Genomic DNA, 72,089 nt, shown 5'->3' with positions numbered 1-72,089 from the left:
ATGATTCTGAAGAACATTGATCCCTGCACCTGGTAATGACAACTACTAAGTCAAACCTGTGTTTAAAACATGGAGGTCACACCGACTTGAGTTTTTCCGTGGTGTTTATTTACAGGGGGGGATTTGTGTCAGTACCTATTTACAAAATGGTGGTGAAGGGGAAGAGTGATTTGAAGGTCATGTCAGATGATCCCACCGTGTAGACACCACATTGTGTGGTGTAAACCTAGTCCAACAGACGTGTGCCAATGCATGGCATTGTGCGGCAAGATAGTTCACAGAGTGAATGCCAGGCTCAAGGTATGTTGAAGTCAGAGCCGGCCCCTCTTCTGGTGGGTGGCTGGTGCATTGCCACTGCTCTGTCCCGGATCCAGCCATGGACGGCCCCTCCGTCTTCGAACCGGAGTGGACCCAGCTGTGGGGGCCGGTTGTTTGGGGGGACACCTCCCTGTCAGTGGCCTCAGGTGATGGTGGTGGTGGTGGTGTCCTGTCCCGCTGGCCACTTGGGGGTGGGGGAGGTGGTGTGTTGCGAGATAACCACTCCCTCCAAACAGGTGTTTGCTGGCCCACTATTTGTCCCATACGGTTGTCCATGGACCTCAACAGCTGGTGGGTCTCAAGTGAGTCTTGCCGCGCCCGATCCGCCTGTACCTGCGACCGCTCCTACGATGCATGCACTCTTGAAATGAGATCCAGGGTCTCGGTCCTAGGATTGGGTGGGTCTTGTTCCCCCTTCAGGCCTTGCACCTGCCCTCCTGTCCGGAACCTGTGTCCTCACCTGTGTCCTCACCCGTACGCTCTCGCTGCTAGCCTGTGATGTTGATGGTCAGGCATCGTCCAATGTGTCAGGGAGGGTGGCACAGGCAGGACGGGTGGTGGTGGTGGTGGTGTTAGCTGCACAGGTCACAATGGCAGAAGTTGCTGTGGTTCCACTGGCCAAGGTGGTGGGGGCAGGGATTTCCGGGGAGCCTGATGGCCCAGGGAGTGTATGCGGACCGGCATCGGCGACTGGTGCTGGCGGTTGCTGGATTCTTGTGTATGTTAAAATCAAAGCTGTGGACATGACAGGTTTGTTGTTGTTACATTATAATTTCCTAGGGATTCAGGACATGGCTGTTGATGTCATCACATTGGTGTGGCACACAGTACTGGGCATTATGGTGGTGTGGAGGTGGGGAGACAATACTTGGATATGTGTAGTGCTGTTCTGCTATTGGTTGGTACCCCTGGACTCTGTGTAGTATTGGAGTCATTTTGACATTGTTGGTGTTGTTCAGCAATGTGGACTAGGGCATGCTTACCAGGGCTGTGGACAGCCTACCTTGCTACTGTACCTGGTCTAGTCACTGTCATAAGTGGCATGTGTTGGTCTTTCATGTGGATGGTCTACCTTGTGTTAGAGACAAGCTTTGGACATTGCATCCATGTGCCTTGTGTCAGGACACACATTGTACTTGCTGTTGTGGCTATGTCAAGTCTCACATCATGCACAGACAGCCTACTACATGGATTGTGTGGACTGCCACCATGTCTGAGTTTCCCCTTGCAAGTTCTTTGATGTGTGCAGATGTGACGCTTCTCTTCCATGTGTCCAAGGGTCTGTTATTTGTGGGTCCTTATGTGGACATATGGTACTTGTTTGTTGTTCGACGAATGCAGTATGCAGGCCTTGCGTGCTCACCTGTCCCATGTTTTATGTCACATTTTCACCATGGAGTTAATACGAAGCTGCAATAATGAGGGTGGAGGGTGCACATTTGTATTTGGAGTACAGACTTCCCCCTCAAACCCACCCCTCCCTGTGAAGATGGCAACCTACCTGTAAGTTTGAAGAGGGAGATGCACTGGTCAGCACATGGTGGGGGGACTCCATTTAGCTCTGGGGTAGGACTTGGGGGCCTGTTGGGAGTTGTAGTGCTGGCCTCTCACCCACCCACCCACCCTCCCTATGGACATGGGAGCCTGTTGGGAGTTGTAGTGCTGGCCTCTCACCCACCCTCCCTCCCTGTGGACATGGGGCCTGTTGGGAGTTGTAGTGCTGGCCTCTCAACCCTGTGGACATGGGGGCCTGTTGGGAATTGTAGTGCTGGCCTCTCAATATGGACATGGGGGGCTGTTGGGAATTGTAGTGCAGGCCTCTCACCCACCCACCCTCCCTGTGGACATGGGGGCCTGTTGGGAGTTGTAGTGCTAGCCTGTCACCCACCCTCCCTCCCTGTGGACATGGGGGCCTGTTGGGAGATGTAGTGATGGCCTCTCACCCACCCTCCCTCCCTGTGGACATGGGGGCCTGTTGGGAGTTATAGTACTGGCCTCTCACCCACCCTCCCTCCCTATGGACATGGGGGCCTGTTGGGAGTTGTAGTGCTGGCCTCTCACCCACCCACCCACCCTCCCTATGGACATGGGAGCCTGTTGGGAGTTGTAGTGCTGGCCTCTCACCCACCCTCCCTCCCTGTGGACATGGGGCCTGTTGGGAGTTGTAGTGCTGGCCTCTCAACCCTGTGGACATGGGGGCCTGTTGGGAATTGTAGTGCTGGCCTCTCAATATGGACATGGGGGGCTGTTGGGAATTGTAGTGCAGGCCTCTCACCCACCCACCCTCCCTGTGGACATGGGGGCCTGTTGGGAGTTGTAGTGCTAGCCTGTCACCCACCCTCCCTCCCTGTGGACATGGGGGCCTGTTGGGAGATGTAGTGCTGGCCTCTCACCCACCCTCCCTCCCTGTGGACATGGGGGCCTGTTGGGAGTTATAGTACTGGCCTCTCACCCACCCTCCCTCCCTATGGACATGGGGGCCTGTTGGGAGTTGTAGTGCTGGCCTCTCACCCACCCACCCATGTGTGGACATGGGGGCCTGTTGGGAGTTGTAGTGCTGGCCTCCCTGTGGACATGGGGGCCTGTTAGGAGTTGTAGTGCTGGCCTCTCACCCACCCACCCACCCACTCACCCTCCCACCCACTCACCCTCCCTGTGGACATGGGGGCCTGTTGGGAGTTGTAGTGCTGGCCTCTCACCCACCCTCCCTCCCTGTGGTCATGGGGGCCTGTTGGGAGTTGTATTGCTGGCCTGTCAGCCACCCACCCACCCTCCATGTGGACATGGGGGTCTGTTGGGAGTTGTAGTACTGGCTTCTCACCCACCCTCCCTCCCTGTGGACATGGGGGCCTGTTGGGAGTTGTAGTGCTGGCCTCTCACCCACCCTCCCTCCCTGTGGACATGGGGGCCTGTTGGGAATTGTAGTACTGGCCTCTCACCCACCCTCCCTCCCTGTGGACATGGGGGCCTGTTGGGAGTTGTAGTGCTGGCCTATCACCCACCCTCCCTGTGGACATGGGGGCCTGTTGGGAGTTGTAGTGCTGGCCTCTCCCCTACACACCCTCCCTGTGGACATGGGGCCTGTTGGGAGTTGTAGTGCTGGTCTCTCACCCACCCACCCTCCCTGTGGACATGGGGGCCTGTTGTGAGTTGTAGTGCTGGCCTCTCACCCACCCTCTCTCCCTGTAGACATGGGGGCCTGTTGGGAGTTGTAGTGCTGGCCTCTCACCCACGCACCCACCCACCCAAACAACCACCCACCCTCCCTGTGGACATGGGGGTCTGTTGGGAGTTGTAGTACTGGCTTCTCACCCACCCTCCCTCCCTGTGGACATGGGGGCCTGTTGTGAGTTGTAGTGCTGGCCTCTCACCCACCCTCTCTCCCTGTAGACATGGGGGCCTGTTGGGAGTTGTAGAGCTGGCCTCTCACCCACCCTCCCTCCCTGTGGACATGGGGACCTGTTGGGAGTTGTAGTGCTGGCCTCTCACCCACTCACCCTCCCGGTGGACATGGGGGCCTGTTGGGAGTTGTGGTGTTAGCTGCTTGACCACATGCATGCCTGGGAATGTAGGAGGCTACATTTGTGGTTGATCATGGTGGGTGCATTTGAGCCCTGGGGGTTCACAATTGGGTGACTGTGTGGTCCACATGCATGGATTGGAGACTGGGAGATGTGTCTTAGCAGTTGTGCGAGGCAGGACATAACAGTGTGATGGTGGTCATTGGTTTGTACTTACCAGCCTCCACTCCCTCATCTATTCCTTCCAGGCTCTCAGGGTGCAGTGTGGCTAGCACCTTCTCCTCCCATTGGGTGTATGGTATTGGATCCATGGGAGGGCCACCGCCAGTTTGGTGTGCCCGCAGGTGGTTCTTGGCCCTGATGTCTTTCACCCTTGCCTTGAGGTCGTGCCACCGCCTCTGGATATCGTGTTTGGTGCGTGGCACGGTCCCTGAAGCATTCACTCTGGTCACTATCCTGTGCCACATTGTGGTCTTGTTTGCCAAGGTGGTCTGCTGAACTAGGGTACCGAACAGATGTCGTTCTACACGGATGATTTCATCCACCATGATCATCAACTCACTCTCTGTGAACTTGGGCCTTTTCTTGGGGGCCATGGTGTGTGATGTGCAAGGTGTTGGCGTTGTTGGGTGTGCAGGTGTGTGGTATGTAGGGATTGTGTTGTCAGGGTTGGTGGGGTGGGTATGTTGGTGTGCAGGTTGTATGTGTGTTTGTGTGTGTTAGTTGTGTGTGATGTGTGCCTCTTTCTTGCAGCTGTGCTGTGATGCAAAGGATTGTGGTGATGGGAGGGATTCCTTTTATAATCTGTGTGGTGGTTGTGTCCCAATGGTTTTTTGCAGTCAGGTGTTCTGTGGGTGTGGAGACTTGAATGCTCTTGGTTGTGCTGGGGGTGTGTCATTGGTATTTACAACAAGGGGTGGTGAGGGACAGAGTCTCTGAATTAAGCAGAAAGCTCTCACCCAGTCAAGAGATCAGGGCTAGATCCAACACCGTTTTTTAGCTCACTGCACCATCCCAGTTTCAGAACCTGGCTGTATGCAAATTAGTCTGTTCCTGTCCCAGTGCATGATGGGAACAGGGCAAACCAAACTACAAAAGCCAATTCTTACACTGGGAAGGAAACAAGCTCCCGGGGACCGGTTTCTGGCATTACAGCCGTCTTCGGCCCAGTTTGCTTGAATCCTGATGGTGCAATGAGCAAGGGTCTCACATCTGAGAATACCCTTCCACGCTTAGGGTGGACAAAAATATTTACAACAAGGGGTGGTGAGGGACAGAGTCTCTGAATTAAGCAGAAAGCTCTCACCCAGTCAAGAGATCAGGGCTAGATCCAACACCGTTTTTTAGCTCACTGCACCATCCCAGTTTCAGAACCTGGCTGTATGCAAATTAGTCTGTTCCTGTCCCAGTGCATGATGGGAACAAAATAACGGTGATGGATCAAGCCCTGATCTTTGGACTGGGTAAGAGTGGTCTGTTTAACTCAGACACTCTGTTCATCACCACCCCCTTTTCTAAATCGTTTTTGGCCACTATAGGTGTGGCAGGGTATACTCAGACATGAGTCCCTTTCTCACTGCTCCATCAGGATTCAAGCAAGCCGGGCCGAAGAAGGCTGAAATGCCAGAAACCGGTCCCCGGTAGCTTGTCTCCTTTCTGGTGAAGAATTGGCTTGGTAGTTTAGTCTGCCCTGTTCCCATGATGCACTGGGCCAGGGACAGACTGATTTGCATATAGCCAGGTTCTGAGCTGGGATGGGGCAGTGAGATAAATAACGGTGATGGATCAAGCCCTGATCTTTGGACTGGGTAAGAGTGGTCTGTTTAACTCAGACACTCTGTTCATCACCACCCCCTTTTCTAAATCGTTTTTGGCCACTATAGGTGTGGCAGGGTATACTCAGACATGAGTCCCTTTCTCACTGCTCCATCAGGATTCAAGCAAGCCGGGCCGAAGAAGGCTGAAATGCCAGAAACCGGTCCCCGGTAGCTTGTCTCCTTTCTGGTGAAGAATTGGCTTGGTAGTTTAGTCTGCCCTGTTCCCATGATGCACTGGGCCAGGGACAGACTGATTTGCATATAGCCAGGTTCTGAGCTGGGATGGGGCAGTGAGATAAATAACGGTGATGGATCAAGCCCTGATCTTTGGACTGGGTAAGAGTGGTCTGTTTAACTCAGACACTCTGTTCATCACCACCCCCTTTTCTAAATCGTTTTTGGCCACTATAGGTGTGGCAGGGTATACTCAGACATGAGTCCCTTTCTCACTGCTCCATCAGGATTCAAGCAAGCCGGGCCGAAGAAGGCTGAAATGCCAGAAACCGGTCCCCGGTAGCTTGTCTCCTTTCTGGTGAAGAATTGGCTTGGTAGTTTAGTCTGCCCTGTTCCCATGATGCACTGGGCCAGGGACAGACTGATTTGCATATAGCCAGGTTCTGAGCTGGGATGGGGCAGTGAGATAAATAACGGTGATGGATCAAGCCCTGATCTTTGGACTGGGTAAGAGTGGTCTGTTTAACTCAGACACTCTGTTCATCACCACCCCCTTTTCTAAATCGTTTTTGGCCACTATAGGTGTGGCAGGGTATACTCAGACATGAGTCCCTTTCTCACTGCTCCATCAGGATTCAAGCAAGCCGGGCCGAAGAAGGCTGAAATGCCAGAAACCGGTCCCCGGTAGCTTGTCTCCTTTCTGGTGAAGAATTGGCTTGGTAGTTTAGTCTGCCCTGTTCCCATGATGCACTGGGCCAGGGACAGACTGATTTGCATATAGCCAGGTTCTGAGCTGGGATGGGGCAGTGAGATAAATAACGGTGATGGATCAAGCCCTGATCTTTGGACTGGGTAAGAGTGGTCTGTTTAACTCAGACACTCTGTTCATCACCACCCCCTTTTCTAAATCGTTTTTGGCCACTATAGGTGTGGCAGGGTATACTCAGACATGAGTCCCTTTCTCACTGCTCCATCAGGATTCAAGCAAGCCGGGCCGAAGAAGGCTGAAATGCCAGAAACCGGTCCCCGGTAGCTTGTCTCCTTTCTGGTGAAGAATTGGCTTGGTAGTTTAGTCTGCCCTGTTCCCATGATGCACTGGGCCAGGGACAGACTGATTTGCATATAGCCAGGTTCTGAGCTGGGATGGGGCAGTGAGATAAATAACGGTGATGGATCAAGCCCTGATCTTTGGACTGGGTAAGAGTGGTCTGTTTAACTCAGACACTCTGTTCATCACCACCCCCTTTTCTAAATCGTTTTTGGCCACTATAGGTGTGGCAGGGTATACTCAGACATGAGTCCCTTTCTCACTGCTCCATCAGGATTCAAGCAAGCCGGGCCGAAGAAGGCTGAAATGCCAGAAACCGGTCCCCGGTAGCTTGTCTCCTTTCTGGTGAAGAATTAGCTTGGTAGTTTAGTCTGCCCTGTTCCCATGATGCACTGGGCCAGGGACAGACTGATTTGCATATAGCCAGGTTCTGAGCTGGGATGGGGCAGTGAGATAAATAACGGTGATGGATCAAGCCCTGATCTTTGGACTGGGTAAGAGTGGTCTGTTTAACTCAGACACTCTGTTCATCACCACCCCCTTTTCTAAATCGTTTTTGGCCACTATAGGTGTGGCAGGGTATACTCAGACATGAGCCCCTTTCTCACTGCTCCATCAGGATTCAAGCAAGCCGGGCCGAAGAAGGCTGAAATGCCAGAAACCGGTCCCCGGTAGCTTGTCTCCTTTCTGGTGAAGAATTGGCTTGGTAGTTTAGTCTGCCCTGTTCCCATGATGCACTGGGCCAGGGACAGACTGATTTGCATATAGCCAGGTTCTGAGCTGGGATGGGGCAGTGAGATAAATAACGGTGATGGATCAAGCCCTGATCTTTGGACTGGGTAAGAGTGGTCTGTTTAACTCAGACACTCTGTTCATCACCACCCCCTTTTCTAAATCGTTTTTGGCCACTATAGGTGTGGCAGGGTATACTCAGACATGAGTCCCTTTCTCACTGCTCCATCAGGATTCAAGCAAGCCGGGCCGAAGAAGGCTGAAATGCCAGAAACCGGTCCCCGGTAGCTTGTCTCCTTTCTGGTGAAGAATTGGCTTGGTAGTTTAGTCTGCCCTGTTCCCATGATGCACTGGGCCAGGGACAGACTGATTTGCATATAGCCAGGTTCTGAGCTGGGATGGGGCAGTGAGATAAATAACGGTGATGGATCAAGCCCTGATCTTTGGACTGGGTAAGAGTGGTCTGTTTAACTCAGACACTCTGTTCATCACCACCCCCTTTTCTAAATCTGGGGTGTGTCATTGGGGCGTGGAGTTGTTGGGAGTGGGTTTTCCAGGTAGGTGTGTGTCCTTTTTTTTTGGTTTACTATTTACTTCCGTCTGCCATTTTTGTTTCGGTTTGACGGCAGAGGTGAAGTTTGTTTGGTTCTTCTGCAGTCAAGTTCTGTTTGTCGCTGAATTTTTTCCACGGCGGTCGTGGACCGTGGTGAGTTCCGTTGGGTTTGTGGGGTTATCCTAATCGTGCGGCCGGTCCCTCCACAGGCCTTGCGGAGGTTAGGTCTGTTTCCGCGGGCGTTGCGTCCGCGGCGGACGGTTTATATGTGGTACCGTCCATGTGCGGCACTCTTTGGTGTGATCCGTCCACCGCGGTCGATGTGTGCTGGCCGAAAAATCCTAATCGTACCGGCAGTTTGTCCGCGATGCGGTCGGGAGTATTTTTACTGCGACCATGGAGGTCGAACACGTTTTTCGGCCGCCATCCTAATAGGCCCCATAGTGTGTCTCTCGTGATCTGCTGATCACCCTCTTCAATGTATCAACACCCTGTGTTGACATTTACTGTGGGAACCCGTATGTTGGGGGTCACGCTGTGGTAGCAGAAAGGGGTGAATACATACGGGTGGAAGCATGAAAAGTCAAGTTTGACAGTAAACATATACATTTATTTCATAAAAACTCTGTGGCAAAGAGATTGGCAATTAGGAAACGTAAAACGATTGTAAATTGATTCTGGCTTACTTTATTGTTCTCGAATAGGCTTGATTTTAACGTTTCACCCGGGTGTGCTGCAGAGATCTTTGTATTCCTAAAACTTATTAGGGGATACCAACAACGCTAAGATATTACCGCTGGTGGTTAAAGAGATCTGTGTTTTGAATGGTCATGGTATGGATTCATAAAGTACCATAGAGGGTTAATGTGCCTGCTTCAAGTACGCTGTGTAACATGTAGATCACAGATTTGTACTTTATTTAGCTAGGTAAGTGGGTTACTGATTTTGATACAAAGATCCTTTTGTTACATGCAGTTCATAAGTTGCAATCCTTCAAATAAAGGACAGTGATTTATGAGCCAACCATAAGGCATTGCATGGAAACTGAAAGTCATGGACTTAGAACCTTATTGTTCTCTTTCTTAAACTGTCTTTCCAAGGCTGTTAAAAAAGATTACTTTGGGTAGTATTAAAGTCTTGTTAGTACAAACAATAAAAACCACTGTGTTATATTTTAGATCCTGATTTTGTGTTTCCCCGGCCATGCACTGAATATATAATGCCTTCCCGTATGGATGATATGTGTACTCTTATACCTTGTAACAATTTGTAACATTTCCTGTTCATTGATTTGTACTCATGTATAATTTATTGCGTCTATATAATTTGTGTGTGATGTAAAGCTCTCTGACATCCTACAATGGAATGAATAGCGATATGAAAGAATTAAATGAATACTGGCAGCTGCATCAACGTATCCTTTTGCTATTCCTAAATAGCGATTTTTAAGGAATCGCTATTTAGGAATAGCAAAAGCCTATGCATGTAGAAATCGCTATTAAAATAGCGATTCCTTAACATTCCTTAATTGCTACTCGCAAACTGCTAGTCGCAATTAAGGAATGCTGTCCCATTCATTCCTATGGGCCTACAGGCCCATAGGAATGTATTGGAGATTGCATGAGCAATTTGCGAGTACCAGTAGATACTTGCAAATTGCTCATGCAATTTTAAGGGTGCAAGGGTGTCAAAATGACACCCTGTTGCACCCCTGAAATTGATCTGTGCACATATGTTGCACACACACATGCCCTAAGGGCATGTGTGTGCGCAACATGAAACTTTGAAAAATGCACAAAAGTGATTTTTTCAAAGTTTTAGCAAATTACCATGAAGTCTAAATTTGTGGTAATTTGCTCCCCCTATTAGTGAATTCGTTATTTTTTTGACTTTCATGCATTGCATTTAAGGAATCTCAATTTGGGTTTTATTAAATGCAATTGCAATTGAAGGAATCTCAATTTGGAGATTCCTTAAATAGCGATTTTTGCATTTGGGATGATGCATCCCAAATGCAAAAATACTGGGAGCAAAGGGGCAGATTCTGAGAATCTGCCCATTTGCTCCCGGTATTTACTTTGATGCATATGCCTGATAGTGATTTTAATAAATGCTGTTTAAATCATTATTTGTGTAATTGCTCATACAGACAACTACATCTGACCTTCTGGCGGTGCACGAATATCTCCTACATACAAGAGTTTAAACAAAGTCAAAAACCTGCCTCCAAATCATAGTTTATCTTAAATACTTGTGAAGTGATAACAGGCTGTGTGCCTTTGTTTGCCCCCATTGCATTTGCATCTAGTCGGGTCTAAACAGACCCCAACCAAGACAACACTCAAAAATGAAGGGCTGGTGGCTCTTTAAATTATCAGGCCTCCATTTGGAGCCCAAGTGGAAGTAAAACTAAGAAAATCTCCTCACTATCTGCAGGTTGCTGCTCAAAACAGAAAGTAGGCAACATGTGGCATAGCTGAATGTGTCGAGGTGTCGGAAAATTACACTGGGACAACTTCAGCATATTTCACTGGGTCCAACCTAGACCAGACTCACAAATTGCTGATAGATCAGGTACCCAGCTGGAACCCCCTCGTTTCATGCACTGTTTAAGGCGCATTCATGAAGGAGGTGCAATGGCGAGTGGGGAATGAAAGGGCTTCCTCCTTCAGCTGTCTGTCTGATCCTCCAGCATCGCAGTACAGGACATCCTTCCTTTTCTGACTGCCTAAGGCAGGACAGGGTGCGGATAAAACATTCAGGAACAGGAAAACAATTTCTTCACAATAAGTATGGGCACCACTTTTACAAAACAAAGAAACCTTGGGAAGACCAATCACATCAGTTCTCGCCCACATGTACTTCTGAGTATGCGCATGTTGTGACCATAAGATACAGTTTGGTGAGGGGTCATTGGAAGAGGGAATAAGCGTGGATCTGAGCTAGAGGGTGCAGGTGGGTGTGACAGAATGCAATAGCGGCTCCTGGAGGGAGTGCTGCGGGGTGGTGGGGCGGGGCTGGGGAGGGGCAGTAGAGGGGGTAGTAAACTCCGGCATACGGCCGAGCGGAGTTAAGTACAGTAAAAAATAAATAAAATGAATTACATTGCGCGTGCTGCATCGCCATTTGGTGTTGCAGCGTGCACAATGTAATTTAGTTTATTTATTTATTTACTTACCTCCGTTTGGCCGTATGCCGGAGTTTACTACCCCTCCCCTGGCCCACCACCCCACAGCACTCCCTCAAGGAGCCGCTACTGCCAGAATGGAATAATAGAACAGAGGACAGGGTGGGATTGGAGATGTGTAGGTTGCTAGTTTTGATTCAAAGGCAGATCATGGGCAGTTTGTTGAATCTATTTGCCTCATGTAATGAGTGTGCTTGTCAAGGTGAGCATCAGGTGTTTCTTGGTCCGCTTGGTTGGTGCTCATCTGCATCACATTTATGTTTCTATTTCTCTGAGAAGAAGTTGCCATGTGCAGATATCTAGACATATGTGTGCACTTGCGCCTCATTCTATCCAGGAACATTTAGAGCTGTTAGCCTCTGTTTACAGAGCAACCTCATGTATGTGCCTAAGCTCTTGATTCAAGTGGGAGACTCCCATTTTGCTCAGCAAAAAATGAAGATTTATAAGCTATCAGCCTCATGCAACTGTGTCTGCTCCCACGTAATGTAATGGAAAAATTCATGTCTTCCATTTTTTCCTAAAAGATTTTTTGTTTTCAAATGTTGCCACATAAGGATTTGTGCAGATATACAGATTTTCTAAAACAAGTAGAAATGGGCTAGCTAACAAATATATTGGTAGAGAAAGTGCAACTGGAGCGGTCTGGCTTGGCTATACATGGACCAACTAAAGCCCGGAAATAACCACTAAGATTCATCCAAAGTCCCAGTATGACTTCTGCATGTTTCCCATTTCAGTCTTAGATATATTGAAAACCCTATGTTTGCTTCCATGGACTACTGATCCCAGAATGCACTGTCAAGTGTTCACAGAGACCTGGCATCCACTGTGCATTGCTGTCAATGGTAGCAGTATTGAGTATTATAGTTCCTCAGCACTGTATTCTCTCCTCCAAGACTTGTGAGAAATCGGAATTGCACACACATGTGGGTGCGTGTCCATTCTGTTCATTCCATCATTTCCCTTAGGTTATTCCTTTGTTTGTCATAGTTCTTGTATTTTCTCCCCCGTCTCCTAGATATTGCTCTTTGTTTATGTTGCCTTTCTTAATGTTTCTCTTGCATTCTCTAGCTCCCATCTTGCTTGTTACATTTCCAAGAATTTGTGTGCTTGACTTGCCCATTTGTCCTCCAGTTTTTCCTTGAATGCACTGCTCGTGACTATTTGTTACTGCTCTTAGGTTCCTAGTTTCCAGTAGGCAATTCCTGCCTCATCCTTTGACTTCTGATGCACATGGACTGAAGTGCCTGTTAAATGTTCTGTTATGTTATGTTATGTTATGTTATGTTATGTTAGGGTGAGTTTTATATAGCGCTCAGCTACTCCGAGGAGTGTCCCGGCGCTTCAAACCCAAAGCGGAACAGAGGCAGGCGGCAGATGACAGGCACTACTGAACAAACAACCAGGACTTAAGATCTTTCCTGAAGGCTAACAGGTTGACTTTCCTTCTCAGAGACACTGGCAAGGCATTCCACAATTGTGGCGCCAGGCGTCTGAAAGAACGGCCACCAATGTGTGCTCGCCTAATAACAGGAACAGACGCCAAAGGCAGCGAAGCTGACCTAAGCGATCTGGATGTCTGGTAAAAAGCCAGCCGATTCCTGATGTATTTGGCGCCGGTGTCATGAAGGGCTTTGAAAGCAAGCGTGAGTGCCTTGAAAGCGATTCGTTTCCGAATCGGAAGCCAGTGGAGGGCTTTCAAAAGATCTGAGGCCCTGGCTCTCCGATGAAGGCAAAAAATTGCTCGCACAGCCGCATTTTGGACTATTTGCAAGCGTGAAAGAAGATACTCCGGAAGTCCGAGATAAAGCACGTTCGCATAATCCAAATGAAAGCCTATGAGAGCCTGCACCGTAATTTTTCTGTGAGCCTGTGAGAGCAGAGGGAGAAATTTCCTGATCATTTTGAGAAGACCTATGTTAAATGATCTCATATAGCGCATGCACAACCAACGGTTTTATGGCGCTGAAGAGCAAGAGAGGAGCTGTGAAAGTGATGCATTTGACTTACAGATATGCCTGAGAGAACAGGAAAGTTTTAAGTAGTTTCTGGAACGGAACTGTGAATAGCAGGTGGTGACCCTAATTTCCACAGGAAGTGAATTCCAGAGCTGTGGAGCCAGTACAGCGAATTCAGGCCCACTGTGTTTCTTACGTTTAAATACGGGGGTGATCAACAAATTAAGAGGAGCACAGTTCTCAGGAAGGGGCATAGCGCTGAATCCTGAAGGAGAGGAAGGCAGGGCCATTCCCAATTAAAGCTTTGAATGTGGTGCATCCCAGTTTGAAGACACAACGTTTAGCCACCGGGAGCCAGTGAAAGCTCTTCAATATGGGTTTAATGTGGTGTCGTAAAGGCTGATGGGTGATGAGTCTGGCTGTGTGATTTTGCACCAGTTGCAAAAATTGTAATTGATATGCGGGGATACCAACGTAAAGGGAGTTGGCGTAATCAATACACGACGTTACCAAGGTAGGAATAATCAGGGTTAGGGCCTCATTGGAAAGGAATCTACTGATCTTCCTGATTCTGCGGAGGTGAAAAAAGCATGCTGGAACCACTGCACTTATCTGAGCCTTCATGGAGAGATTGTTGCTAATCACGATCCCTAAGCTCTTAACTGATGTTGCAGGGAGTGGGGGGCTTCCTAGAGTAGGGGCCAAATAATGGTGTTCCAGGGATTAGCTGATCCCCCTGTGAGGATGAGCTCAGTTTTATCAGGGTTTAATTTCAGTTGGTTGTCATTCATCCAAGCACTGATGAAACTTAGTGTGGATTGAAAATAGGGAGCTGAAGAGATAGTAGGACAGATATCAAATACCAACTGAAGGTCATCGGCTTAATTGAAGGTGATAACATTTCTCTCACGCAGGGACCAGCAGATCAGGGGGAATAAGTTTAGATTGAATAACAAGGGTGAGAGGGAGGACCCCTGAGGGACCCCACACGTCAAATTCATTTTCTGAGATTAAAAGTTCGCCATGCGAATCGCTTGGAACCGATTTGTGAGGAAGGAGGAAATCCATCTAAAAGCCATGCCCTGGACTCCAGGCTTGCTGACACGGTCGATCAGAATATCATGGTCAACCATTTCAAAAGCAGCTCACAGATCAAGGAGTACCAGGACCTGGGAGAGTCCTCTGTCCATCCCGCCTCTAAGTTCATCCATGACTGCGAGGATGACAGACTCTGTTGAGTGTGCTGGCCTAAATCCAGCCTGATGGGGATCCTAGGAGTGGGATTGTTCAATAAAGGAGCTCAGGCAGTTTCCCACATGAGCTACTAGGATTTTCCGGAGATAGGGCAGCAGAGAGATGGGCCAGTGGTTACTAAGCACCGATGGATCCGCATTAGGTTTTTTAAAATTGGGATAATCTCAGCACTTTTGAAAGTGTCAGGGACAATACCAGATTTTAGTGAGTTGTTGAGTAGTGATAAAGGGTGGCCGGGCAACTAAGGAAAGCCTCACGGAGGATGTGCGGAGGGCAGTAGTCAGTGGGAGAGCCAGAGCTGACTTTTTTTAGAAGACCGAAGAAGATTTCCTTTGAGATAGGGGGAATTTGGTTAACTACAGGTGTATTTTTACTAGGAGGGGAAGAGGTTCTGACAGAGGAAGCTGAAGGGATGCTAGTTTTAATCAGGTTGATTTTGTAAATAAAATAGGAATTGAGTCACATAAAGATTGCGAGGGGGCGGGTTTAGCTATGATCCTGTCTCAATTGGTAAGCTAGTTAACTATAGAAAGATTTCTTTAAACTTATTTGCTGAGTTAACGATCTTCGCAGAAAAGTAATCCTCTTTTGTCTGCAGAATTGCATTTTTGTAATCTTTGAGCAAGGTGACGTAAAAGGCTCTTTTATCCAAGGAGTAATCATGTCTCCACCTAAGTTTGGTTTGCCGTAATGCAAGTTTTTAAAATTTTAGCTCGTTAGAGAACCAACGTTGGGCATCATGGGGTCGCATAGTCTTTATTTTCTTGAGTGGGGCAATATGATTGCTAGCAGATTCAAGCCAGATTGTAATGTCTGCTGTCTGGGTTTGCAGGGAATCTACTGATGTAGGAGCTGTGGCTGTAAGTAAAGAGCAAAATTCACCCACATTAGCGTGATTCCAATTTCTCGCCAGATTATTTTTAATCTGAGCATTTTTTCTAGGTGGGTTAATAGATATAGCCAAGGTAATAAGATGGTGTTCCAATAAAGCGCAAGGTGAGATATTAAGTTTAGATAGATCCAAGTTGGAAGTCCATACTTGGTCTAAAGAGTGCCCCTTTATATGAGAGGAAGTCTTCACATGCGTAGTGCAATTCATTCCAATAAGGAGATCAGTAAACTCAGTGGAGTACACGCTCTCTCTTGCGTCATTTGGCCAGTAATTAAAATCTCCAACTATTAGTAGTCTGGCATGATTTATAGCTAAATGGGAAATCATATTGCCTAACAATTGAGAAAAGTCGGCATGTGACTAGGGGGTCGATAAAATAAGGCACAAGTGAATAAGGGTTGTGGAGAGTCAAATGTAATTATAAGACTGTCCATAGAAGGAACACCTACAATCCCTAATGTGGTAAACTGGAGATTCTAATGGATGATAGCAGCCACCCCACCTCCGGCTTTTCCCGGAGGTCTATTAGTCTGAAGAATGTAATAATTTTCAGGTATTGCTGCTAAAACATCAGGGACAGTTTCAGTGGTGAGCCATGTTCCAGATAGGAGTGGGATATCTGGTCTGTCTGAATCGATGAGCTGAAAGATTTCTAGCTGATATTTTACCAATGAGCGTGTTTTGAGGTAGCAGATTTTTAATCCCTTTGTGTTAAGTTCCATGGGAGGGGCTTTGGGTGGGAGGGGCTTATTGATAATGGGGCTTACTCCACTGCTACTTATGTCAGGCGATACTAGATGGGGGTCTCTGAATGTTAAGATCCCTGCCTTGTCTAGAATAGTGCAGATGTCAGGGCCTAAAGGCAAATTCCCCTGCAGACACTTCAAGTCAGTTGAAGCATATGTAAAAAAAATGGGCATAGTCCATGGCCCCCGGCCCCGTTCGGCTGCGGACGAGCTCGTGACTATTTGTTACTGCTCTTAGGTTCCTAGTTTCCAGTAGGCAATTCCTGCCTCATCCTTTGACTTCTGATGCACATGGACTTAAGTGCCTGTTAAATGTTCTGTTATGTTATGTTATGTTATGTTAGGGTGAGTTTTATATAGCGCTCAGCTACTCCGAGGAGTGTCCCGGCGCTTCAAACCCAAAGCGGAACAGAGGCAGGCGGCAGATGACAGGCACTACTGAACAAACAACCAGGACTTAAGATCTTTCCTGAAGGCTAACAGGTTGACTTTCCTTCTCAGAGACACTGGCAAGGCATTCCACAATTGTGGCTCCAGGCGTCTGAAAGAACGGCCACCAATGTGTGCTCGCCTAATAACAGGAACAGACGCCAAAGCCAGCGAAGCTGACCTAAGCGATCTGGATGTCTGGTAAAAAGCCAGCCGATTCCTGATGTATTTGGCGCCGGTGTCATGAAGGGCTTTGAAAGCAAGCGTGAGTGCCTTGAAAGCGATTCGTTTCCGAATCGGAAGCCAGTGGAGGGCTTTCAAAAGATCTGAGGCCCTGGCTCTCCGATGAAGGCAAAAAATTGCTCGCACGGCCGCATTTTGGACTATTTGCAAGCGTGAAAGAAGATACTCCGGAAGTCCGAGATAAAGCACGTTCGCATAATCCAAACGAAAGCCTATGAGAGCCTGCACCGTAATTTTTCTGTGAGCCTGTGAGAGCAGATGGAGAAATTTCCTGATCATTTTGAGAAGACCTATGTTAAATGATCTCATATAGCGCATGCACAACCAACGGTTTTATGGCGCTGAAGAGCAAGAGAGGAGCTGTGAAAGTGATGCATTTGACTTACAGATATGCCTGAGAGAACAGGAAAGTTTTAAGTAGTTTCTGGAACGGAACTGTGAATAGCAGGTGGTGACCCTAATTTCCACAGGAAGTGAATTCCAGAGCTGTGGAGCCAGTACAGCGAATTCAGGCCCACTGTGTTTCTTACGTTTAAATACGGGGGTGATCAACAAATTAAGAGGAGCACAGTTCTCAGGAAGGGGCATAGCGCTGAATCCTGAAGGAGAGGAAGGCAGGGCCATTCCCAATTAAAGCTTTGAATGTGGTGCATCCCAGTTTGAAGACACAACGTTTAGCCACCGGGAGCCAGTGAAAGCTCTTCAATATGGGTTTAATGTGGTGTCGTAAAGGCTGATGGGTGATGAGCCTGGCTGTGTGGTTTTGCACCAGTTGCAAAAATTGTAATTGATATGCGGGGATACCAACGTAAAGGGAGTTGGCGTAATCAATACACGACGTTACCAAGGTAGGAATAGTCAGGGTTAGGGCCTCATTGGAAAGGAATCTGCTGATCTTCCTGATTCTGCGGAGGTGAAAAAAGCATGCTGGAACCACTGCACTTATCTGAGCCTTCATGGAGAGATTGTTGCTAATCACGATCCCTAAGCTCTTAACTGATGTTGCAGGGAGTGGGGGGCTTCCTAGAGTAGGGGCCAAATAATGGTGTTCCAGGGATTAGCTGATCCCCCTGTGAGGATGAGCTCAGTTTTATCAGGGTTTAATTTCAGTTGGTTGTCATTCATCCAAGCACTGATGAAACTTAATGTGGATTGAAAATAGGGAGCTGAAGAGATAGTAGGACAGATATCAAATACCAACTGAAGGTCATCGGCTTAATTGAAGGTGATAACATTTCTCTCACGCAGGGACCAGCAGATCAGGGGGAATAAGTTTAGATTGAATAACAAGGGTGAGAGGGAGGACCCCTGAGGGACCCCACACGTCAAATTCATTTTCTGAGATTAAAAGTTCGCCATGCGAATCGCTTGGAACCGATTTGTGAGGAAGGAGGAAATCCATCTAAAAGCCATGCCCTGGACTCCAGGCTTGCTGACACGGTCGATCAGAATATCATGGTCAACCATTTCAAAAGCAGCTCACAGATCAAGGAGTACCAGGACCTGGGAGAGTCCTCTGTCCATCCCGCCTCTAAGTTCATCCATGACTGCGAGGATGACAGACTCTGTTGAGTGTGCTGGCCTAAATCCAGCCTGATGGGGATCCTAGGAGTGGGATTGTTCAATAAAGGAGCTCAGGCAGTTTCCCACATGAGCTACTAGGATTTTCCGGAGATAGGGCAGCAGAGAGATGGGCCAGTGGTTACTAAGCACCGATGGATCCGCATTAGGTTTTTTAAAATTGGGATAATCTCAGCACTTTTGAAAGTGTCAGGGACAATACCAGATTTCAGTGAGTTGTTGAGTAGTGATAAAGGGTGGCCGGGCAACTAAGGAAAGCCTCACGGAGGATGTGCGGAGGGCAGTAGTCAGTGGGAGAGCCAGAGCTGACTTTTTTTAGAAGACCGAAGAAGATTTCCTTTGAGATAGGGGGAATTTGGTTAACTACAGGTGTATTTTTACTAGGAGGGGAAGAGGTTCTGACAGAGGAAGCTGAAGGGATGCTAGTTTTAATCAGGTTGATTTTGTAAATAAAATAGGAATTGAGTCACATAAAGATTGCGAGGGGGCGGGTTTAGCTATGATCCTGTCTCAATTGGTAAGCTAGTTAACTATAGAAAGATTTCTTTAAACTTATTTGCTGAGTTAACGATCTTCGCAGAAAAGTAATCCTCTTTTGTCTGCAGAATTGCATTTTTGTAATCTTTGAGCAAGGTGACGTAAAAGGCTCTTTTATCCAAGGAGTAATCATGTCTCCACCTAAGTTTGGTTTGCCGTAATGCAAGTTTTTAAAATTTTAGCTCGTTAGAGACTCAACGTTGGGCATCATGGGGTCGCATAGTCTTTATTTTCTTGAGTGGGGCAATATGATTGCTAGCAGATTCAAGCCAGATTGTAATGTCTGCTGTCTGGGTTTGCAGGGAATCTACTGAGGTAGGAGCTGTGGCTGTAAGTAAAGAGCAAAATTCACCCACATTAGCGTGATTCCAATTTATCGCCAGATTATTTTTAATCTGAGCATTTTTTCTAGGTGGGTTAATAGATATAGCAAAGGTAATAAGATGGTGTTCCAATAAAGCGCAAGGTGAGATATTAAGTTTAGATAGATCCAAGTTGGAAGTCCATACTTGGTCTAAAGAGTGCCCCTTTATATGAGAGGAAGTCTTCACATGCTGAGTGCAATTCATTCCAATAAGGAGATCAGTAAACTCAGTGGAGTACACGCTCTCTCTTGCGTCATTTGGCCAGTAATTAAAATCTCCAACTATTAGTAGTCTGGCATGATTTATAGCTAAATGGGAAATCATATTGCCTAACAATTGAGAAAAGTCGGCATGTGATTAGGGGGTCGATAAAATAAGGCACAAGTGAATGAGGGTTGTGGAGAGTCAAATGTAATTATAAGACTGTCCATAGAAGGGACACCTACAATCCCTAATGTGGTAAACTGGAGATTCTAATGGATGATAGCAGCCACCCCACCTCCGGCTTTTCCCGGAGGTCTATTAGTCTGAAGAATGTAATAATTTTCAGGTATTGCTGCTAAAACATCAGGGACAGTTTCAGTGGTGAGCCATGTTCCAGATAGGAGTGGGATATCTGGTCTGTCTGAATCGATGAGCTGAAAGATTTCTAGCTGATATTTTACCAATGAGCGTGTTTTGAGGTAGCAGATTTTTAATCCCTTTGTGTTAAGTTCCATGGGAGGGGCTTTGGGTGGGAGGGGCTTATTGATAATGGGGCTTACTCCACTGCTACTTATGTCAGGCGATACTAGATGGGGGTCTCTGAATGTTAAGATCCCTGCCTTGTCTAGAATAGTGCAGATTTCAGGGGCTAAAGGCAAATTCCCCTGCAGACACTTCAAGTCAGTTGAAGCATATGTAAAAAAAATGGGCATAGTCCATGGCCCCCGGCCCCGTTCGGCTGCGGACGAGCTCGTGACTATTTGTTACTGCTCTTAGGTTCCTAGTTTCCAGTAGGCAATTCCTGCCTCATCCTTTGACTTCTGATGCACATGGACTGAAGTGCCTGTTAAATGTTCTGTTATGTTATGTTATGTTATGTTATGTTATGTTAGGGTGAGTTTTATATAGCGCTCAGCTACTCCGAGGAGTGTCCCGGCGCTTCAAACCCAAAGCGGAACAGAGGCAGGCGGCAGATGACAGGCACTACTGAACAAACAACCAGGACTTAAGATCTTTCCTGAAGGCTAACAGGTTGACTTTCCTTCTCAGAGACACTGGCAAGGCATTCCACAATTGTGGCGCCAGGCGTCTGAAAGAACGGCCACCAATGTGTGCTCGCCTAATAACAGGAACAGACGCCAAAGCCAGCGAAGCTGACCTAAGCGATCTGGATGTCTGGTAAAAAGCCAGCCGATTCCTGATGTATTTGGCGCCGGTGTCATGAAGGGCTTTGAAAGCAAGCGTGAGTGCCTTGAAAGCGATTCGTTTCCGAATCGGAAGCCAGTGGAGGGCTTTCAAAAGATCTGAGGCCCTGGCTCTCCGATGAAGGCAAAAAATTGCTCGCACAGCCGCATTTTGGACTATTTGCAAGCGTGAAAGAAGATACTCCGGAAGTCCGAGATAAAGCACGTTCGCATAATCCAAACGAAAGCCTATGAGAGCCTGCACCGTAATTTTTCTGTGAGCCTGTGAGAGCAGAGGGAGAAATTTCCTGATCATTTTGAGAAGACCTATGTTAAATGATCTCATATAGCGCATGCACAACCAACGGTTTTATGGCGCTGAAGAGCAAGAGAGGAGCTGTGAAAGTGATGCATTTGACTTACAGATATGCCTGAGAGAACAGGAAAGTTTTAAGTAGTTTCTGGAACGGAACTGTGAATAGCAGGTGGTGACCCTAATTTCCACAGGAAGTGAATTCCAGAGCTGTGGAGCCAGTACAGCGAATTCAGGCCCACTGTGTTTCTTACGTTTAAATACGGGGGTGATCAACAAATTAAGAGGAGCACAGTTCTCAGGAAGGGGCATAGCGCTGAATCCTGAAGGAGAGGAAGGCAGGGCCATTCCCAATTAAAGCTTTGAATGTGGTGCATCCCAGTTTGAAGACACAACGTTTAGCCACCGGGAGCCAGTGAAAGCTCTTCAATATGGGTTTAATGTGGTGTCGTAAAGGCTGATGGGTGATGAGTCTGGCTGTGTGATTTTGCACCAGTTGCAAAAATTGTAATTGATATGCGGGGATACCAACGTAAAGGGAGTTGGCGTAATCAATACACGACGTTACCAAGGTAGGAATAGTCAGGGTTAGGGCCTCATTGGAAAGGAATCTACTGATCTTCCTGATTCTGCGGAGGTGAAAAAAGCATGCTGGAACCACTGCACTTATCTGAGCCTTCATGGAGAGATTGTTGCTAATCACGATCCCTAAGCTCTTAACTGATGTTGCAGGGAGTGGAGGGCTTCCTAGAGTAGGGGCCAAATAATGGTGTTCCAGGGATTAGCTGATCCCCCTGTGAGGATGAGCTCAGTTTTATCAGGGTTTAATTTCAGTTGGTTGTCATTCATCCAAGCACTGATGAAACTTAATGTGGATTGAAAATAGGGAGCTGAAGAGATAGTAGGACAGATATCAAATACCAACTGAAGGTCATCAGCTTAATTGAAGGTGATAACATTTCTCTCACGCAGGGACCAGCAGATCAGGGGGAATAAGTTTAGATTGAATAACAAGGGTGAGAGGGAGGACCCCTGAGGGACCCCACACGTCAAATTCATTTTCTGAGATTAAAAGTTCGCCATGCGAATCGATTGGAACCGATTTGTGAGGAAGGAGGAAATCCATCTAAAAGCCATGCCCTGGACTCCAGGCTTGCTGACACGGTCGATCAGAATATCATGGTCAACCATTTCAAAAGCAGCTCACAGATCAAGGAGTACCAGGACCTGGGAGAGTCCTCTGTCCATCCCGCCTCTAAGTTCATCCATGACTGCGAGGATGACAGACTCTGTTGAGTGTGCTGGCCTAAATCCAGCCTGATGGGGATCCTAGGAGTGGGATTGTTCAATAAAGGAGCTCAGGCAGTTTCCCACATGAGCTACTAGGATTTTCCGGAGATAGGGCAGCAGAGAGATGGGCCAGTGGTTACTAAGCACCGATGGATCCGCATTAGGTTTTTTAAAATTGGGATAATCTCAGCACTTTTGAAAGTGTCAGGGACAATACCAGATTTTAGTGAGTTGTTGAGTAGTGATAAAGGGTGGCCGGGCAACTAAGGAAAGCCTCACGGAGGATGTGCGGAGGGCAGTAGTCAGTGGGAGAGCAAGAGCTGACTTTTTTTAGAAGACCAAAGAAGATTTCCTTTGAGATAGGGGGAATTTGGTTAACTACAGGTGTATTTTTACTAGGAGGGGAAGAGGTTCTGACAGAGGAAGCTGAAGGGATGCTAGTTTTAATCAGGTTGTCTGAAGGTTGTCTGTCTATTAGTCTGAAGAATGTAATAATTTTCAGGTATTGCTGCTAAAACATCAGGGACAGTTTCAGTGGTGAGCCATGTTCCAGATAGGAGTGGGATATCTGGTCTGTCTGAATCGATGAGCTGAAAGATTTCTAGCTGATATTTTACCAATGAGCGTGTTTTGAGGTAGCAGATTTTTAATCCCTTTGTGTTAAGTTCCATGGGAGGGGCTTTGGGTGGGAGGGGCTTATTGATAATGGGGCTTACTCCACTGCTACTTATGTCAGGCGATACTAGATGGGGGTCTCTGAATGTTAAGATCCCTGCCTTGTCTAGAATAGTGCAGATTTTAGGGGCTAAAGGCAAATTCCCCTGCAGACACTTCAAGTCAGTTGAAGCATATGTAAAAAAAATGGGCATAGTCCATGGCCCCCGGCCCCGTTTGGCTGCGGACGAGCGCAGAGGGGATTGCCTTTGCCTTTTTGGAGCCGAAGCCGATCTGGAAGTGTACGGAAGACTAGACCGTCCCCTTCCAAGATGGCGAGTGCAGTGTGGCCTCCCGGAAGGGAGTCAACACTTGATTTCCCTTCACAAAAAAACAGCCTGCTAATGGCTGCGGTGGACTGGGGAGATCTCGAGGCAGAAGACAGGAGTGCCAGTAAGTACAAATGTGCTTGGAATATAAAGTGCAAATGTGCATGATTCGAGAAACACTAAAAACAATTATTACAAATAGCCTTCCTAACAATTCTCCCAATGGTTAAAAAATATTAGAATTACGTTTTAAAAGTTTCCCCGTCAGCTATCAGAAGAGAGAAGCTTAATATAGTTCTTTGCCGCGTGCAGGTGTCACACAGCTCGACCTGCTGCCTCAACTGTGACAGTGCGACTTTTCTATTTTCTTGGGATTTGCCACGGTGTCTCCTGCTAAATCCATAGGGGCTTGCCTTGTGATTGTAAGAAAAATCCGTATTTGTGCCCTAGGGTCCAGATACAGAATCACTTCTGCTGCCTCTTTTCTAAGGGGTTTGCAAGGTGACTATCTGCATACATACATTGACATTCCCTGTTGCTGTTGAAAATTCCAAACTTTACCTGTGAACAACCCTAGTGTTACCCCAGTGTGTTTGCCCTATATTGGTTCCAATTTCTGTTGGTTGACATTAAGGGGCCGATTAGGATGGCGGTGAATCCGCATCCTCCGGGCCGGCGGAAGCCACCGCCGGGCTCTGTACACAGAGAGGCCCCTACTCTGGATTTAATACTGAGTGCGCAGGACTAAGTACTGTGTTGAGGGGGGGGCCCTGCAGCTATGGGACTGCCTGCAGCTCGGCCCCCTGCAGCACGGTAGTCCTCCACACCGCAGGGGATGCAGGAGCCTGTGTTATGCCCCTGGATGATGTCTTCTTTATGAATGCACAAAAACCAAAGGGGATGATGGATGGAGTGTTGAACATTGCAAGCACTCACCCTGAGTCATCTGAACTGGGTTTAATCCATCATCATTCTTCAGCTCACTCGGCCACCCATGTTCAGACATGGCCATATGCAAATCAGTCTGACCCTGTGCCTCATGGGAACAGTCCAGCCCGAACTGCCAAGCCATGTCTTCCCTGGACTGGAAATAAGCATCCTGGGACCAGTTTCTGGCTAATCAGCCATCATCAGCCAGGCACAACAATATCTCACGTGACTAGGTGTGCTCTTTTAAAGAAACTGATGGCAGTAATGAAAGCTCCAGAAGAGGTACACATGCCTCGTAACAGTGAAGTGTGAGAGGTCCAGAAAATTCAACTTCATACATACCAGCATCCCCGTTATAGGCTAGTCACACAATCGAATGCTGACATTTATATATTAACACAGGGGGCACAAGGCACATTTCCGCCTCAAAAACAGAAAAGAGCAACAGGGCATGAGCAACAATGCAGGAGATATCAAATAAACTATTTTCGCCTTGTCTAACCTTGACTGCGGATCCATCACCACATACTGAGGCACCCAATACTCTACATACCACCTCACAGCTGTAAATGCTTCTGAACAATTGAAATCCTAAAAGAGTTTCACATTATTCTAGTTTCACCTGATGATTGTGTCACTGACTTACCTGCCCAAATGTATTTACCTAATCCATTATTTTACATCACCTTGCACATTGTTAATGTAAATATTATATTTTCTACTAATGTTACTTGATTACATGCAAACACAAGTTATCCTACACACATTTGAGTTACAGTACAAACAGTTTTACAGACACACAGTTAAAAAGGTTGCATGCAGGAAAAAACATGTGTATGCACTGCAACACACATTAGTATCTGCTTGAGAAAGAGGTACAGTAAAAAGTGTATATTATAACACATATGTATGGAAATAGTGATGCGTTTGCTGTCACAATGCCATATACTTATCACAGTGTCATATAAAGTAGCACAGTTGTGTGTACAGTAATTCAAAGGAATGCATTTTAATGCACATCTATACAGTAACACAGCGCACCTAAACACCCACATATTTGTAATAGAAGCGATGATAGTAAGGTTCAGGCAGCGATATGCACTGGAATCCAGTTTATGTTGGGGCACAAGAAAGCACAGACACACACCGCGCTTCAATATGTCACTAGGGCTACAATTCTATGTCAGGAAACTGAGGCTTCGGATTATGCTTCTCTTTCCTTTACTGAAATAAATACAGCAGCCGATCAACATTTAACAATAGAAAAAAAGACATTACCCATGAACCTCAGTAGTCTAGCCTCCACCAATCATCGGGGCATACACCATATAAAAGCTGATGTAATGATAGCACTTCCTCTTTCTTTGCTGCTCGAGCAGCTAAAGTTAAGTCATGTGATTTTATTTGCATGTTTATAAAACAGTGAATATTGACATAGTATCATTGTATTTGTGCTCAGACTACTTGTTGATATTCTCATGGGCTTCGCCATCCGCTGTATAGTTGCTATGGAGCGAGAGGTGCTGTGTACCCGCTCATCAATCCCTGTTCTCTCTCGCTCCGACTGGACACGCATGCGCGGTGAAGGCGAAATCTGGAAAATTACCGATTGGTTCACCGCGCTGCCACAGTGAGAGAGTCAGGTGCCAATTAAGAACAGCCGACCGGGCGCAAGTAATGGATTACAAGGTCTCTGCTTAAGGAGAGACAGATGACTCCCTCCACAACAGATTTTGGCGATTTCTGGGGGTTATTTGACCCTGAGAACTAGTTCTGGGAATTAGGTTTGCACCTAATCAGGGCTATATCTTCCCCTTGAACCTCATTCTGACACTCAGTGAATTAGTGAGCAATGGCATATCAAGCAGATTTGGGCACGGACATCTGGGGGCGATTCTGATCCGGTAAAAAGCGCCCGAATAGCCGTTCGGAGCGTTTTTCCTGAACAAATCGTACCCTGCAATGTCCCCCGTACGTACGACGAAGTACGATTCGTACCAGGAGCTGGACTCCGTACGAATCGTACAGAGACCGTATGACTCTAATCTCCATACGAGTCTCACTCGGAATCCGCTGTACGCGACATCTGTACGGTTCGCGGCTGGTTTATACGACCCAGCAAGTACGATACGTGTCGGATTCGCACCGTACGACCCTTTTTCTACGGGAGCTGAAAACAGCCGTAAAAGCAGAGTTTGCGACGAAACAGGTACGGAACGGCCCCCCCCCGGGTACAGCGCATACCCCCATGATCGCTGGGGTACGGCGCGTACCCCTGCGATCCTGGGGGGTACGCACCGTACACCCAGTGTACATGGGGTACGCACCGTACCCCATGTATGCTGGGTGTACGGTGTGTACCCCATGTTCGCTGGGTGTACGGCACCTACACCCCATGATCGCAGGGGTACGCGACGTACCCCTGCGATCATGGGGGGTACACGCCATACGGTGTGTATGTGATTGTGCGCTTTTCCGTACGAATTGCCCTTACCTGACGTGGCCCGTACGACTCGCGTCCTGATACCCCGGTCTGGATCATACTCGTTGGGTCGTACGGTTTGTGCACAAGTCGTACTGAGACGGCTCCGGATGCGATTCGTATGGACGGTAATTTTACTGGATCGGAAACGGCCCCTTGGAATACGCAGAAGTCCACTTTGAACAAGACATGTTTAAGGCACTGGATACTCAAGTGCAAAGTCTGGTGAACCGGGCATTAATTAAAGCCTTACAACCTTTTGCCCAACCCCGGAAGGGTTATGGCGGTTGTGAATGCATGGGCTCAGCAGGGGGCACGACTAAACGTGATCTGGCTTGGCATGAGGTGGGCTTTGCCTGCAATATACCCAGAGTGTCCTCGACAGAGGTCCTCTCACTGGTAACTAGACATAATATTTAATACAAAATATAGAATAGCCATAATATCGAAGTAAAAATATAGAATGGACAAAATATCGAATGGACATAATATAGTGGTGAAAAATATCCAAATGAAGGTAAGTAATATAATATCGATTTTTAAGATATAGAAAGTCAAAATATCGAAGTATATAATATAGGTATTTAAATATATCAAATTTTTAATAATATCGAATTTTTTAAAGTGTTTTGTATGTTAGTATATGTGTGAAAAGTGTATATTATTTTTGTAATTTATTTTAAATAATTAATTTTATGTTATTTAATTTTTGCATAATTTAATTCTGTAGCGGGTTATGGGTTTATAGCAGAAAAGGGTGGGAAGGAATTTCATTATATTAAATTAAATATTAATTTTTAGAAATTACTAATTACTTTTAATTTAATTTTGCGTTTTAGTTCTGGAGCGGGTTGTGGGTTTATAGGGGAATAGGGTGGGAAGTAATTTAATTGTAATTAATGAAATATCTGTATTTATTTATTGGTTTTCATTTTGAATTTATTGTTAATTAATTTTTAATTAAGTATTTTTTATTAATTGATTAATTGATAATTATGTTAATTGTATTAATTTATTTTCCGTAGCGGGTTATGGGTTTATAGGGGAATTGGGTGGGAAGTAATTTAATTGTAATTAAGTAAATGATTTTATTTATTTATTGGTATTGATTTTTAATTTATTGTTTATTAATTTTTAATTGGTAACTAATTTGTATTAATTGGTAATTAATTTGTATTAATTTATTAATAGATAATTATGATAATTGTATTAATTTATTTTCTGTAGCGGATTGTGGGTTTATAGGGGAATAGGGTGGGAAGTAATTTAATTGTAATTAATGACATATTACAAATATTTTTTGGGTATTAATAATTAATGTATTGTTAATTATTAATTTGAATTTATTTTAATATTAATTCGTTTTTGTTATTGAAAATTAATTATTTGTTAATTACTTATGAATAGGTGATTAATTTTTATAAGTAATATTCATTTGTATTTCTAATTAATTAATTATTACATCATATTAAATTGGTAATTAATTGTAATACATTTTTTATTGGTGTTGATATTTAATTCATTTGTATTAATATATTAAAATATTACTTTCACGACTGTTAAACTCACTAGAGTGGGAATAGTATTTTTGACCCCCTACGCTATCAAACGGTTTCCCTACTGTTGCACTCTCTGGAGTGGGAATAGTAATTTTTACCTCTACGCTATCCAACGCTTTCTCTACTGTTGCACTCTCTGGAGTGCGAATAGCAATTTTAACCTTCCCGCTATCAAACGCTTTCCCTACTGTTGCACTCTCTGGAGCGGGAATAGTAATTTTTACCCCTACGCTATCCAACGCTTTCCCTACTGTTGCACTCTCTGAGGTGGGAATAGTATTTTTTACCCATACACTATCCAACACTTTCCCTACAGTTGCACTCGCTGGAGTGGGAATAGTAATTTTTACCCCTACGCTATCCAATGCTTTCCCTACTGTTGCACTCTCTGGAGTCGGAATAGTAATTTTTACCCTCCCGCTATCCAACGCTTTCCCTACTGTTGCACTCTTTGAAGTGGGAATAGTAATTTTTACCCTCCCGCTATCCAATGCTTTCCCTACTGTAGCACTCTCTGGAGTGGGAATGGTAATTTCTACCCCTACGCTATCCAACGGTTTCCCTATTGTTGCACTCACTGGAGTGGTAATAGTAAACATTATCCTCCTGCTATCCTACGGTAAAAATATTGTATATTTCTGTATTAATATTACATTAATATATATATATATATATATATATATATATATATATATATATATATATATATATATATATATATATATATAAGTGTATGTTTTTTTATAATTTAAATTAAATATTTAATAATTGAAGGGTCATTTAAGTATTTTTAAGTATGTTTTAGTTCATTATATTTATTATTTCATTACTTTTAAATTACTTTTAAGACATTTTAACAATTTCGATATTCTGACTAACTATATTTTTTACAACGATATTTTTGATTTGATATTTTTGTACTTACCTGTTTGTAGATAGGTATTCGATAATTTTGCATTCTATATTTTGTCATCGATATTTTGGTAAGTCTATGGGGCCCATTAGGATGTCGGGCAGGTTGCCACCGCCATGCGGGCGGTGGTGATCCGCCTGACATCTTTGTCCACCCGCCACCCATTTCCCCCCACCATATTACTACTTAATAATTGCGACCAGTGCGGAAAAGGTTTAATATGGTGGCGGTGTCTATCAGACACCGCCAGCCATATTAGTATGGTCTTTGGGGAATGCCTTTCCGTGGCAGCATTGGGGGCCCTCATGGTGAAGGTGAGGTGGGGGGTGCACATGGGGGGACCTGTGGTACCCCCCTGCATTTGCATACACAATGATGCAGGCACAGCGCGGTGCCTGCCGCTTTGAGTATGCAAATGCATCACATGCATTTTTAGCATTGTGGTGGGCGGTGCCGAGAGCACCGCCTGCCACAATGTTAAAAATGCAGTATGCACCCGCCACTGTGGCGGGCGCATCCTAATACCCCCCACGGGACCCCCGCCCTTATGGCGGGCGGTCCCATAATCCGATAGGATGGCGGGCAGACTAAGTCCACCCGTCATCCTAATGACCCCCTATATTTCTGTATTCAATATTATGTCAGTGATCCCCTCTCACTACTGGCGCAATCAGTCCTACGGGATTATGAATATGGAAGCACTGATGATTTTGAACCATCTGGTTTCCCAAGAAGCTTCACTGTCATGGCAGACCCCTCCACTTCCTCTTCAGATTCCCCTTCAGACCAGGAGACGACCCTTAGAGACTCCGAACCTTCTACCAAGCGTAAACTCAAGGTGCAACACGTGCAACCGGATTTACTACCTAACAAAAATCTATTGTTTGACCCCAGGGAAATTATCCACCTTAGGTCTATGGAATGGGTCCCCATGTATGGAAGTGGTGCACTACATTCAAGCTAATTTGCGCCAAGGCTTTCAGAGGGAGGTGGACAATACGTTGCGCTCAGAGTGCCCATGCCCATCTTTACTAGGGAAAGTGGCATACATGCCGGAACTCGACCCCAACATGGTTACGTTCAATTGCACACTTTCCACAAAACGGCGCAAGTCAGTGTTTATGCACATAGATCCACAACTAGCAGATTTGGCCTCCAGCGAGGTGGTCACTTTGGCCAACAGCTTGCTGTTCAGCGACAAGCTTGCCATAGAGTTGGGAAAGTATGTGTCGACATTTTCAGCTTTAGAAAAAGCACAGACATCGTTGAAGAAGGTATAACAGAGACCTTTTTGTCAGGGCTGGACACCATCGTAGCCAAGCGCCAGGCCGTGGCTTTCAACAGGCTACACAGAGATATGCCCCCAGAGGTGGGGGGCTCCCCAACATAAATCATACTTCTACCCTACATTAAATTAAGGCGGCAGAGGCTGTTTCCGCTGAGGGGGTTACAGAGGCGACGACAACACCGCAGATAGCTCTTATGCAAGTGAGCTTATTTCGTCAGTCAGAAGTCATGGTAGGGGAGCGGGTTCAGTTGTTTTATCACAATTGGTTGACAATTTCACACGCCCATTGGGTTTTACAGACAGTACAAGGGTTTCACTTGGAGTTTTATTCCTCTGCTTGTCAGGGGAGTCAACAGTTCCCTCTTCATTTTTCCCACGCACTGACGTCTTTTATAAACAAAGTTCTGTACCTCATAACCAAAGGGGCAGTGACTTCGATGAACTTACACCCTAGGGACTTCATCAGTACGATATTTTCGGTCCCCCAAGAACTACTGGGGTTTTCGACTGGTACTCAACTTAAAGGAGTTCAACTCCTGGATTGTGTATCACCACTTTAAATTGGAGGGCATACATTTATTACGAGATCTCCTACAGGAAGGCGACTGGCTGGTCCGCTTAGATCTGTGCCCATCTTTGCCCCTCATCAAAGATTCTTTCAATTCCAATAGTGCCATTGGTGGTACAAATTCACCGCCATGCCATTTGGCTTCTATTCAACCCTGGGTGTTTCAACAAGCTTCTCTGTCGAGTCGTTCAGTACCTACGGGAGCAAGGGATTCAGTTGGTTATCTACTTGGACTATATTCTCATCATTTTACGTTCACAAAGGTCCTAAGCTTAGAGTAATTTTTCATAACAATGAAATATAGACCACAATAGGCTACTATATACTTTTCCTTTGCCCAGCCGGGCAAGGAATTTATTATAAGGTATATGGAGTATTCACAATTTAGGATATATTTCAACAGCAAACATTTTTGTTGCAGTAAAGTACAATCCTGTACCGTACTTAGGGTAAGAAAAGATTGGAAAAAAGTATAGTGAAAGGAAAAGTTTCATCAGGCAAAAAGAAGTGAGCAAGCTGGGCACTGTTTTGTATTAAGTTAATCAGTAATTCCCAGAGTAGCACATACAAACAATAGTATTCATTAGTTAACTGTACATCTACTAGAAGGAGTCGACGTTTCGATCCTGTGCTCAGGTTACAAAGGGATCATCATCAGGACTTAAACTAATATTGCCTGGTATAAGAACATATACGCCTCTACAGGTTGTGAGGTATATGGATTAACGGCTAAATGGGCGTGATAGCCTCGGCGCTGGAAGAGGGATAACTCTGGCGCATCCGTGCATGGATTTAACCCAGATGGCACGGTGTTGCAGCTGAGGGAGCGCGGGAAGGTTCAAATTGAAGGGCGTTTCAGATTGAGGGGCGTTTCAGTTATGAGCCGCGGTAAGGGAACCGTGTGAAATATCACAGCAGGTACAAGGACCTGGGAAAAATTGGCGGTCGGAAAAGTAAACGATCCGCGAGTGGAGGATTAATATGCGCTGGACAGTCGGTCTCGTTGTGGGTCTACTGGCGCTTCCCGCAGGCCCACAACGCGGCTGACTGTTTATTTCTTTACAGAAACCTTTCTGCCTGGTCACATCCGCAACCGTGGCCCATTCGGTCAGATGGATTCTCTCTGAAGCGGTAATTGATGTGTCTCATGTTGAAGCACACTAAGTCATGGAAGCCATGGCCTCGAGGGCATTTTCCACTAGTTCCCATTTAGAAGACATTATGGCCTTGGCCGACTGGTCCTCTGTCTCAACTTTTAAAGTATTTTAGTACAAGCCTGTTGTTGATGTTGCTTCGAATATTGTAGCACAACTTTAAACTAGCATAATTCGAAGCCTCCCTTTCCTGACATAGAATTAAAAAAAGTCTAGCTATTGCGTCAAGAATTTTCAAATCTTTTAAGCAGCTCTGCCAAGTACCAGGCATCAGGTGTTAAACTAATGCATTTCAGTGTGGTGGTCCGCATCACCGCACTGAAATGGATAGGTACGCATAATATGCATAGCGCTTGCCTTGGCTGTGAAGTCGCAACTGCTAATTCCCAATGTTGACAGTGTAACTATGCACGCTGCTCACTCCCGGCAGGCAATTGGGACTGGCTGAGTTCAGCTGCTATAATGTGTAACAATAGCCTGGATTCCACATGATCGCTGCTGCAGTTCATGAGAAGTTGTGGGAGGCTGGCAGCGCCAATGGCAACGCTGCTTGCACCGCGTGGTAAACTTTTAATATCAACAATGCTGGTCCTCACGTCCGGACAGACCCAGACCCACCTCTACAACCCGGTGGCCGCTCGAGCCCAGAGCACATCACTGTGTTGCAGCTGAGAGTCTAAAAATGATAAATCATGCCCGAGAGCTGTGTTTGCCGCAGGAGTCGATGTGGCCAGGAGGTGGCCTGTAAACCAAATTGCCGCCCGTCACAAAGTAAGTGTGCGTGTCAGTGCCCTGGAGACTCTCACCCTTCTGGTAATACAAATTTGGTTTGTAAATTATAATTTATAAATAGCTGTATAGCACCCGGTCATCAGCTGCCTGCTCACAGCTGAAGGGTAGTTTTCAACAAAGAGCCACCCGCAGTGACATAATCAAACTTACTAACTGGTTTTATTGCTGGTCGTGTGACTCTCTGTGGTGATTGACTGAACACAAGCGCTGGAGATGTCTAACAGGTCCTATAATTTGTTTGGAGTCAAATTTGAGGTCTACAGAAGAACCAAGACCATGTCTGACTCAATCTTTTATCCTCGTTTTGGCCCTTGCCCGAAACTTTGTGTAGTTGAATGTATGAAAGCTTATGATCAGACACTGTCTAACCTGCGGCCTATTGATGAGAATCAACTTCTTATTTTCTTCGTTAAACCTCATAAGGCCATTTCCTCCACTTCAATTGCTAGATGGGTTAAGTCCGCTATGACTCTAGCAGGTATCAATATAACCAAGTTTCAAGCTCATTCTCTCAGAGGTGCTATGGCGAGTAAGTCACTTTGGTCCGGAGGTAAGTTGGATGATATTCTTAAAGCTGCTGACCGGTCTAATGCTAGTACCTTCGCAAGACACTATTGTAAACCAATTGAACACATGTCTAATGTCGTTTTACAAGGCTACCAACATGCATAATTTAGCCTCCGTTCTTGTAATGAAATTGCAATTCTCCTATTAACATGCCTGGAGAATCTAGATTTCAGTAAAGACATGGAGGCTCACATTATCCCACCCATCCCAATCCCTGTTTGGTATTTGGTGTCTCATTATTATTCTCACTTATAACCTGATTGCTCATGTTTTTTCATTGACATGTTATTTCTAATATGTTTGCATTGACATGTGATTTAAATTGTTAAATTCGTCTTTTCAGATAACCCTTCTACTTGAGCTACGTTGGATGGTTTCTCACTGGCTGGTTGCCTTCTTCAACTCTTGTTTGGATTTCATTTCGAATTCTTTCCTTTCTACTGGATCTTCTTTTCGCCTGATTTAAAAGAGGCAGAAAGTTGCTATGTTATTTCTCTTAGTTTATCTCAGTGTTCTCATCGGAACCTTTGTATTGTGATGCGGCTGCTTGGATCTGCAATTAAAAGTCATTGCATAATGTGAGCCTCCATGTCTTTAATGAAATCTAGATTCTCTAGGCATGTTAATAGGAGAATCACAATTGACTGAACACCTGTTCAACACAAACATTACTCATCGGCATCACTTATAGTCAGCATAGCCTCTCTGTGACAGCCTGCTTGGTGGTGTGATCTGCAGGCTGGGCAGAGAGCGTCATGCCGACCCGGGTGTGATGGACCACTTTTTTATTTTTAGGCTGCGTCAGTCGAGTACTGCTACTTTTAAAAATAATTACAGCACCCTGGCTGTTACCTGTGTGTAAGCCTGAAGCTTGCACCCAGTCAATTATGTCTGGTGCCAGTCTGCGTTGTCCGCGAGTCATCTGTGTTGACTGAGACTCTCTTAATTTTAATTGAGGCATCTTATCTGTGTACTGTGGGGCAGGTAGTGGTGCGCCGACCAGGGTGATCATGATTTTTATTAGGGTTCAGGGTCGTTTTTTAAATAGTACATTACAGTGCCCTGGCTGTGACCTATGTGACTGACTGACTGTGGCTGTTGGCCTGTCTTCGGCGGCGTCTGCAAGTCGGCTGACTGTGTTGAGACTCTTAATTTTATTCTTAGTCCCCTTCCATTTCTGTCGCTTTGCAGCAGTTTGATCTTCTTACAGTTTCTCCTTGCTCAAATGGGTATAATTTGTGATATTTATATATTTCCCTTGTCTTCATTGCTTGGTTTTACTCTTGAGATGGAGTCACTCATAGTCATTGAAATGTCACTCATAAATTATTATAATAGAATTATGAAAATGTTACACATTGCACTCTGAAACCTTGGCAGCTATAATTAAGGACAACTGAGTGAGGATTATCCCACCTATGTTGGTGGTTTGTGCATGAATGTTATTCATTTGTGATTATGACAGGATGTTATCTCTAATATTACCTTGGACCTGGAAAATGTGCCCCCCCTGTATAATGAGTTACAGGGTTGGTGAAGGCTGTACTACTGCTTTTTTTCTTGTTACAGGCGCAGAAGCTAAAACAACCTGAAGACTGAGATACCTTTTGTTTAATTCAACTGTTTATTGGAGAATGTAATCCTTTGCAGTTCCTTCAGTTGCCATGTTTTGAGTAAAAATCTGTAGTGAATTTTTATTCCCCCAATGCGGCTCAGACACTGGAGGTTTCTGGAACGTACTTATTTATTCGGCGAGGGAGAGCATATGCTCCGAAGCTCACAGTCCTCGATCCGCAATCCCCGTGCTGCCTATCCCATCAGGCTTAGGGGTATCATGTGATGCATAGAAGACTAGACTGCAACACCACACATCTTCCCCTTAACAACAACAAAGGAGGTAACTAAACACTTTACATTTACAGTGTGTTGACTGAACATTGCATCTACAAATTACGTAGGCGAGGAGGTGCCTCAACAAAGGAACCATAGAAGAACAACGCCGTAACGGCTACTTGTCACAGGGAAAGAAGGAGGACAGGAGAAAGAGAGAGAGATAGAGAGAGATTGAATCACTGTACAGTGGTTACTAGGTACTAGGTAGTGAAGAAGGATAGAGGAAGGAGGGAGTGGGTACATGTCAAATTCTCTGTATCTCTTGGGTAAAACCACTGCCCTACCCGTGCGGTTGCACGTGAGGTCAACCCTTGGCTCATGTGCTTCCCCTGTGTGGGAACTGGCCTCCCTGGTGCTCCCCTCCGGGCCCCTGTCATTTGAGGTGAAAGTCCCTTGTGTAATGTTTGGGTTGTGAGTGGTGTTGGTCTCTTGGAGTGGAGTGTGCTGTGTGGAAGTGGAATAATTATACTCTACTGTGGTACCAGCATCATTCCCTGTCTCCCTCATCACATCACTCCTCTGTGTACCTGTGACCAACCCGTCTACATCATAGGTAGGCTCCCTCCCAGTATACTGGTGCTGGTGATGGGAAGGTCCTTGTTCCAACCGATGACTTTGTTGCACTTAGCCATTCTGCTTTGTGACCACACCTTGCCATCACTCAACAAGGCGGAGCAGGAATTAAGCTCTCTGACTTGTAGAGGCTTGCTGAACTTGCTGTCTCCCTTCTTGTCGAGAGTGCCAAGTTTCACCTTGACCCAATCCCCCGTTGCTAGGGAGACCTCTCGCACTCCGTGCCTCCTATCATAATTGTCTTTGTAAATTTTCTGTGCCTTCTCCAGAGTGCTTCTGACTACTGCTGGGGACCATTTGGTCTGCAGCTGCAAGTTCATCCAAAACCCTGTTATCACGTGTGAACGGTTCTCGTCCTTGTAGGATTTTGAACGGGCTGTATCCAGTCAGGGTGGACGTGATGTGGTATGCCCATACCGTGTTCCTGATTTCTGCTTCCCAGCTCTTTCCAGCACTGACGGCAGCTTGAACAGAACTCAAGATCACCCGGTTAAACTGTTCAGCGAGGCCATTACCTGCGGGGTGATACACCGGGGTGTGTTTAGCCGTGATTATGTTCCTCCTGATGAATGCATTCCACTTCTCCGAATTAAATTGGGGGCCATTGCCACACGTAATGATCTTCGGGATTCCTTCTCTCAGGAAGGCATTGGTGAGAAAGGAAACAACTGCATCTGTGTCCACCTTCTCACACGCTTCTACCTCTGGCCACTTGGAGTACCTGGCGACTAGGACTAACACATATTTGGGTATCCCCAAGAGTCCAGAATAGGGCCCAAAATGTCAACTGATAATTCCTCTCAGGGGTTGTTGGGATTGGTGAATTCTCCCATAGGAGGCCTCAGTAAGGTCGCTGACTTGTCTACGTTGGCACAGTGCTCGCATGCCCTTACGTACTTCTCCACATGGTTGTCGTCAGGCCACCAGTACGACTTTTTTATTCTTGTCTTCGACTTCAAGATTCCCAGGTAACCTTCATGCATGATGCTGAGGAAGTGATCCCTCAACTGTCTAGGGGGGATGACTTTGTCTCCTCTCAGTTAAAATATGGGGCCGTCACTGATGGACAATTCATCACGCACCTCCCAAAATTTCCTGAGGTCGTCTCCCATGTGCCTCTTCTCAGGCCATCCTTGTGTAACAAACGTCTTCACTTGCAGGAGTTGAAGAGCATCATCGTAGGCTGTCTCCCAATCCTTTGCACTGATGACGTTCTCTTGGTCCATCGAGATAGCTACTGAGAACTCATCCCATTCAGTGTGTGAGGGCTTCTTCCTTGGCGGCCGAGGGCTTGAGATAATCTGCCACCTTGTTCTTAGACCCTGGTAGGTACTCAACGTTTTAGACAAAATCCAATAGTCTGAGCGTCATCTTGGCGATATGAGGGATAGCACTACCATGTCCACTGGACATGAGGACTCAACGGTTTATGGTCCGTTCTGAGGGTAAATCGGGGGCCCCAGAGGTACTGCGAAATTTTTCCATTGCCCAAATTGACGCTAGCATTTCTTTCTCGACGACGCTGTACTTCTCCTCGTTAGGGGCGAGGGAATGGTGGTTTCCATACCGTCAGTAGACAGTTAGGACAGGACAAACCCCAAACCCTTTTCACTGGCGTCTGTTGTCAATATGCTGGGAGCCGAGCTGTGTAATCCGTTCAGGGGAATCGCATTGCAAATGTCCTTCTTGATATTCTCGAATTACTCATTAGACTCCGGCGTCCAGCTGAAGGTGTTTTTCTCCTTTAAGATTTGGCGCAAATGGTGTGTTTTAGTGGCGAAATTCCTGATGAATTTGCTGTAGAATTCTGCTAATCCTAGGAATGAGCAGACCTCTTCCTTGCTTCGTGGCCTGGTGAAGACATGATGGCTTCCACATTGGCTTTCTTTGGTGAAATCCCTCTGTCACTAATCTCGTTCCCCAAGTATGTGACGGTGTGTAAACCAAATCTGCATTTCTCAAGTTCCGCCATGAGGCCATTCACAGACAGTTTCCGTAACACTGCTTTTAGTTTGTCGTCGTGCTCCGCTTTGTGTTTCACCATGACAAGTATGTTGTCTTGGAAATATAAGACGCCGCTGATATCCTTGAACAACTTGTGCATTCATTTTTGGAAAACCAAGGCTCCTGATGCCAGGCCGATTGGCATTTGCCAGAATCTGTAGCAGACAAAGGGAGTGATCAAAGACATCAACTTCCTGCATGAGGGATGGAGCAATATTTGGTGAAACGCCGCTGTGAGGTCTATCGTGGAGAACCAATTTACTCCTTTGGTTTGAGCCAACAATTCATTAATTCTGGGCAACGGAAATTTGTCCACAATTAAGTTCTTATTCAGTGCTCCAAGGTCTATGCAGAGATGCACCCTCCTGCTTGGTTTCCGTGTCACAACCAAAAGTGCCAAGCATTCCACACTTTCAATAGGTTTTATTATGCCATTTTCCTCCAAGTGCTTCAATTCAAGTTGCACTGCTTCTGTGCAGTTGAAGGGAATATTTCGGACTTTATGGCTGACCGGTACGCACCATCCTTGAATAATATCTTGTGCTTGAACTTGGAAAGCTTCCTAATGGTCCTGCCAAATACTAAAGGAAACTCTTCTTTCAGTTGTTTCTCTTCAGACACAGGTGGGTTATTGGTCATGAGGACTTGTGTGGCTCCACAAGGGTTGAGCTGGATGCCCAACGCCCCGTGGTCAGCCCACCCCAGAACAGAAGGTCCCTTTTCTGCAACGTACAGTTTGCCTAAGGAGTCCCTCCCTTTGAACTAAAAATTAAGCTGCCAGAACCCAACCATGGGATTTTCTCTCCTGTGAAGGTGACAAGATGTATATCGGTGGGGTGTAGATGTCTCCCTCTAGTGCTGAAAAAGTCCCTTTCCCATACATTCCTTTGTATTATAGTGTATGGAGAATCAGAGTCTGCTCCCATGGATACCTGCACACCCCCAATGGTCAACATACAGGACGGCTTTTTACTGCTGTTGGAATCAATACTCATGACATGGTCTTCAATGCATAAAATACAATAATCATCAACATCGTCCTCCCCACCCTCTGCATCCGATTCATACATGACGCATTTGACAGTGGAGTTGCTGGGCTTCCTTCTGCAGACTTTACCAAAGTGTCCCACTACACCACAAAAAAAGCATTTGACATGGAACCCCGGGTATCTTCTGTTGTATGCCATGTGAGACTGACTCCCACATCTGTAGCAACTATCTTGTTGCTCACTCGGGCTTTTGTTGGGTCCTGGAAATTTTCTCATGGGTCTCCTATTCTGTCTCTTCCCCGCACAAGGGGCAGGCTTGTCGCTTGAAACCTTTTTGTCACTCACTTTGCACACAGTGGTTTTATTCTCACTTTCCCTCTTAGCCGCCACTGCACATCTTTTAGACAGTTCCGAGTTCTTCGCAATCACAATGATTTTGTTAAGAGGGGCATCCCCACAAACCCACAATTTCTCCTGTACATTAGTGTTGACTGTGTGCATGATGATTTGATCTCGAACTAGATCGTCATGAAGGTGGCCAAATTTGAAATTCACTGCCAGTTTTTTAAGGGCTGCCACATAGTCTTCACCTGTTTCGGTGTCATTTTGTTTCCTCTGAAAAAAATTGTATCTGTCCATGGCAGTGCACACAACAGGTTGGTAATGACTGTCTAAGTCTACCAATGCGTGCTGGAATAAATCTGCATCATCCGGGCCTCTGGTGTTTTTTGACAACACCCACGTACACCCTCAAGCCTTCGGGCCCCAGATTATGCAGTAGAATTTTCTTTTTACCTTTACTTGAGAACTCCTCCTCCCCTTCATCCTCTAGGGCATACAGGTAATTGTGGAAGTACCCTTTCCAATCTACCCTTTTTATGGCACACTCTCCAGGCTTCGGCAGGAATTGCAACCGGTTTGTCAAGGAGAAGGTTTGGGCGCACATCGTGGCTGACTGGTTAGCGCAGGAGTGGAAGACCCCAGAAGGGGAGAGGCATGGCAATCCGCCATCTGCAACTGTAGGAGATGGCGGTGCACAATGACTTGATAGCGTCTCAGTACCCTCAGGACGGTGTGTCACATAGTTTGGGGCTTCAAGGCAGTGTGCGTGTCACTAGGAGCACATTCATGCAGGACACGCGGCGGGCTGGAGGCAAGAGGTCAGCAGCCTGAAGCAGTAAAGCGTGAGTACCTGTCGGTAATAATAGCAGTGCTGTACTGTGGCAGGAACGGCCAGTAGGTTGGGTATTCAGAAGGCAACTGCGTTGAAAGGCACCACACGTGCATTAAAGAGGGCCGTCAACATGTGGCGCACTCCTGGGGGACTGGGGAAATAGGTGCCCACTGACAATGAAGCTGGAAGCATTCCTCACAGGGTGAGGACAATCAAAGCTGGTGTGTGCATTCTGGGGAGAACTAGTAAGATTTCTGCACAGCCAGCTTCAGTGCTGCCGTACTCCATCTCCGACTGACCTGGTATGGGCTTGTGACTCACCTCGGTGCTTCGCTCGATTCTGTTAGCGGTGCGCCGGCGGTTGCAGATTGAGGCTCCTCCGCCTCTTCGCCAGTTTGTAGTGTATGTTTATTCCCCCAATGAGGGTCAGACAATGGAGGTTGCTGGAACGTATTTATTTATTCGGAAAGGAAGCGCGTATGCTCCGTAGCTCACAGTCCAGGATCCGCAATCCCCGCGCTGCCTATCCCATCAGGCTTAGCCGTATCACGTGAAAGACTAGACTGCAACACCACAGAATCTAAGTGCCGTGAGGATTCGAGGTTTGGCGTTCACAATGACAAGAACTGTTGCAAATGACTTTTGATGATTATAATTCGTCTAAGACATAGAAAGAAATTAGACACTTGCATCTTGCGCTATCACGTCATTGTGCTTGCCGCTTCAATTGGTAATTTGAACAGTATATTCAAGAAAAATTCTGTGGGCCCTTTTACCCCACTTCGATGCCGCGAACCAGCTTATTATCCTGCATCCTTGCTGCTACCCCTCGCGCCCTGCCGCCTCCCGGGAAGACACCATGGTATCCTACGTGAGGACGATAACAGGCTGCTGGTCCGGCATCCAAGGGAGAGAACAACGAGGGATCCGGCCGCCATGACGCTCTTCAGCTTACTTGCCTCGCGCTTCTTACTGGCCAAAACCCTCCAGATACGTCGTTCGACTTCTTGGACTTGTGCTATCGCCATCTCTGGAGGTGTCCCGACATGCAACAAAATAAAGTAGGAATTATCCTCAGCAGCCTGCTTTTTCACCGAAACAACACAATTGTAATACTAGAGCTATAATACATTTTTTCTCCGTGGCTACGCTATTGGTCGTCCCCCCCACTGTGCCCCACCATCTACCGGGCTCACCTTTCGTGCTCCATGCGCACAACTTGAACCTTGTGCGAATCCGGTGTGATGGATCCCGGAGCTCGGTGGAGGGGAAAAGAGGCCGATCCCTCGCTTACTGGGCCTTATAAGCTGCTGCCCCCCTTTGGCGCCCTTTTATAATGTCATGGGTGCGACCCCTCCATTGTGGCGACACCGAGGAAGGACGACTCTCCACCCTTGGCTGCTCCTGCCCCGTATCGCGACTAAGGGCGCCCCTCTGCTGTGCGCCGGGTGCGCCTTCAATGCTCCCATTTACCACCTGCTAGGTGGTAAATGAGAACAGGGCTTTTCTGAGGGACAGGGTGGTTGGTGGGGGGGGGGGGGGGGGAGAGTATTCGAGAGAATGCAAAGGTTAGTTCTGGCAGAGGTAATGAATGTAGAAAAAAGTTGAGATAAAGTAGCTGCTGAGGCTTGTTACTGTTTCAGCCAAAGAAAGCCTCGTGCGATTCTAACAGCCGGAAATGCAGGCCAGTAAAATCGGGTCTGGTGTGCCTGCACCACGGAAAACCGAGGGAAGAGCCAGTCGTGATCAGGCCGAGTGGGAGGGTCCAGCTGCGTTGCGGGTCCTAGTCATGTGACATCACAAGCACTGGAGAGGCTGTCCGACACCATCTCGGCCTTCCCTACTGCAATGCAAAATATTTTGAAATGAAACATAACAACAAAAAGTCCCCCTCAAGCGAAACACTTCGGGAAAACAAAACAACACTTTTAAAGATTTTTAATTTTTATTTCAAACCTACCCCTAAATGGTTTGCAGAAGAACCCATTCAGGGAAATCGCAGCAAATCACAAAATATTCGACAACCCAGTTACAGCAATTCCAAGAAAATCATGGGAAAACATTCCTATGGTGAATTTAATATTCGGTCCTGGGCTGTTATTTGAATCACTGGACGCTCTGCAGTTCTAAAGGTCGTACAACTGCGCATTAATGACCTCAAACAGAATCAGCTGACACGCAATACGCCAAGACACACCTCACAATAGAGCTGTCAAGTAAAACAATGTTAAAGTCCACGCCCCCCCCCCCCCCCCCCCCCCCCCTCATAAATCTCAAACAACTGAGCTGGGTGGCTCCTACGTCTTGCAGCATCCCTGTCGTTTAGTCCAAAGTTCACCAGAAACTATCTTTTATTGCTCACCTATAGCAACAGTAACACATACAGATAGATAGCTCCCGGCTCAGTGTATCCATGGAAACAAGGTAGGGCTCTTGCTCACTGATTTCAGAACTATTTTAAGGTTGAGCCTTATACTCCTGTTGCATAAACAAAGGGAAATTGCAAATATTGGCTAGTATTTCCTGCTTGCCCACATTCTGTGTGCCTTTTAACCTTCCATTCACCTTTGCTTCTCTGTTAAAGTGGACGATTTATTGATCTTTAAGACAGCCTTGAAAGCACTCCTTCTGCCATAGGTCAGAGACTTATTAAGGTATGGGTAAAGTGGGCTCTGGCCTGGGCCCCACAATTTCAGTGGGGCCCCTCATAGATCCTGCTCTGTTCTCAACACTGTCCTGCTCTGATGACCTTGAACTACTTTTGAAACAGAGATTGTTCTAAATTCCATTTTCCTTTAATTTAATAAGGGTAATGCATGGGAGTCTGTTATAGATATTTTGCAGAGAAATGGGTTTTTGTTTTTCAACACCATACAACATTCATGAAAACATTTCCTTTTAGGTCAAAACAAGGTCTCACATGAGAAATGGCAGTGGGTCGCAGAGATTATTTAGCAGTAATATTAGTGAGCTACTACTATATGACAGTATTAAAAACGCACACATTATTTGCTGGAAACACGTTTATAATGTGTACTAGTATGCCTGAGCAGTGGCAGTGACCTGGCCAAAGAAGGCATGAAAGAAGTGGGTATTGGATCATAAATTCAAAGGTGTCAGGGTCCCCCAAAATATGTTTGGCCCAGGCCCCTAAAATCCTTAAGATGTCCCTGAGTCAGTCAGGCTGATGCTATTGAGAAAGTCATCGTCGTCTGCGCAAAGAGGCCCATTTGTGATGACGCTGCAATTTAGAAATACCTCAAACATAACAACATAAACAGTCGCTTTTCAAAACATTTTATCTGTTTAGCGTGACTGCATCGTACATATTTTATCTGGTGGCCCTTAATTGCAGTGCAGTCGACATGCAGTGCAATTTAGCAATCAGCAAGCCACTGAGAAGACACGCTTACTTTATTAACATTATATTTTCTAGTAAAAACTTACTTCTAATGAATGCATAATGATTTTGTGGTAGATGAAAAGTACATATTGAGACTAACTTAGCTTGCAATAATAGTATCAGTTTCAGTTTATAAACTTTATTTCGATTTAAAAGAAATCACAAAAGTTTTCACAGAGAAACATCAAATCCGGGTCACTTTGTAACCATACTTATTTGCGCAAGACATATACCAATTATCATTAAAAAAAAATAATAGATAGTACTCTAAAACAATCGTCATTTGATTGTCAGGAACAAACATAATAAAAAAAAAGTACCTATAGAAGTACCTATAAAAGAGCATCTAATCACAAGTTAAATTCATCACATATTTTCACATATTATAATAAAAAGGGAAAAAAACAGGTAACAAATGGGTGGTCTCAGTTGATAGACATAGAGATGGCTTTATCTATATCTCCTGTCAGTCCATCGAGTTACCCATACCCGTCCCAGAAATTTAGCTATCGCTATCATAATGGGACCATCTACTGATGTTTTAAATAATCTAAAAGCCTCAATATATGACCTGGTACACCCAGGGCAATACAAATGGGTTTCAACCAGCGTCGCCTCGGATTGCTGTAAGCAGGGCATGCAAAAAGAATGTATCAAAACACGGACTGCCAAGAAGCACAGTCAAAAGTCTGTATAAATTATACTTATTTATTTACAGTATTAGTAGACTGTAGTATTACCCAAAGGTGACCAGGCGCTTAACACATAGACTGAACTGCTCATTTTAATTGCCCCATTAGTACTTGAAAAGTCTCGGTTTTGGCGGTTTTCTGAACTTCCTAAAATTAAGAAAGCTTCTCATTTACAAGGGAAGAAAGTTCCACGCCTTTGCTGCCTGAATGATAAAGGATCTGTTCCCCTTGTAGACTTTCCTTATTTTAGGTCTCTGTAAAAGGAAAACTAAAGAGGAGACCTAAGTCCACCCGGGAGCTTACTGGGAGAACCGTTGAGTCATGGAGAGCCTTAAAACATATTTAGAGGCTTTTAAAAGGAATCTAGTTTGGTCCTGCTCGGCTAATGTCAGAGATTGGTCCTCAATTGTAACTACACTATCTAAAATTCTAGAGAGCCCAGTTGACTGCTCTCCCTGCATTGCCCTGTTGGACATTTTGGAGTATGCAGGAGCACTTAAGGGGGAACGCACTCTGGGTGGCATAGGTACTGTGATTGCCAAGAGTGAAATTGCTTGCCATTGGAAGTCCTCAACACTGCCTATTATCACAGAATGGTGCTCCATGATGGACTGGTGTGCTAAAGTGGAGGAACACATCTACTAGGCCCAGGGTTGCCCCCCTAAACATGAGTAAATCTGGGGGTGGTGGTGGGTGTACTATAACCTTGCTGGTGAATTACATTTTGGCGCTTTTTGCTCTTGCTGCCTGTAGCTACTGCTGTGGTAGTGATATGCTCTGTAATGTGTGCTGTTCATTGCCCTTGTTGCAAAAAATCAATACAATTTAGATTTAGAAAATGTACTTATGTGCAGGGAGCCATTCAGGGCATTCTGGCTATTTGAAGCTGTAGTATTTAGGCTAAAGCTTGGCTGACACTCAAGGAAATCTAACTAGAAAGCAGACCCTACCTAGGGTCTGTCCCCTAGGGCACAGCGTAAAAGCCAGTAGAGGCTTGTAGTTCTTTATGCAAAATTTTATAAATGAAAAGGTTAATGCGTATTGTACACGAAATGTCAAAAGTTTATTTTGGTGAAGTCTGTGGCTCCCAGACTATCCAATCAATCTTGAAATCATAAATCAATATTGTTCAGTAGTAGGCAAAAAATATCCTGATGCATTTCGGGCATCTCAGTGCCCTTCTTCAGGGGTTCATCTGTAGTAGAATCCAGAAAGAAAAATGGGCTATATCCATCACATAATACATTGCAATCAAATATTATAAAAAGATGCTATATGCGCCAAAAGTGCTGATAGAAACGTAATCACTAGAGTGTTAATGAGAAAAAGTGAGAATGCCAAAGTGTAAGACCAACGATCTCCTCCTTTATCTGCATTCTGACAGATAATATTAGGATTAACCAAAATAAACTATTGAAGTTTTGTGTACTATACGCATTAACCTTTTCATTTATAAAACTTTGCACAAAGAACTACAAGCCTCTACTGGTTTTTACGCTGTGCCCTAGGGAACAGACCCTAAGTAGGGTCTGCTTTCTAGTTGAATTTCAGTTTCACACTCGACAGGACTGATGAGTGATACCCCAGGAGCACGCCCACTGTGATTACTGAATAAATCTTTTAAGGCTGTGCGTATCTTCTACTTGTTTGTTGACCCAAGGAAATCTACCAAACCCAGACATCCCTGAAAACTACAAGCCTAGTGGAGTCAAGGGTAATGTGAATAGTATGGTTCCCACTTTATTTTCTTACCACAATGTGCTGCAAACATCAATTTTTGGTTAAGATCATGCATTTTCTTCATATTTCTGTGGTGGAAAGTTCCAGAATATGCAGGGATCCACACACTACCTTCCACCAAGTGTTCCCATACTTCTACCAGCAAAAAAGGTACCCCACTTACATGGCTGGGGCTGTCAATCAAAACTGGAACTTCCCCAAAATGCAACATGGGAACATCAAGATTTTGCTCTGCAGATTGACCCATGCTGGCCATTTGCATCGCTGCAGTTATTGGGCCAAGGCTCGGCCACCACCTAGAGAAGCCCACCAAATCCAGACATTTCTGAAAATTAGACACCCAGTGAGTTCCAGGGTGGTGTTTGATGTGTGTGTGTCCGAGTAAATTCTCTTACCAAGAATGCCCTTCAATATCAATCTTTGGCCAAAATCAGGCATTTTTTAACATATTACTGTGAGTGACCGTTCTATAATCTGTAGGAATCAAAAAAATCTCACACTTCTCTAAATAAAAAAGCAGTACATGACTTGTGTAGTTGGTCCTGTCACCTAAAGCAGGTAAGGTCCCAAAACATCAAGATTTTTACCTGATGAAACCCTATCAAAGCTGAACATTTCTGAAAACTAGATACCCAAGTGAGTCTAGGGTAGTGTGATTTGTGTGCATACCACCATGTTTCCTTACACAGAATGTCATGCAAAACTCAAACTTTGACTAAATGACACATTTTCCTCATACATCTCTGAGGGAAAGTGAAGTCAATGTGGTTTCAATGTGATCTTTACATTGTTTTAGCCTTGGTCCACCCAGGGGCATCCACCCACATATGGAAGGCAGCGTTTGAATTAATTGAGACGAGTGTGGGAAATAATTGGCCATGTGCTGAAAGTACCCAAGTAATAGCCTTCCTGATCCGCACTTTGATGTTTGCAGGTCATTCTAGGTAGGAAAATGATTGCTGGGGTCTTAAGAGGCGAGTTTACAGCCTGATGCCTGAACTGCCCTACACCTACCCCTACCACATTTCTTTTTTTATAAATAAAAGAAAACCTTTGTGTATAGTGGGCTTTATGCCCTCAGGCGGGCAGAACGATTAGAGGGACATTTAGGAATAGAGTATACCTGATGCCTAGTTGAGACATCCTCCACCTCATTTCATTTTTATAAATACGGAAAACTTTGGTATCTTCTGGTCTTTCAGTCCCCTTGGTGGGGTGGGGGGGGGTAGATTGGGGGTAAATCCCCCTACTCCCCATGGAGGGCAGAAGGCTCTTCAGATCTTTAGAGGCAGGGGTTCGGTCCTATGGCAAAGTAGACTGCCCCACCCATTTTTTTTGTATTAAGTATAGATTGGGCTCTCTTGTTGATTTATAAGTATATATAATATATATATACATATATATATATATATATATATATATATATATATATATATATATATATATATATATATATATATATATATATATATATATACACATATATTTATATATTACCTACTGGCGGTCGCCAGTAGGTAGTTATAGTTAGGATCTACTTTCCATAGGAAATCCGCAACATTCTATTGGGAATAACTTTGGCGCCGGTGGACGAATCTTCGCAAATTTCTCCAAGAAAATGGCCCGCTCCGCTCCGCTCCTTCCCTTAAAGTTCGGGGGGGATTCGTCAAGTGGGGGCCGAGATAAAAGGGGGTCCCAAAACGTGTTTTCCCCATGTTAATTTCCATAGGGCTGTCGGTTTCACTTTTAGCCCGAACGGCTGAATGGATTTTCACCCAACTTGGCAAAATTGTAGGGACTGGTAGCCCGATGTGCCTTTGCTATGTCTCAAGATATGTGCTCCAGTAGATTTTGAGTAATTTAGGTTCAAAAAAATATATATATCTATGGCAGCGCCCCGGTACGCGCTCCGGGGAGCGCTCCGGGCACGCCACGCGACTTGCGCACAGAAAGCTGATTGGCTCTCGGGTGTCTGTAAACATTCGAAACAGTCCGGAGCGGCCGCCATCTTGTGTCTCGGTAAAATCGAGACATAAGAGGTGGAAAAATCAAAGGGGGAAATGACCATAAGGGGGCAGGGATAGACCCCCCTGACCTCCTAGGTTTGATGTGGGGGTCATAAAAGGGCCCAGCGGGGCAAAAAAAAAATGTTTTTTGATTTGCGCGAGTGATGTCACTGACCATGTCATGAGTGATGTAATATGTGACGTCATCAGCAGTGCATTGCACGCGTAAGTTATAGTGAGTCCAACTGACTATAACGTGGGAATTTCAATGGTTTTATGTCAGTAAAATTTCCAGCTAACTATAACTGGTGTGAAACCTATGTTTTTTTCAGTCAATATATATATATATATATACATAAATCAACAAGAGAGCCCAATGGGGAAGAGCCCACAGCAGGTAAGTATAGCTTTAACTTCTTTAATGGAGGTTGCCAGATACAGAAAATCACTCCTGTAGCTAAAATTGTTCTCTTAGTCTGACGCGTTTCATGCAGTAGCATTTCCTCAGGGACTCGAGATTATAAAAGACTGTCTGGCGGCATTCTGTTTAAGTCCGCCTCAGTGGGCGTCGCCACTCCTGCGGCATTTTGGTACTTGTGGTGTTTGTTGCTTTCCCAAGTGGGCCAGGTGCCGTCAGTAGTCTCTTCAAACAAGTATTTCTTCAGTGGGTTGCAGCAAGAGTCACCTCCTAGTATCGGCACCTCAGGACCTCCAAAATCACTCCTGCTCGTAACGCGGTTGCGCTGTTTAGCATAACCGCAGGTCCGTGTATCAACAGCGGGGCTCCTCCGCGACCTAGGCATGGCCGCTAAATACAAATCAACAAGAGAGCCCAATGTGGAAGAGCCCACAGCAGGTAAGTATAGCTTCAACTTCTTTAATGGAGGTTGCCAGATACCGAAAATCACTCCTGTAGCTAAAATTGTTCTCTTAGTCTGACGTGTTTCATGCAGTAGCATTTCCTCAGGGACTCGAGATTACAAAAGACTGTCTGACAGCATTCTGTTTTAAACACCTGATCGACGTTTAAGTCCACCTCAGTGGGCGTCGCCACTCCTGCAGCATTGTGGTACTTGTGGTGTTTGTTGCTTTCCAAAGTGGGCCAGGTGCCATCAGTAGTCTATTCAAACAAGTATTTCCCTATGGGTTGCAGCAAGAGTCACCTCCTAGTATCAGCACCTCAGGACCTCCAAAATCGGTCCTGCTCCTAACGCTGTTGCGCTGTTTAGCATAACCGAAGGTCCGAATATCAACAGCGGGGCTCCTCAGCGACCAAGGCATGGCTGATAAATACAAATCAACAAGAGAGCCCAATGTGGAAGAGCCCACAGCAGGTAAGTATAGCTTCAACTTCTTTAATGGAGGTTGCCAGATACAGAAAATCACTCCTGTAGCAAAAATTGTTCTCTTAGTCCGACGCGTTTCATGCAGTAGCATTTCCTCAGGGACTCGAGATTACAAAAGACTGTCTGGCGGCATTCTGTTTTAAACACCTGATCAACGTTTAAGTCCGCCTCAGTGGGCGTCGCCATTCCTGCGGCATTCTCTTGACACAATTAGCAGGGATTATGTGGATATTTGTTTTAATATAGTGAAAATAGACATTTAATGGAGCTATAATGAAAAGAGATGATCAACACTATCTTTGTTTGAAAAAAAGAAAAAAGGATTTCTCCGTTTTCTAGTAGAAGGTAGAGTATTCAGCCGTCTCATGATTGTAAACTACAACTCCCAAAATGCTGAGCGTCAATCATGGGACATGCTCGTTAAGATCTGTAAACAAATATGCCTCCGTAACACGGCGTTTCACCTCCCCACACAGCTCGGAGGGACGCCGAGGAGAACCGACGGACAGGTTGGTTCTCGTAGAGATGTTGTTGCTTTATAATCAGTAGAGCAAAAAATGCATGGTAGCTCATGCCTGCTTGCACCACACATTTTGCCACTTTGGTGTTGAGATGAGCATACGCCTGTCGATAGAAATCACAAACAGTCACTAGCTAAGTGTTCGCTCTTGCACCAAGCATTTTGCCACTTTCGTGTTGAGATGAGCATGCCTGTTGGTAGAAATCACAAACAGTCACTAGCCAAGTGTGTTCGCTCTTGTGTCTCCTTTTGAGTGAGAACAAAACAGGTGATGGACCGAATGTGGATCAATGTCACACATTCATCCCAGTCCAAAGATCTGGGCCCAAATCCATCGTTTTTTTGCACTCCACACCACCCTGGGTTAGACAATGGCGATATGCAAATCAGCTCTGACCCTGTGCCCCATGGGAACAGTCCAGTCCGAACTACAAAAGCCATGTCCTTCCCAGAATGGAGTCAAGCTAGCCAGGCTGATGAGAGGTGTTACCTCGAAACCGGTCTGGTCCTCGGATGCTTGATTCCGGTCTGGGAAAGATATGGCTGTTGTAGTTCGGACTGGACTGTTCCCATGGGGCACAGGGTCAGAGCTGATTTGCATAAAGCCATTATCTGACCCAGGGTGGTGTGGAGTGCAAAAAACGATGGATTTAGGCCCAGATCCTTGTACTGGGGTGAATGTAAGACATTGATCCACATTCTGTCCATCAAATTGTTTTTTGTAATTTTCTCCTTTTGAGTGAGGGCATAGAATCTCAATGCTAAGTATCTCATAGCAGGCGTAGTTGGGCGTGTGGTGACTGTTTTCTGTTCTTTGTTTTCTGTTTTTTAGTTTTTGTCTAGAAAAGGGCAGACATTGGCGCAGACATCGGCGTGTCCATTTTTAGAATTAGACCTGAGTTTAAGAATAATACCGCAGTGCGAGGCTAAGTGACATGCGCATTGGAAAGCACAGAAGATACACTTTGCCTATTCTCGAGAGGTGTAGTGCAATAAGATCAAGCACAATCATGATTACTAGAAGGCTATGAGTATACACTTTACCTCTTCTTGAGAAATGTTGTGCAATAAGATCAAGTACGACTACTAACACTGATGAAGACTATTTCTAAGTTGAATAGCGGTGCTCCACTTACCTGAGCTGCAGCCAGGTGGGATGATGCACTATCCTTCTACTAATTGGGTAAACATTTTCTGTTGATGAAGCAACGGGTTGTTACCCATACTTCATCTTGTGACAATCACGTGGTACCAAGAATGTACATTCACTTTGTTGTCATTTTTGTTTGTTCTTTCTTTCCTTATTTCCTGCCTGTGGCAAGACAACTCTCCTGAACTGAATATTCAGCTCTCTGGAGGATTACATACATGATCAGGTGACATGGTTTAAATTTGAATTTATTTAGTATCACTAATTTGCAGTAGCAACTGCATGGTCCTGAAGAAAGCAGTGGAGAAGATTTGTCCACAAATCCTGAAACATGTCGACTGTTAACCTCTAAATTGGCAGATATATGGTTACTCTGCTTAATGTTTGCACTGTTTTTAGATTTGGAAGAACTGAGAGATACTAATAAACTCTTTTTCTACTCTCTTCTCTCCAATTTTAAACATTTTTCACTTTATCACTTATAATCATTGATGCACTGCAAAACAGTTACCCTTATACATATATTTAGGTACTCCTTACACATGATTATCAATGGTTTAGCAACAGCCTCTATAAAACCTTGAGGCTGCCAGCATACTCTCCTAGGAATGAGGAGAACCCATATGATGACTAGGGCGGTATCCAATGGGAACTGATGGGTACTTTTTATACCCTAGTGATGCTATGATGTATTCACAGTTTACTTTAATACACGTATAATCTTTATCACCACTTATAAGTCTGGTTTTCACAGTTGTGTCATGAACAGGAAATAGAGTTGAATCACTAGACCCATAGACATTCTTTGCTGTTATAAGTACTTGTTTTTTTGGGGCCAAGTCTATGTATTGGTCTTTAAGAATGCCCTGAGACCCTCTTTCAAAATGGTTTTTTTGCAATTATATAAAAAAATAGCCTTTGTATTCTCATAATAGTAAACACATAACATACACTGTGCCAACTGGCACGGGCAGTATTCACAAGGGATTATATACACATGACAGTGCCACATGGACCACTGTCAGAACCATGACAAAGCGAACTTGGTAAAAGTAAAGCAAATCATAGACGTTTAACCAGTAAACAATGGTAATCACTGTACTTAGCATCCGCCTGTAACATAAACTACAGGCACCAGGCGCAAATTACATTCTGTGCCAACCATACCAGCATAAACACATTATGCAATCACCTCACAAGTCTATACACGTTAGACCCTAACCTCCTAAGTATACCTCACATTAGGAGCGTACATCACACAGTGAAACATAATCTCACTAGCATAAACCTTGATATACAAAACAACCTCATAATCAAAAACCATATTTAGAGGTGTCAAACAGGGTGCGTAAAACATACTAAATGCATTACATTTCCTAGCACCATATCACATTAGGGCTAGGCGCCCTACAAATCTAACAATTCCCCTGGCCAACTGGCCATCTAAAAAGATGCTCAAATGCCCTGTGTCCAGAATGTCAGGGTGCGCTGCCAATGCAGCGAAAGGCAAGGGTGCGCCACTGCGCAAGCCCAAACATTGCAGCTGCCCACTACTTGCTGGGCAGCTGGGAATATCCGGGGCACAGGAGTGCAACTCACTCCTAACTCAGACATGCCCCCAAAGAATTGCGCCTAAATGGTGCCGCTGCCCACTACTTTCTGGGCATCTGTAAATATTCCAATGAGGCCTGGCACCCCTGTGCCGCTTCTGTCCCTCTCAGAGACTCTCTTAAGAATTTTGCATGAACGTTGCAGCTGCCCGCACTGGTGCGGCGCTGCTGGGGATCAGGGAAAGAGCCCTGGCACCACTGTGGCCTCACAGGGCTTCTCAATTAACTTTGCCCCCCAAGTTGGAGCCACATAGGCTCTTGAAAAGGAAAGCACACGATGGAGCCACACAGCCTCTGAAATAATTATGCCACATCGTTGAAGCTCACAGGCTCAGAAATAAACATTCCCATTGTTGGAGCCGCCCGGGCTCGAGAACTAACCATGGCACCCGTTGGAGCATCCCGCTGCTAGACATGGCCGCTCTGACTGTGTGCCTCACACTGGTACTGACCCCAAAGAGCTCCCACTCACCGGGTCTCTCTTAGGCACTTCTCTGCTCCCCTGGACGGCGGCTGCTCTGCTCTTCGCCCGGTCCCTCTCCTGGGACCGGGACTTCACCGTGGAGCCTGTAGGCTCCATCACTCCTCTCTTCTGCGCTGGGGGAACTCGGTCCGGGGAGCTCTTAATGCTCCGGAAGGGCTCTTCTCTCGTGCCCTCACAATGCAAGTTTTTCTCTCCATCACAAGAGCCCCGCTGACTGGCCTCACCTCCTCACCCGGGACCCCTCCTGGGTCCCGGGACACGTTCGGCAGCACTCGAGGAGGTGGGGTAGGGCCCGTCCTCCTCATGACGCAGCTGATCTTCCGGCCACACTTCCCCTGCTTCCGTCCGTCCGGCCCCGCCCTCAACCAGGCAGGCGGCGGCGGCATTTCTGCTCGCTCACGAGGGTTAGGTTCCCTTGAATCCAAACAAAGCCAGAAGTGGGGGGGGGGCACCCGCCACTCTGGAGTACATAAAAAGTGGCCCCACCGCAAATATATGAAAAAAACAAACAGGGGGGGCACCCGTATGGCCGACGCCATGGGGGTATCCCCAAAAGGAGGGGGTTTTCCCAAAAGAGGCTTCAGCACAGCGCTGCTCATGCTCAGCCCATGCTGCTCCCTCTCAGGGACAATTAGAATACAGCACTCCCAGGTGCTGGCTGTAGACAAAAGGGTCCTCCCTGAGAAAGAAAAACAAATCGCTCTCAGGCGCTAGGCACAAGGTCCCTCCAAGGTTCAAAGCAAAAGTCCTGGAAGCATCAAGGGGTAAAAAAGGGCCCATGGAGGCAAGCCCTCATGGCAGCTCCCCCTGGGCCTCAGCAGCACGACACCCAGCAGGATCAGCACACTCCAAGAACTGAAAAACTTCATGGGGTCACAGCCCCTCTTTTATACCACATTTCCTTTGTCTACAAGGTGCAGGCAATGGGAGAACCAGATACAACTGGTTCAGGGTAGCTCCTGAGCACTTTGTTTTGCTCAGCTTCTCTCTGCTATTCACAGGACAGGCCAGGGACATCAGATGCACCATAGGAGGTGGAGCCAGCCTTGTGGAGCGAAGGCACAACCCTATTCAGGTCCCAGCAGCAACTCCACCCTCCCATCTATATGGAGATCTCCCTAATCACCACCGGGCAGACCCTTCCTGGCTCCTGGAGCCAACCACACCAGCCAGCCCCTCTCAATCACAACCCAGACATGCAATTCACATCAGGCAGGCAGACACACTGCACACAGAAATGCCAACTTCTAAAAGTGGTACAAAAGGGGGTGGTGATGGACGGAGCATCTGAATCAATCAAACACTCACACCCAGTCAAAAGATCTGGGTTTAATCTATCACCGTTCTTTAGCCCACTCTGCCACCCCAGTTCAGACATGGCTATATGTAAATCAGTCTGACCCTGTGCCTCATGGGAACAGTCCTGCCTGAACTGCCAAGCCATGTCTTCCCTGGACCGGAAACAAGCTTCGGAGGACCGGTTTCTGGCAATCCAGCCGTCTTCAGCCCGGCTTGCTTGAATCCAGTGGCAAAGTGAGCAAGGGACTCACGTCTGAGCATACCCTGCCACACTTATGTCCCTCTCTCCCCGCAACCTCGGAGGCAATATTCATGAGAGGCTCTCCCTATTTTGTTAAGGACTGTCCTGGTGTAGTACGTGCGGTGCAGCACCTTTAACTGAACCAGCTTACGTCTGTAAGGAATTGCAGTTTCTCGGGGCGACGAGAGAGCCTCCTGCCATTCCGAGTCATCGAGCTCATCCATGTCATTCACCCAGGACAGACGTAGATTGGACATCATGTCAGGGAGGTTGTTAACCAGTTTCCTATAAGTGTAGGACGTCGTTTTGTGAGACATCTGTTCCGTCAATAGCCTGTCTTCTAAAGGGGTGGACTCCTGCAGTTTCGTTCCCACCGGAACGGCTGACAGAAGCGCATGTCGTATCTGTATGTATCTATAGTACTCTGACTGTGCCATGTCGTATTTGGTTTGTAGATAAGTGAAATCCACTACATTGTTCTTTTTCGAAAGGTCTCCCACCACCGATATGCCTATGGAGTCCCATGCCTGAAACCCTTTACTATTGCCCATGAAGCCCAACCTGTGCGAGTCCCGTAGGGGTTTCATTAGTGTAACCGTGTTCGCGCACTGAAGATGTCTATGTGCCTTGTACCAAAGCTGAACCGTGTGACGGGTCGGACCCAGAAGGTCGGTTGGGGCGCTACGACTATATAAGTTTCTTAACAAACCCCTGGGTTCAAGACTCTGCCTGTCCGCTATAAAGGCGGGTTCCGTCTGTGGGGCGTGCAGCCAGTAAGTAATTTGCTTGAGATGGGCAGCCCAGTAATACAATTCAATATTAGGGAGCGCTATGCCCCCATCGTACCAATCTTTCACCAGTTTGCATTGTGCGATCATCGCCGGCTTTCCGTCCCACAGTAAAGTAGAGACCTTTGCTGCGATGGCCCTGAAGTAGGAGGAGGGGACCCGGGAACGGAGTGTTCTCAAGGAGGTAAAGAAACCGGGGCAATGTCATCATTTCAAATAACGCAGCTTTGCCCAGGAGGGTAAGAGGGAGGGACCGCCACACCTTTACATCTCGATTGAAACGGTCGAGAGGGGGTTTTCAGATTTAGTGCATGGAACTCGTCTGGGTTGGGCGATACGTGGATTCCTAAATATTTAAAGGGGGTGTCAGTGTAGCTCAGTGGACAGTCAGCTGGGAGTGGTGGCGGACAAACAGCAAGGATGTATAGGACTGATTTAGCCCAGTTAATTCTGTATCCAGAGACTCTCCCGAACTTCTCGCAAACATTAAGGAATTCTAGGATTGATTTTTTACGGGAGGTCAAATAAAGAAGGATGTCGTCCGCATAGAGAGATATCCGATCCTCCCATGACGGAGACCATCTGATACCTTTGATGGACGGTTCCCACCGGACCCAAATCGCCAGCGGCTCAAGGACTAGCGTGAATAGCAAGGGGGACAACGGGCAGCCCTGCCTCGTCCCACGTCCAAGCGGGAAGTCTCTGGAGATGTGACCATTAGCCGCTATCTGAGCCAAAGGCCCGGTATAAAGCAGGCGGACCCACGCACAGAACTTAGGGCCAAAACCCATATGACGGAGCACCGCGAATAGGTAAGGCCATTCCACAGTGTCAAACGCCATGGTGGCATCAAGGGAGAGAAGTACTGCCGGTTCCTGTATGGATTCCCGACGAGCCAGCACCGCCTGTAGACGGCGCAGGTTATGGGAGGTGTTACGATTTGGCATAAAGCCGGACTGGTCCGGGTGCACCAAGGTGGCAAGGTGGGGGGCTAAACGTTGTGATAGGAGTTTGGCGAGGATCTTTGGCTCGGCGTTTAGCAAGGAGATGGGACGGTATGAGCCGCATGCTTCTGGAGCTTTACCAGTTTTATGGATCGGGATGATCGTGGCCAGGCGTTGATCTTTAGGGAGTTCCCCTACTTTCAGGCTGTCTACAAACATTCTGAGTAAATGGGGGGCCGTTATGGAAGCAGTTTGCTTGTAGAGTTCCACTGGGAGTCCGTTGGGTCCCAGGGCTTTACCGGACGCCAGTGAGTCGGTCGCTTCCCGTATCTCCTCCACAGTAATGTCCGCCTCTAACGAAAGAGCCGCCTCAGGTGAGAGGCAGGGAATTGTCAAGTCTTTAATGTAGTCATAGGCTTCATCAGTAGTGTAGGACGCCTGGGGAGCATAAATTGCCTCAAAATGATCAGCCAGCTGTTCAACTATAACTCCGGGGTCCGAGGTTAAATTGCCCTCAGGCAATTGCAGTTGTGCAATGACCCTGCCTGCTTTTTCTTTTTTGTCAAGCCAAGCCAGCATCTTCCCGGCTTTATCACCCAGCTCATACACCCTATGGCGGGAGGCCCGAATTGTAGTCTGCATCCTTTCCCTTTGGTATGCCCTCCACTCAACCTGCCGCAGCTGGACTGTTTGAGCGGTTCCTGGGGACGGGTGTGACTCGTGATCAGAGATGGCATCCTTAAGAGCACACTCAAGGGCGCTAAGTTCTTGATTCTGAGTCCGCCGATGGGCGGGTATGGATGCAATCGCCTGCCCACGTATAACCGTTTTATACGCCTCCCACAGGGTACACGGACACAAAATTGTACAGCTGGCCCTCCCATAGTATCGTCACCGCCGCAAAGCACCCCTGATTGTCTATTTTAGTCCGTTGACACACCATGTGAAAGTTCTTACGAATAAGTATGCCCGTCCCTCTAGAGCCGGAGGAGAAGTCTGCATGCGTGATGAACCTATACCTCCATCTATCCATCGCCTTCGAGGCTGTGCCGACAAGGTGAGTTTCTTGCAATAGAACTATTGCTGGTCTGCATCACTTCAGATATTGTAGGACTAGGCCTCTCTTCACCCTGTCTCCCAGTCCCCTGACATTCCACGTCATCACTGTTAAGGTCGATGTGTGAGAGGGATGCGGTGTAGGTTTGTCAGGTGTATCCATTACTTGTGCAGCCATTCAAGTGTATGCATGGTTGTGTGCAGTTCAACAGGGGATGGGCCTTACCGCGCACTGTTACCAATAGGTCAATCTCCATCGTATTGTACAGAACATATCGTGTTTTGTCGCAAATTACAAATACAGAAACAAAAACATCCAAACAGCCCCCTCCCACCCCCCTCCCTGCCTCCCTGCTGCACGGGCCTAAACCCGCCCGCCACCCCAACTTAGCAGAGCGCGTGGTCCCAACCCAACCCAGTGTACTTGCTTGAAAGGGGTGAGTAGCTCTGTGACCTTGCAACCAGCTCCGTGTAGCCTCGCCCGCCTGATACCAAGGGCTACATAGTCAGTGTGTAGTATAAAGTTCGAACAAGGGTCTCCAGGTCCGGCGCTCACTCCTCCGGTGGCTCACCCTCTTCTAGGCCCGATTCATCAAATAGGTCCTGACTGTGTCCTTGTGATGCCTAGTGATCTGTCTGAGCAGTCTTTTGGTCGCGTTGACCCCTACCAGTTCGTCGCGGGGCCTCAGTGCGTCTCCAACCATCCAGCCAGTCTCTTGCCGCCTCCGGGGTGTAGAAAAACCATGCCTTGTGATTGTCCACGACTCTCAGTCTCGCTGGAAAAAGCATGGAGTAGGGCAACTCTTTGGCCCGTAAAGCTTTTTATATGTCGGTGAATGTTTTGCGGTGCCGGGCCACCTCAGCGGTATAGTCTGGAAAGAAGGCAATGGTGGAGTTCAGTATTTTAATAGGTTCAGAGACCCTGGCTGTCTGGAGTATGGCATCCCGATCACGGAAGTTAAAAAGTCTGGCCAGCACTGGTCGCGGCAGTGCCCCCGGCTTCGCTGCACCCCCTGGAACTCTATGTGCTCGCTCAACAGAAAAGAAATGGGAGAGGCCTTTCGGTTGCAGTTTCGTTTTGATTAAGTCCTCCACATATAGATCCATCACTTGCTTGCCTTCCGATTCCGGAATACCTAGAATTTGGACGTTATTCCTCCGCAAGCGTCCTTCCTGATCATCCAGGCATTCCTGCAGTTTTTTGGCGACCGCTTCCAATCGTTCGGTAGCGAGTTGCAGTTCCGAGGTGTCTTCCATTAAGGATTTAGTGACGAATTCCACCTGCGCCACACGCTCCACCATCTTGTGGAGGTCAGCCCGCAGTAGGCCCACGTCTGTTGCGATAGACCCCACTGTTGTCTGAACGCTGGAGAGCATCTTCATGAGGTCCTCTAGTGTCACTTTTTTGGATCCATCTCCCTCTGGGCTTTTTCCCGTGGACGGGCGGCCCTCCGGATGGTGCGCGGCAGCTTTTTCAAACGCGTACTTCTCCAGTTTCGATTGCGCCGTAGCATGTTTGGGCCCCCTTCCCGCCATCTCAATCGGCAGTCGTTTTCGCTGTTTTCACTCAGCGTGTCGACGGTATTGCTGTTCTGGGCTGCGGGGAGGCGATATCCAAAATGGCGATGTCTTTCCGGGCCCCTCGTCTGTCTCCAAGGGGAGCAAGGTGATGGCGGACGCGAGGTGAAAGTGCTACAGTGCAGGCACCACCGCTGCTCCAGTATCAAACCCACCGATCTCCACTCCCCTGATCGCCCGCCAGTAAGGATCGTCTAGGTGTTATTCTTACTCAGTCCCAACGATCACGGTCTTCCCAGCCGGATACAGTTCCAAATCCCCAGATTCCCAGCGGTCAGCAAAGCATGCCCTGGTCTCTTCGCCAACCAGTACAGATTCCTCACAGTTAGGTGCAGTGTCACCGCTGGGCAAGCGATTGTCCGAGAACAGGCCCACCTCCGCTTCTACTCAAGCCGATCTCCAACACGGTCCACAGACGACCAGCGGAACCTTCCGGTGTGGTACCCCGACCGCAGGGTACTTCCGGTCGGGTCGCAGTGCTGCGGCAGGGCGGTGTCCGGATACGCGGCAGGGCCCACCTCGCTCCTTCGATCTATATCCGGCTGGCGTTGCTCGATTACGCCCGGGACTGGGACAGTCTGTGCCCCTTCCGTCCCGGCGTTCCTGTCAGGCTTCAGAAGGCAGAATAAGCCAGATGGATAGGCGGATTAATGAAGTTAGAGCTGTTTTGGACTCGGAGCTCTCGCACTACACCGCCATCTCGGTCAGCTCGTAGCCACGCCCCCCCCCCCCCCCCAAAAAGGTGTTTTTAATGTAAACCAACCATGGGATTTTGTTGACTTTATCCAGTGCCATACAGTCTTTAAGGATAGAATGGTTTAGACTGATTTCAGAATTCATCCAAGTCTTGGCCCAACAGATCAGAGGTGCCAGCTGTAATTGGTCACTGATGAAGCCAAGGCCCAGCTCTGTATGGACTGAAAGTACTGGGGTTGATTGGGGGACCAATAGCAAGGATCTAAGGAACTTATTTTCCGCCACCTGGAGTTTGCCTTGTGGAAGATAATCCCATAGGGAAGCACCATACTTTGCTATTGAGAGGCTTTTTGACTTGTAAACTGTCAACAGTGCTTCTACTGGGCGCGATCCCAGTCGTTTCGCAAAGCTCAGTAGAGCAGAAGTTGATCTGGTGACAGCTAAGCCTTTGGCATTTAATTGTGGCCTCCAAGTGCCCCTTTCGTCGAATAAGACACCCAAGTAGGTAAAAACCGGGACCCTAGACATTTCTTCGCCATTGCATAGAAATTTTCTTAACTTTACAGTTTTTGGGCGTTTCCCTGCAACCATCTCCTGCTATGTCTCGGGGCGCCCAACCCAAGGACATATCTGTTTGTTTTTGCTTGGCGGGTGCTGCCAGCTCCTGCCAAACAAAAACAAGCTTTCCGGTTCCAGCGGGTGGGAGCTGTAAAAGTGCTCCCGCCCGCTTATTTGCTCGTCCACAGAGGAAGCTGCCATTCTAGCAGCTCCCTCTGTGCAGCAGCAATACAAGCTCCTGTTGGGGGTCATGAGGATGAAATTCAGCAGTTATAGTTAGATGAGCTTACTATAATTTACACCCCTGCAGTGCACTGTTTATAACCTTACATATTACATCACTCATGACAAGGTTAGTGACATCACTTATGACATCTCTAATGACATCACTGATGACATCATCCAGTGAGTGAAAGTTTTTTCTAAGAGTTTATGAGTGTTAAACACATATACTAACCTACTACAAAAGTTTGATTAGTGTACTAGGTGTACTATTAATGAGTGATACTATTTCTAACATATGTGATTTGAGTGACTCTGTGACTCTGTATAAGTGTGTGAGTGGGTGTCTGAGTGGCTGTATGAGTGTGTGAGTGGGTGCATTAGTGGCTGTATGGATGAGTGAGTGGGTTTTTGACTAACTGTGAGTGTGTGTTTGTGTGAGTGATTTTAAGGGTTTGTGCGTAGGTGTGTGTGTGGTTTTATGATTGTGGGTGTGTGAGTGGTTTTGTGTGTGTGTAAGTGGCTGTATGGTAGTGTGAGAGAATGTTTGGGTGTATAAGTGGGTGTGTGAGTAGTGGTGTGGGTGAGTGAGTGGCAGTGTGAGTAACTGTATGTGTGTGTGTGCAAGTGTGTGGGTGTGTGAGTGGCTGTATGTGTAGTATTTAGGGTGGCAAAGGGTATCGGGTGGGAAAGGAATTCTTAGGGTTTAGGATGGGTATGGATTTTTGGGTGGCAAGGGTAATTGTAAGGTTTATGATGGGTATGGGTTGTGGGTGGCAAGAGTCATTTTAGGGTTGAGGATGGGGATGGGTTTTTGGGTGACAAGGGGAATTTTAGGATTTAGGTTGGGTATGAGTTGAGGGGTTATGGGGTTTTAAGGATATATATATATATCCTATATTGCCTGTTCCTGACCAGCGGTGTGGCTGATTTGCGCTGCGCTGCGCTGCGCTGCGCTGTACTGGGAACTACACGTACCTCATATATATATATATATATATATATATATATATATATATATATATATATCTCACAAACAAGCTCCTTCGAAGAAAGAGGAAAGGCCACACTTGAGGAGGTTTGACGGAAGCGCTTTAATGGACTGCCCACACAGAGGAAATTCTGACACCCATGGTGGCGGATGCATTTCGGCGATGTCTGCCTCTTCAGCGCCGGGTGGAAAAATGTTTTGAAGGAGGGGATTGAGTGAAGGTTTAAATGTCCAGCCTTCCCCTCATTCGCGGACTGCAACCACTCCCACCTCGAAAATGTCACGTGCATATACTTCCTGTGGTCAGCTAGAGCCCCAGCGCCTACAGGTACCAGAATGCAGCAGCAGGATTCTGGTAAGTACCGCACACGAAGAAGGAAAGTCAATGAAGCTGCAATGTCCGTGAATAGCCCCCACAAAGTACAAAACACACCTGGGCAGTGGCGCTTCCTTAAGTCCCCAATCCGCTTCAACCACTTATCATCGGAATCCTTTCTGGCGGGGACCCGGTAGATACCAGGTCCGACGTGCTGCACAGTGGCATCATCACCGTTGTACTTCTTCCAATGGGTTTGTGGTGAACTCTGTAAATTCTGGTATCCCGGAGTAGAGGTAACTGCAAGCAGTATCCAGCAAACACAGAGCCTCTTGGAGAAGCGGGAGCCTTTCATGCGCGTCGCTGGTGACCGCACGGATATGTATCACAAACAAGCTCCTTCGAAGAAAGAGGAAAGGCCACACTTGAGGAGGTTTGACGGAAGCGCTTTAATGGACTGCCCACACAGAGGAAATTCTGACACCCATGGTGGCGGATGCATTTCGGCGATGTCTGCCTCTTCAGCGCCGGGTGGAAAAATGTTTTGAAGGAGGGGATTGAGTGAAGGTTTAAATGTCCAGCCTTCCCCTCATTCGCGGACTGCAACCACTCCCACCTCGAAAATGTCACGTGCATATACTTCCTGTGGTCAGCTAGAGCCCCAGCGCCTACAGGTACCAGAATGCAGCAGCAGGATTCTGGTAAGTACCGCACACGAAGAAGGAAAGTCAATGAAGCTGCAATGTCCGTGAATAGCCCCCACAAAGTACAAAACACACCTGGGCAGTGGTGCTTCCTTAAGTCCCCAATCCGCTTCAACCACTTATCATCGGAATCCTTTCTGGCGGGGACCCGGTAGATACCAGGTCCGACGTGCTGCACAGTGGCATCATCACCGTCGTACTTCTTCCAATGGGTTTGTGGTGAACTCTGTAAATTCCGGTATCCCGGAGTAGAGGTAACTGCAAGCAGTATCCAGCAAACACAGAGCCTCTTGGAGAAGCGGGAGCCTTTCATGCGCGTCGCTGGTGACCGCGCGGATATGTATCACAAACAAGCTCCTTCGAAGAAAGAGGAAAGGCCACACTTGAGGAGGTTTGACGGAAGCGCTTTATTGGACTGCCCACACAGAGGAAATTCTGACACCCATGGTGGCGGATGCATTTCGGCGATGCCTGCCTCTTCAGCGCCGGGTGGAAAAATGTTTTGAAGGAGGGGATTGAGTGAAGGTTTAAATGTCCAGCCTTCCCCTCATTCGCGGACTGCAACCACTCCCACCTCGAAAATGTCACGTGCATATACTTCCTGTGGTCAGCTAGAGCCCCAGCGCCTACAGGTACCAGAATGCAGTAGCAGGATTCTGGTAAGTACCGCACACGAAGAAGGAAAGTCAATGAAGCTGCAATGTCCGTGAATAGCCCCCACAAAGTACAAAACACACCTGGGCAGTGGCGCTTCCTTAAGTCCCCAATCCGCTTCAACCACTTATCATCGGAATCCTTTCTGGCAGGGACCCGGTAGATACCAGGTCCGACGTGCTGCACAGTGGCATCATCACCGTCGTACTTCTTCCAATGGGTTTGTGGTGAACTCTGTAAATTCCGGTATCCCGGAGTAGAGGTAACTGCAAGCAGTATCCAGCAAACACAGAGCCTCTTGGAGAAGCGGGAGCCTTTCATGCGCGTCGCTGGTGACCGTGCGGATATGTATCACAAACAAGCTCCTTCGAAGAAAGAGGAAAGGCCACACTTGAGGAGGTTTGACGGAAGCGCTTTAATGGACTGCCCACACAGAGGAAATTCTGACACCCATGGTGGCGGATGCATTCCGGCGATGTCTGCCTCTTCAGCGCCGGGTGGAAAAATGTTTTGAGGGAGGGGATTGAGTGAAGGTTTAAATGTCCAGCCTTCCCCTCATTCGCGGACTGCAACCACTCCCACCTCGAAAATGTCACGTGCATATACTTCCTGTGGTCAGCTAGAGCCCCAGCGCCTACAGGTACCAGAATGCAGCAGCAGGATTCTGGTAAGTACCGCACACGAAGAAGGAAAGTCAATGAAGCTGCAATGTCCGTGAATAGCCCCCACAAAGTACAAAACACACCTGGGCAGTGGCGCTTCCTTAAGTCCCCAATCCGCTTCAACCACTTATCATCGGAATCCTTTCTGGCGGGGACCCGGTAGATACCAGGTCCGACGTGCTGCACAGTGGCATCATCACCGTCGTACTTCTTCCAATGGGTTTGTGGTGAACTCTGTAAATTCCGGTATCCCGGAGTAGAGGTAACTGCAAGCAGTATCCAGCAAACACAGAGCCTCTTGGATAAGCGGGAGCCTTTCATGCGCGTCGCTGGTGACCGCGCGGATATGTATCACAAACAAGCTCCTTCGAAGAAAGAGGAAAGGCCACACTTGAGGAGGTTTGACGGAAGCGCTTTAATGGACTGCCCACACAGAGGAAATTCTGACACCCATGGTGGCGGATGCATTTCGGCGATGTCTGCCTCTTCAGCGCCGGGTGGAAAAATGTTTTGAAGGAGGGGATTGAGTGAAGGTTTAAATGTCCAGCCTTCCCCTCATTCGCGGACTGCAACCATATATATATATATATATTTCTCTGATGCCTCGTAGTGCAAGCAAAACAAGGATTGACAACACCTCATACTGGCCACAGATAGTTTATTGTGTCAACTGTTTCGGACTTGTTTCGCCTGACCAGCAGGCTTGATCACCAGGCGATCAAGCCTGCTGGTCAGCCTTCCTCGAGGAAGGCTGTTGCTGAAACGCGTCTGTTGTTCGCTTGAAATAAAGCATTATAAGTTCCCAAGAGTGCGGACTTTTTCCTTTTGAGGTTGGAAAATGGAGCGATAATATATATATGTATATATATATATATATATATATATATATGTATATATGTATATATATATATATATATATATATATATATATGTATATATGTATATATATATATATATATCACGAAAATCCTGACCGCCTCTTGCTGCGGTCATGAGCGGGCGCAGACCTCCTCTCCACAAATGCATCAAATAACAATTATAAACGCCATTACACCATTATAGTGCCAGCAGTGCAGAAGTTTATTCTGATGGTGTCAGAGCAAGTGCCCTCCCTGACGCGTTTCGCTCCGTAGACGGAGCTTGGTCACATGACGCGTCAGGAGTAGGCAGAGCATTTTTATGGAAAATAAAATCCCATGCGCCTAAAGAAACAGGACGCAAGGGTGAACAATGAAACAAACCAAGTATGAAAGTGGATATTTCAAATAAGTCCAATGGCGAGATGACACAACAAAAGAAATTATAGCATAGTGCTCTAGAATACATGAGTGAACCAATCATATACAGTCTTAAATAGAATAATAGAATCTATTGAAAGTGTTGCCTGAAAATGCTAAAAAAAGCATTGAAACATTGTTCTCAATAAAGGGCTAGAGTGCTAAATCACTATTGCATATAATTTTGCACATGTTAGTAATGTGATCAAATAAATTGCAAGTGCATGAAACGATTGTAATGAAATATATCACTCTCATTCAATTTCAAATCTTTCTTGGTCATCTACGTCATTCCTAATTCGCAATGCCTGGTTGTATAAAGTGCAAGTGCAAAAACGTGAAAGAAAAATCATATTGTAAATAAACAATAAATTAAAATTCAGACGGTTGGAAACCCTTCTAGAACCTATGACATGGCATTTGCTCAAATACACAAAGTTACCTCATGATTATAAAATCATTATTCAATTCATTTTGAAACAGACAATGTTAACCTAAAAAAACAGATAATACAGTGGATCAACGCACTTATAGAAAATGGTGTAATTCATCGAAAGCATTCAAACCATTAGGTGATATTGTGTCAAGCAACAGAATAAAATATGCTTCTTTTTGCCTAAGTAGTTTTTCTTGGTCGCCACCTCGTCCAGGATTGGGGACTGAGCACAATAAGGTGTACCTCAGATCTTTTAGTTTTTTATCATGAACTGCCTTAAAGTGGCGAGCCACTGGGTAATTCATGTCAGAGTTTACTATTGCCCGTATATGCTGCAAAATTCGCTGATTGGCTGGCAACTTTGTACTTCCAATATACGAAAGTGAGCATGTGCAGGTAAGTTGGTATATCACAAATTCTCTGCGACAAGTAAGATGTTCTTTTATTTGTATTGGTTTCTCACTAAAAGCTGATGTATATTGGGTGCCATTAACAGCAAAAGTGCACGCCCAGCACAATGTGCATCTAAAAAAACCTGGTTTGGTAAGCCAGGAAGTTTTAGGGGGGAGCTCAGGTTGTGTTTTGTCAAGAGCATCTTTCATGGAGGGAGCCCTCCTGAAAGTGATGGCCGGTGACTTGGGTAACATGGGGCCTAGGATAACATCCGTTAACACAATCGGCCACCCTGTCTTGATGATTTTTCTTAATTTGCGTACCTGGGAACAAAAGGTGGTGATGAATCGAACAGACCCCTCAGAAGAGCAGTCTGAGATGGTGTTAGATTTCGGGGTCAAAAGTTCGTCCCTCGGGCGTCTTAATGCTTTCGAGAGGGCACGGTTTAAAAGGTCTTGTTTATACCCTCGCCGCAAGAATCTTTGCATGGAGTCAGCTAGACATTGATTGGTTGTATCAAGATTGCTACAGATTCTTTTAATGCGAATGAATTCGCCTAGCGGAATGCTGTTAATTGTGTGTGGAGGGTGGGCACTGCGGGCATGAAGGATGGAATTTCCCTCAGTGCTTTTTCTGTGTAGTTTAGTATGGATCTGACCCTGGTCAATGTACACTTGGACATCTAAAAATTCTGCAGAGTTAGATGTTATATTAGCAGTAACTTTAAGGTTCCTGTTATTATTATTGATGTCATTGACAAAGAGTGCTGCCTGTTCGTGCGTTCCCTTCCAGATGATAAAAATATCATCTATAAACCTCCAATAATAGGCAAGATGTTGAAGCCAGTGACCATGGGTTCCACGAAGAACGTGCTCCTCCCACCAGCCTACATGAAGACATGAATAACTGTGGGAGAAGCACGAACCCATGGCAACACCACGCTCTTGGTGGTAGATATCTCTGTCAAATTGGAAAAAGTTGTTGAATAGACAAATACGTATCATATCCAACAGCATGGAATTGTGTTCCCTCAGAGTTGCTTCTCTTGTGTCAAGGGAATACTGGACAGCTTCTAAACCATGCAGGTGATTGATGCTGGTATAAAGTGACTCGATGTCCATAACCAGGAAACAAAAATCAGAACACCAAGTGACTTGACTAACTTTAACTAAAAAATCAGTAGTGTCTTTGAGGTAAGAGGGAAGTGAAGTCATGTGGGGTTGCAAGAAGAAATCCACGTATTTAGAAAGATTTTCATTCATACTACCTTGTGCAGAAATAATAGGACGACCTAGGACTGGAAAGATACGTTTGTGAATTTTGGGTAAAAGATAGAAAAGAGGGGTGATGGGATGTGTTACACTCAAAAATGTGGTTTCTTCTTTAGTAAGAAGGCCCTGCCTTTGCCAATGGCTGATGTTTTTTCTAGTGTTATCGTAAGTTTTTAACATGACAAATTTGGTAGTTTTGGTGTAATATATATATATATATATATATATATATATATATATATATTGTTTATGCTTGCCTGTAAAATACTTTTATTTACTGGTGAAAACATTACCACCTAAATGCCTTTACTATTTATGCTTTCTTTACAACAAAATTTGTTGTAAAGGCATGCATGTTAAAATTCATTTATTACAATATTGTACTGAAATGAAATTGAAAATTACAATAGAGAATACCAAAGTAATGAGATATATGTGTAAAAAAATGAAGCTTCCATGGTGGTTAAATAAAGAACGCTAGAAGTGGTTGATGATTACCAAAATGCAAACATGACATTTAAAAGTAATGTTTGTGGAAAAATGTACCGGCATAAGTTACAAACAAACACATTATATTTGGTCTCTGCTTTTTGTATGATTTAACAGACTTCTCCTTGATCTTTTCTTTTTTTACAGCTTGAAAATTGATGCTAAGCCTCCTATATGGTATTGGCATCTTGTTTATAGATGGAAAATTCAACCTCATAGCAATAAAGAATTCAATATTTAAAAATGTTTTGTTGCTTTCAATATCAGCCATTATTCAGGTGATTAGGAAAGAGGTTTGTTTCTTGTATTTCCCATTATCTACTAGTTGTTACTGGATGGTTATAACTCATTGTTCCCTTATTCAATTCCAGATCTTCCTCCCCGCAGTACCCTCCCTAATTCCTTTCCCCTCATGTAGCGACTCTGAACCTCTGTTTAATTAACAGGCAGAGTCGGAGCTGCTGGAAGGTGGGTTTCTTGAGGGTACTGCTCCTGAGGAACCCTTCTGTGACAGAATACTCCGCCCTCGTATTTGGTTCCTCCTGAGCAGTGCCGCCAAGATGTCCAGTTCAGATGATATATGTGCCTTATTAAGTAATATGCAAAAATAATTATCAACCACCAGACAAGAGACCGGTAGCTCACCAAGGCCCCGTGAGTAGCTCGCTATCGCATTTTATTTGTTTAGCCCTTCATGGTCTTTATCATTTTTTGGGCCTTTTTTTAAGAGCTGTTGGCCGCCCATACCTTACCCAGGTGCTCTGATAGGCCTAAGCTTAGCTGGGGCGGGCTGAAGAGGATGACGTCATTTGCATCATCGTAGCATCACCCATCTGCCCCCCTACCTTCAAGAGCCTGGCACCGCGCTCTCTCAAATGGAGCTGCTCCTACTCCCTTCAGGAGCCCTGCACAGCGCTTACTGACATCCTGCGCGACGTGCGTACTGCAGGTGCAGAGCAGCAGGGCCCGAAAAGCTTGTTGGTGTGTAAGTGGCGTGGAACAGGCAGTATTGAACTGCTACCGCCCTATCAGTGCCCGCGCCACTTGCCTTTTCCAGTCCGACTCTGAGTTTTTCACTAGGTAATTCCTGGCTTGAACTAGTTGCTGCGCCCTGGCCACTGAATTAATTGTCGAGTAATTGTTAGCCCCTGCCCTACCCTTCGTCTTTCTAAGCCCCAGTCACAAAAAATATTCTTTCCCAGAGCCACCGTCAAGAGGGCATGCCGTGAGGAGTGGGAGAAGAGATCAATAATGCACTCGTGATTTTATTTAGACGTGAACAGGTGGGCTGGGTGAAACGGAGCGGCTTCCTCTTTTTTGACTGGAATCGGTCACACATTACAAAATGCAAATAGTTAGGCTATAGCAGCAGCCTGGAGGGTTTGCTTCTAAAAAATAGGAGCAGCCAGGTGGGCGAGAATCAGGCCTCAAATGAGAGGGATGAACTGCCTGAGGGCCTGTGGTGATGGCCGACTGAAAACACAGGCTGCAAGAATGCTCTTTTTCACAGGAGAGCTTCGAGGCGCCTCCGGGACTCGAGCCTTACTGCATTTGAGGAGAACGTGGAAGGACGGATGAGATAAAAATTAAATGGACAAAAACACACTAAGAGTAAACATACTCGGCACAGTTTATTCTTAACGGTGTAAGTATGGATGTCGACTTAACATTATCCCTGGGAGAGAAGTCACATCAGGCAACTTTTTGAGTGTTGATGACTTCGCAGGGTGAACTTCGGCCTGGTCCAGCCCTTAACCCTTCAATAATGTCCTAATTGTTGCTGATGCTGTAGAGCTGAGGGGGGCACAAGGAGTGCAGAGTATTTTAAGTAAACTGCACTGCTCACTCCCTTCATCACACCTTTAGGACAGAGGTAGAAAGGACAGGGCCAGGAGAAGAAAGGGCAAGCCAGGGAAGTGAACTATTGAGTAACTGTGTGTGCTGCACTTGTGTGACATGTGGATTAATGTGTGAAATATTGAGTGAGGGTGTGCGTGCTGCACTTGTGTGACATGTTGAGTCATGTGTGAAATATTCAACACTTGTGTGACATGTTGAGTCATGTGTGAAATATTGAGTGAAGATGTGCGTGCAACACTTGTAGCCGGTAGCTTGTTTCCTTCCCAGTGTAAGAATTGGCTTTTGTAGTTTGGTTTGCCCTGTTCCCATCATGCACTGGGACAGGAACAGACTAATTTGCATACAGCCAGGTTCTGAAACTGGGATGGTGCAGTGAGCTAAAAAACGGTGTTGGATCTAGCCCTGATCTCTTGACTGGGTGAGAGTATTCTGTTTAATTCAGAGACTCTGTCCCTCACCACCCCTTGTTGTAAATATTTTTGTCCACCCCAAGCGTGGAAGGGTATACTCAGATGTGAGTCCCTTGCTCATTGCACCATCAGGATTCAAGCAAGCCGGGCCGAAGACGGCTGAAATGCCAGAAACCGGTCCCCGGTAGCTTGTTTCCTTCCCAGTGTAAGAATTGGCTTTTGTAGTTTGGTTTGCCCTGTTCCCATCATGCACTGGGACAGGAACAGACTAATTTGCATACAGCCAGGTTCTGAAACTGGGATGGTGCAGTGAGCTAAAAAACGGTGTTGGATCTAGCCCTGATCTCTTGACTGGGTGAGAGTATTCTGTTTAATTCAGAGACTCTGTCCCTCACCACCCCTTGTTGTAAATATTTTTGTCCACCCTAAGCGTGGAAGGGTATACTCAGATGTGAGTCCCTTGCTCATTGCACCATCAGGATTCAAGCAAGCCGGGCCGAAGACGGCTGAAATGCCAGAAACCGGTCCCCGGTAGCTTGTTTCCTTCCCAGTGTAAGAATTGGCTTTTGTAGTTTGGTTTGCCCTGTTCCCATCATGCACTGGGACAGGAACAGACTAATTTGCATACAGCCAGGTTCTGAAACTGGGATGGTGCAGTGAGCTAAAAAACGGTGTTGGATCTAGCCCTGATCTCTTGACTGGGTGAGAGTATTCTGTTTAATTCAGAGACTCTGTCCCTCACCACCCCTTGTTGTAAATATTTTTGTCCACCCTAAGCGTGGAAGGGTATACTCAGATGTGAGTCCCTTGCTCATTGCACCATCAGGATTCAAGCAAGCCGGGCCGAAGACGGCTGAAATGCCAGAAACCGGTCCCCGGTAGCTTGTTTCCTTCCCAGTGTAAGAATTGGCTTTTGTAGTTTGGTTTGCCCTGTTCCCATCATGCACTGGGACAGGAACAGACTAATTTGCATACAGCCAGGTTCTGAAACTGGGATGGTGCAGTGAGCTAAAAAACGGTGTTGGATCTAGCCCTGATCTCTTGACTGGGTGAGAGTATTCTGTTTAATTCAGAGACTCTGTCCCTCACCACCCCTTGTTGTAAATATTTTTGTCCACCCTAAGCGTGGAAGGGTATACTCAGATGTGAGTCCCTTGCTCATTGCACCATCAGGATTCAAGCAAGCCGGGCCGAAGACGGCTGAAATGCCAGAAACCGGTCCCCGGTAGCTTGTTTCCTTCCCAGTGTAAGAATTGGCTTTTGTAGTTTGGTTTGCCCTGTTCCCATCATGCACTGGGACAGGAACAGACTAATTTGCATACAGCCAGGTTCTGAAACTGGGATGGTGCAGTGAGCTAAAAAACGGTGTTGGATCTAGCCCTGATCTCTTGACTGGGTGAGAGTATTCTGTTTAATTCAGAGACTCTGTCCCTCACCACCCCTTGTTGTAAATATGCAACACTTGTATGGCATGTTGATTCATGTGTGAAATATTGGGTGAAGGTGTGTGTGTGCTGCACTTGTGTGACATTTTGGGTCATGTGTGAAATATTCAGCACTTGTGTGACATGTTGAGTCGTGTGTGAAATATTGAGTGAAGGTGTGCACGTGCGTGAGGTGAAGGGACAGATAAACATGAGGAGTGGAGAAGTGTGGCTCAATGGTTAGAGCGGCAGACCTTGATGCAGAGCGCTGGCCAGGGACCAGGGTTCGATTCCCGCCTCGGCGGGATCGGGCTTAAATTCCTCTGACCGAATATTCTCGCCTCAGTGCCGAATCTAAGCATGGGCCCCACGCTGCAACTCTGGGCAATAGCTTGCTTAGTCTCCACAACGGCCCCCGATACACCAGGGATGCCTGGTTTCACCATGGGATGCCCAGGAGTGGACACCTCACAAGGAAAAGCCAGGAGGGGTTCCCTTGTGGTAGGAGTACAAGCGCCGGGATGCTTACGGGTTACTGTTCGCGCTATACAAATACAACACATTTACATTTACACATTTACATATGTGAGGTGTAGGGAACATACTGATACTGCGAATGTAGGGCACAGGGAGGGGGTCTCCCAAGAAGCT

This window comes from Lissotriton vulgaris, chromosome 5 (assembly GCF_964263255.1).
Source record: "Lissotriton vulgaris chromosome 5, aLisVul1.2, whole genome shotgun sequence".
In the NCBI taxonomy this organism is placed as follows: domain Eukaryota; kingdom Metazoa; phylum Chordata; class Amphibia; order Caudata; family Salamandridae; genus Lissotriton; species Lissotriton vulgaris.
The sequence above is the reverse complement of the archived record's forward strand: the minus strand, read 5'-3'. Positions refer to the sequence as shown.